Source organism: Buteo buteo, chromosome 5 (assembly GCF_964188355.1).
Source record: "Buteo buteo chromosome 5, bButBut1.hap1.1, whole genome shotgun sequence".
Lineage (NCBI taxonomy): Eukaryota > Metazoa > Chordata > Aves > Accipitriformes > Accipitridae > Buteo > Buteo buteo.
In genome coordinates this window covers 12108195-12179773 of record NC_134175.1, presented here as the reverse complement: position 1 = coordinate 12179773, position 71579 = coordinate 12108195, and the positions used below count along the sequence as shown (strand labels likewise).

Sequence of the window (71579 nt, the reverse complement as noted above, 5' to 3'; positions counted from 1 at the left end):
TTAAGACTCTTTTTAGCTCAAAACTTTTTTGAACTTTCCCGTCTTGGTGGGCAGTTCTTGCTGACTTTGACCTGAGCTAAATTTCTTGGAAGCAGTTTCCTCCCATCCTCCTACTTTTCTCAAACTGACTTTCCACCAGCAGCTGTGCAGAGAACAATATGCTAAGTAATGCAAAGCATTTTAGAGGGGTTTTAGAGGAGTCGGGCGTTCTGTGCGAAGACCACTCAAACTGGATAATTCAGTCAGGTTTTCCCACCTCAAGCTTGGAGTGTGGCTGTTATTTTTTTTTCTGTGGATGTGGCAAGGGATCTTGTATTCTGTTTGTCTTCTCTGTATTCCCTGCAACCTACTTTTTCACCTCTTCCTATTTCAGCAAGTTTGATTGAATACAGCTTTTTCTATTGCAAGGTGGCCTTGGCCTCTCATCACTACATTGTTTTTAGAAAACAAGTTGTTCAAAGTGATCTGGGGTGAATGACACAGCTGGTTGTAGATGCTTGTAGCTCTGAAGTCCAATTTGTTAAGCAAAAGGCTACTGTACATACAAGGTATGGTGCATGCCAAAACAGGAGCTCACTAACCCCAAGCAAGTGTGAAGGGTGGTTTGTCAAGTCATCCCTTCCCTGGTTTTCCTTGTGAAAAATGCAGGACTTGGCAGGCTGATGAGCAGGGAGTTAATCTGATTTTTTTTCATTTTTCATTTTTTTCATTCATCAGGTCTGCTCAGGAGTCACCATGTTGTAAATAAAGCCACTGGCAAGTGAGGTGTCAACACGCAATGTGCTCTTGTTACTACAGAGTACCTTAAAAGATGCACGTTTACTGTGTGTACTTGGACTACATACTGGGAAGTTTCATGGGGAGTCTGTAAGGAAATGGGTCAGGCAGAGTGTGCGATGCTGTGGTCAGGCTGTTTCAGTGCAGAAGTGGCTGCTGTCTGTGGTTACATGGACAGCCTTGACAGGGGTCTGCCAGCATCTAAGAAATCAGCTTCTCTGCCTCAGAGCCTAATGTTGTTCTCTCTCTCCTATGCATATCACCCTAAGGTTAACTGTAAATCCAGCTTCTCACTCATGTTGTCTCTCTGATTATTGGAATCCTAGAGCAGCTTGGGGCAGGTTACAGCTTCCCACAAAATGTACCATGGAATTGTGTTGTTATACAGAAGGGCTTGAGAAGGATGCAAGTTAGGGTTCCTCCAGGCTGGCTGAACTCTGAGGAAAAATGAATAAGAAATATCAGTGTCTTTGACAGTCCCACCCTTTTACAATAGCTCCATTTGCACCTGGGCTACTTCCAACAGGCACTGCAGACTGGTAAGTGAATTTAGCTTGTGCCCACATCTGTTCTGTCCTGTTGGAGCAATAGTACAGTATCTGCTGCCAGAAGTGCAGTTTTCACAAACTCGGCGCAGCCTAAATTTCTCACTCTGGATGATCTGCATTTCCAACCACACTTCCCAGCTGAACAATTCTCCTGGTACTCTTTTCATATTACCTCCATGGGATTGAGAAATGCTGTCCTTTTTTGTTCTGTGACAGCAGGAAAACAGAAACAGAAAGCAACAGGACTTGGACAAGTTACCTCTTGTCCACCTGTCACCTGGTCAGGGATTGGTAATAGGCAGCATGTTCCTAAAAGCTGCCACGTTTGTACATAGGTTAGCTGGGGGTATGTAATTGCCTGACTGCATGCTTTTGGTCCCCTTCCTGGTAAATCCTGTCCTAGGTTAATAAAAATGTCCTTAGCTGCATCTGGAGGTGAAAGGATCTGTGGGCCAATATGTTAAATATGGGTCGGCAGCATTCCCTGGCAGCAAAAGAGGCCGACGACATCCTGGGCTGTATTGACAAGAGTATGGCCAGAAGGTCCAGCAAAGTGATCCTTCCTCTTTATTCAGCATTTCTGAGGTCACATCTGGAGCACTGTGTCCAGTTTGAGTCTCATCAGTCCAACAAAGACCTGGATGTACTGCAGTGAGTCAAAGCAGAGGCCACCAAGGTGGCTGGGGCTGGAGCACATAACGCATGAGGAGAGGTTGAGATGAGAAGGTGCTGGGGGATCTTAATGGTGTCTGCAACTGTCTAACATGGGAGGGTGTAGAGAAAGTGGATCCAGACTTCTCAGAGATGTGCAGTAATAGGGCAATGGACACAAGTTGGAACAAAGGATATTGCAAGTAGATAGTAGAGGAAAAAGAAAAAATCAACCTGAGAGTGGTCAAACACTAGAAAAAGGGTCTTGAGAGGTTGTGGGATTTATGCTCTTTGAGATATTGAGCCATGTGTAGTTCAGTTCTGATTTACCTGGACCTGTAGAGGTGCCCTCCCACTTACATGACTCTGATTCTGATTTCCATGGATTAAAGGCATTTAACCTAAGATACTGTGTGTGGATATTTGATTAAGTGCACCTTGGCAGGGAGGGAGAGGGGGGGATAATCAAATGCCTACTACTGACACACACTATTATCCACATAGGGGTGTGAAATTTCAATAGATGTACAAGGTTTGCATGTTACATCCAGTTTCCAGAGAATGGAGACTGAAATAGTCACAAACATATGTTCATTTCAACTGAATATGATTAGATCAATTTGACAGCATATTTTAGTAATTTGTCTCTGTAAAAACAGATGTACTTCTTCACTGGAGCAGTTTCTTTTGATTAAATTAAAATTTGTGAAAGCTTTTTCTTCAGTGTTACCACTTGTCTTTGTGCCATATGGCTTTGATTTATGTCTATGATCTCAGCGCATGCAAAGTAGGCATCTGAATATTATGCATTAAAAAACCCCCTCAAAGTAGAAAACGATATTGTTTAGCATGTCTTGGTTATGAACTTTACAATAGTGAGTGATACCAGTTATTGCTAAGGATAATTTTCTGAATCTTGCAACAATGTTACAATGAGCCTTAAAAAATGAATTAACTTGATTATTTTTCTTAAACCTTCTGGGTTTATTCAAATATACTTTATTATTGATGTATATGTGCTTCCTTTTAAAGATGGTGATTTTAATTAAGTTTAATTTTGATGCAAATGTGAAGACAATTTATTACTTTCAAATTTTTATTTTTTTTTTTTCATTTTGAAAGCTTTCACTGCTGAGTCCATATCTTAAAGAACTTCCAAGTAAATGCAGTAGAATTCCCTGTGATAGTCATCAACTGGATTAGTCTGGGCTAATGCATGTTTTTATTTTGGTCATAGTCAAATTCAAAGAAATCCATGTAGCTGTAGCAAAGCTAAGCTTGTGAGCCTACTGCACTGAAACTGGTGGGAGTGAATCTTCAATTGACTAGTGTGTTTGAGGCTTGCTTGTTTCTTTTTTCTTTTTTTTTTTTTAGCTGATCTAAAGTATCCTAAGCTTTTCATCTCCTCTTCCCTTTCTTCTGCTCTCTCCTCTCCTCATTTTTGAAGCACTTTCTCAGAACATTTCCATCAAATTAAGTGCATAAAAGCCTGAGGTGCACAATTGCTACTCACTCTGAACATTCATAAGCTGAAAATTACATAATTATTTTTGGTGGATTTCTTTTATTTTTAAGGCTTTTACAGAAAGAATTTGACAATGTTCAGTTCATACCTATTAATATTTCACACCAAAATGCACTTTTAAAGCTTTCTGGTCTAACATGCATATCAGAATGATTTCACCCATTGTTCTCCAAATGCAATGCACTCTCACACTTAAAGTAAATACAAGAGTCTGCATTTGGGAATCTAAATTGTTAAAAAGGATTTTAAATGCTTGTGAAACAGCAGGATAGGTGATAAGAGAGAGTAGGACCACAGCTTTCTGCTCTGTCGTAACCCAGCTTTCAAGGCCCCATAACACTAGGTCACTGTATCTTTGTGAGGTCACACCTACATTGGTCTAGGAGACTGTTGTCTTTACGTGAGACTAGCTGAACACTCAGACTAATAAGAGTTGTCTAATAGATTTGGACCCTGTCAGTAATCCCTTTTTGAACAGTTCAAACATCTGTAATTGCCAAAATACTGCCATTTTGCACTAGGCTATGTTCTCTTTAGTGTGTCATTTAGTGTGTCATTGCAGACTTGATAGAACATTGTTACATACTTTGGAAAGGCAAATGGCTAAAAATAACAAAATTGCTTTCGTTAATTAATATTAAATCCTTGTGACTTGAGCAGCCAGCCTGAAATATGCCATTCTACAAGGCTTTACCATTCAAAATGAGTAAGAATCACTGGAGCTGGATATCTTTTATGAAACTTCATTTATCTCCAGCAGTGCACCTGCCTTCCTGAATATAGGAAGAAATGAGTAACCACAAAATGTTGCCTGTTCACAGAACCATGCCTCTTGAGCAGTTGTCTCCACAGAGAAGTGGTCTTAAGGCTTTTCCAAGATTCTTACAGACTCAAGCCCCAAAGAAGTTCTGCTATCCGTGTTTTTGTTGCCAAAGTTGTTCTGTAATGGGACTTATCAATACCTATGCTTCAGGTAGGACTCTGGCATAGTTTGAATAGTTTTGTTGACCTTTCTTGCAATAAAGAATACCTTCTGCAGCTCCTCATTTTACTGAGCTTCAATATAAACCAGAAGTTAAAGTTAAGCCAACAAGTTGCCTGTATTATCTGAAAGAGACTTATTATAGTGGGTGGTAGGTGCGTCCACACACAGAGAAATAGGAGTCGGATCTCTCTTTGCCCCCCCCCCCCCCCCCAAGGGTGTGGGAGTGGAGAGTCTATCTTTGTCCTTTTGCTTGATTTGAAGAGTTTGCTCTGCTTTATCTCAGTGCTTTTGTGGGGTGCCTGTTGCTAGAGTATTGACCTGCCATCCATGTAGCGGCTTCAGATGTTTTCCTTAGCCAGAGCTTGGAAATGTAAAAGACACAAACAGGGAACTTCTCGCTTTTGGTGAGAACACTTAGGCATTTAAGGAGCCAGGTGAGGTAGAGACACAAAGGGCATGGAGTTGAAATGGCAGATAATTATTTCTCTGCAGGTTTGTTGTGTTCATGCTAATTATGCTCAACGTGCTTTTGAGGATGAGAAGTGCTAAAGTATTACATCATAATTCCCATTAATAATTTTCATTGCTTTCTCCCCCTCCTCTTCTAATGCTGTTGAGAAATGCAGTATCTAAGCTGGAAACATGATTAAACAGTTTTGTTCTCCCCAGTGGTTATGAATCCAAAATCACAACATGAAAAGGATACAGAGCCACACAAGCTGTTACCCCTGCTCAAGGTGAGTTTCTGCAGTTTGGATAAAAAGGGAAAAAGTGGGTTGTTATAGCAAGCAACTGAAGGGAGTACAGAAGGCAGGTCATATACAATAAATGAACTTCTATGGGCAGCTGCATCACTATTTCCTGCTCAGAAACAGGAACAGTGTTAACAGCTTGTGGCCAAAGCAAAATAAATCCAGAGGGATTTCTGTGATAGAAGTGTTCTTTGTGTCTCCATGTAACACTTTGGTTTAGCTTCTGTAATTAGTAAGTACCCTGGCTGTTCTATGACAGTATTTGGCATTTTGTTCTCTCTGGTGATCCATGGGGAGAATTTAGGAAGGATGGTGATTAGCACTTAACAGAACACGTATTTCACCTTTTGGCCCATTTGATCCATCATGCTTTGGTGGTGCTCCAAAACCCATCTGTATTTTTGCTTGGGCTCTTCTCTGAGTTTCAGGTAGGAACAGGTAACCCAAGAATACTTTCAGCCATTGAATTCTGTGGTGGCTATGCTGTGAAACCCCATATAGAAACCTCCAGTAAGACATTGTCTTTGAACAGTCTGCTAATAATATATGGCTCAAAGCTTAGCAGAAACAACCTTCTTCCTAAAAAAGGATTTTGCGGCCAGTAGTGGTGATTTTAATGCTATCAGCCCATGACAGTCTCCTTGGCATTAAAAATTTTGCTTGGTGTGGTGAAGTGAGACTAACTTAGTTAAAAAAACCAACCAAACAAAAAACAAACTTTACGAGAGAATTAATATATTGGTTAACTTCACGGGTGCACTGTCAATTCTGCCTTTACCAATAAAAAGCCCCTTTTAATCTCTCAAAGGTCCTGGGCTAGAAAGTGACTTACTGCCAACCACTGAAATGAGTCCCATGGTACCTGGCTTTCTGCACAGTGGAGGCTGCAGGGTTCAGAAATCCCTATTGCTCTTCAGGCACCATTTGCCTTAAATCTGCTCTATTGCTTTATACTTTTTTTTTTTAAAGGATCATAAGGTTTATTCGTGTGCACAAGCATCTTTCTTCCCTGCGGTCTCTGCTCTCAGTACCATGGAAAATGTTTTCATTTCTATATGAATTTCCATTTCTTGGTAATACAAGTGCTTGCTGTATTTTGATTCCTGCGTAGATAATGACACTGGTGGTCTGAATCCTGAGGATGAGGGCTCTTACTTCATTGATCATAAAAACATAGCTCTTTGGCCAGGATCCACAGTATTTCTATTGTTCACAAATATTCACCTCTATTTAGGCCAAAACTGGAGTAATACACTTTCTGTGAATTAGGGAAGACAGCAAATTCTGTGCAGTTTGGCAATCTCTCACTGAAGTCTCTCCAGTAGAGACTGAGCTGATTTTGCTTGAATACAGTAAATATTAGTGTGTTTGCTATCGTTTGATATAATTACCATAGGGTTGGAATACTTGCATGTGTATTCTCAGACCAAGAATGCAGGAATGCCGGGAAGTGTGAATTATTGCCAGTGGAAGAGCTTGTGTCTTTGGAAAATATTGATCATTGTCCAGGTAGACTAAAAACTTCCTGACATGTTCAGAGAGCATCTCTGACTTATGCTTGTGGTGTCCAATTTCTTACTTGAGGTATGGGGGGATTTGGTACACTTGAGAACCATAAAGTGGCCCCAAAAATCTGTCTGCTCTGCAGGTTTCCTATGTGTAATAGGACCAGGCAGAAAGGTTGGTTCCCCAACTCTGCAGCTGCTTTTTTAAAGGAATGATTGAGCTCCCCATTTATGTACTCATTAGTTTCTCTTCTTGAGAGTTACCAGCTAGACTGGTTTCACAGGGCAGTGACTAAGGGACTTACTGCAGGTATAAACCACAATAAAGATTCATGTTCAGTACTTCAGCAATGTTGATACATGACGGTATTGCTACTGTCTGTCCCTGAAAACTCTGTTCTTGTGCAATATGATGACAGAAGGTGTATAGAAGTGATTTAGCTCCCTCTCAGGATTAGCTGCAAGTCTTTGATATGTTTCTGTATGTTTCTTAGGAGTAGTATCACTTGGATGAGTTACATCTTTGGGTTGAACATATATGTGGTAGAGGCGGGCAGCATGACGGTCCCTCCTGACTTAAATAAAAGGTCCCTGGTGTATGCTGTTCTAGGGAAAGATTCTCTCATGGATGGTGAACCTGCATCCTACATTGTTTGGTCTGGGTTGAGTGAGGAAATGAAATAAAACTTTTTGCATCAGTTCATCGGTGCACAGCAAATAAAATGCAAACCGCAATAGCCTCCAATAGTTTAAACTCTTAACCACTTTTTACTATCAGCTTAAGGTAAGCTTCATGTGATATTAGCTCTGACATGACAGGGGAAGTGGAGAGACATGTATGAAAATACAGGCATTATGGCTTTAGTTAAGACTTAGTTTTGTGTGGTTATCATTTTGTGATCCTAGTACCATTTAATGTCTAAGCTTCTCCAGTCCATTTGCTACTTATTTCATAGTTGAACCAATCGGATAACCAAGCCAAGAAGGAAAGAAATTGGAGCAATGAAGTGCACGGTAGCTGCCTGGTCGTAAGTCATTAATTCCTAGTGTGCAGTGTGTATTGTAAGGCAGACACAGAGCTGTTAGAGGCTGCAGCATAAAGTTAAGCCCCTAAGTGAAAGCTCGTGCAAATGCAGATGTGTATATACCAAGGTAATGTGAGATTTAAGGTAAATAAATGTATCTCCATCATAGAAAGGAAAGATTGCTCTGAGGCCAGGCTGCAGGCTGGAAAAATCCAGCTCTGTTCCCTCTTCTGCCAGTGCCTCTTGGCAGAATAGCTTGTCTGAATGGATTAGCCTCTTCATACTGCAGGTCCTTGCAGAGTAGCAGTACTTGCCTCACAGTGACTGGAGAGAAAATTGCATCTGAGACGTCTCACTCCTGCTCTTGCAAAAGCTACAGAAGTACTTTTGCTAAGCTTTATTGATGGTTATCCGCTTATGCATCCTAGCCCACTGACTGCATGCTGGGAACAGATTCCTATGTGCATCATTCCCTCCATTTGGTTTCCAAGGGCAGAAAAGCCGGGAGCTGAGTGAGCAGAGGGAGCCCAGTGCATGGCACCAGGTTCTTTAATCTGGATGCTCTGGGATCACACTTCAGAATGCATTTCAACAGTTTAGACACCCCTGATTACCAGGAAATAGCACTGTGAGCTTTTGACCATCAACAGAAACTCAGAACACCTCAGCTTGTTTTTAATGGTTGTGTTTCCAACAGCAGGTCTTTAATTACAACACATACTTGTTTTGTCTTGGGCCTTTGTTCTTTTCCCTCTGCTGCTCTGGGATTGCTTATGGATTAGAAGCTTCTGCCCTCCAGAGCTGGCTGTATTTTCTCCCTGCATGCTCATCCACTGCAGTGCATAGTAAAATAGGATTGTGGGGGAGTGCTTGAGCTGGTGGGATGGTGACATCTGTCCAAAGTGGGTGATTAAAAGGATGTAGAAGGTTCTCCAGCAACACACTGGATAGCTCTGCTTTCTGCAAGGAGAGTAGACTGGGAATAATCTGGGTCTCCAAGCAGTCACTGTGAATATCACAGCAATAGAAGTTACTCTTACTGAAGTGAATAACTTCAAGTTAAAGGTAGAAGAAAACCAGATTACACTGAGCGTCAAACAATTAAGGAACTGAGAGTAAGATTTTTGTTGGGTCAAAATATTAGTTGTTGCAAAATCCTCTGTTGTACTCACCAGTGTTTCAACAACCTTGTAGTAAATTAGATTAATAGGTGTTGGTTTTAGAACTGTTTCATTATCTTCTGATACATTAAAATGTATAATTTATTCCCACAAATATTTTCTTATACTTCTGGCTTTTTAATAGTGCAGTTGATTGCATAAATTAGCAGTGGTATTGTTATCAGTTTCTGCAGTGCATTGGCAGCAGGTGGGACAGAAGCATTCCTGTTCTCTTACAAATAACCTGCAACTGTTATTTCCTGTGCCCTGCTGCAATTATGCCTGCCTTCATTATTAATTGGTGAGTAATTCTGCCGTTGCTTGCTCCTGTGTATTATCTCTTCCTCCATGTCCTCCCTTAAAAGGAAAGCATGACGGATAAAAAAGGTGGGGCTTTGCAAGCTGAAGTATATCAAAACCTTCCTCTTTGAGTAATGATTTCAGTAGGATTGCTGGGGCATATTCTGGAGACTTTGGTAAGTGCTAATCACAGTGGTACATGACTAGGCATTGATTTTTCTATACATAAAAGTGTATACTTTTAATATGCTGAAATTGAGGTAGCTGTGCATCTGAAGTTTGGCAACATCGTTTTCTTTTTGAGAGCTTTTGCATAAAGCCGGTTGCTAGAATTATGTTAATGCAAATAGTGGTTAGATTTATCTGAAAGCTTTCCGAGAATGGAAGCTGATATTGCTTTTTCAGTTGCAGACAAGTTTTTAAAATCCTATTTTTTTAAAGTATCTTTAGAACTAGTTATTTTTTGTCACTTTTTTTTAGTCACCTCCAAGCTGAAGATTTCCTTGGAGTATGCTCCTTCAAGTGCTGTGGAAGTCATAGTATTAGTCTTATACTTCACAGGATTATTCTGGTGTTTATCGAATTATCACTCTCAAAATGTACTAGTTTAAGAAAGTTATGCATTAATGCACCAGACTGTGCTTTAAAAATGTCTTCCTATATATTTAATGGGTTGGAAATGCAATAGAAAATGAACTGCGTTTGCTTGTTGCATAGACTGCAGCTGTGTCACATCTTTTAAAGTATGTATGATTGCTGTGTTATTTCTAACACTCATGGAGTTAATGAGCTTTGCTCAAAAATATCAGCTAAACACTGTGGTATCAATGCAGCTGTTCAGAACTTAAATTTAAAAAATAAATCCAAGGTTTTCAGGGTTCCTTTGCACTCTCGCTAACTTTTTTCAGTTTGTTTGTAGCACGTTCATTCTTATCAATTATTTACAAAAGCAGTGAGGCAAACTTGAAATCCTTTAGTGTTTTGAATGAATAATTTAATGCCCTTGTTTCCTTTTAATTTTCTCTCTGTACAGTTATGTCCATAGTTGCTTTTCTCGTGTTAACTTATTAAACAAATCAACAAGTGACATAAAACTCTGTCAATAAATAAATTGCATAGATCCAGACCAAAATGTATTTCCCCTGTGGAACTTTTATCTTGAATTACGGCTTTAAAAACATCTTTACACCAAATATCAATTGTAGGAAATTATAAGAATTGCTTTTTGGGTTATTAGGAAATATGTCTCCCAATACACAGTTGCCAATCTTATTCAGTTAAATAAGTGATATGGTAGAGCGTGGGGGGTGTGTGTTTTTGCTTTGTTTAAAACAATCTGGTGTTTTTAGGGACAATACTCTCAGCTATCATCTTGGTTGTTACCAAAGTTAGCACTTCACAAGGGCAGGATGATTGCTTTGTAGCTGTAGCCATCTAAATTCCTCTGGCAGCGTGTCTTTGTAGAAGAGGAACTGCTAGAGATTTGATAATTGCTTCTCAGCTTCTAGCTCATGCCTGGAAACCATCCTTTCACTAGGTTAAATGTGCAAAGCTTGTGTCCTGCCTGGGGAGGGAAGGAGGGATCCTAAATATTTGGGATGCTGGGGTGAAACCTGTCATAACTCCAACACCAAGGTCAGCTGTTGTCTTGTAGCTTGCCCTGGTTGGAAATGCAGTATGAGAGCTACCAGTCTTTTGATGGAGGACTTCTTGTTTAACAGGACCTTTTTGATCTGCTCTGAAGTTAGGGTCATGGAGGGAAGGGGGCCATTACCTGCAGGACCCTGGACTCATTTGGTGTCTGGAGGGTTTGTGAAAAGTCAGGCAGGCCTATAGATGGACAACGGGTGGTCCCATACTTAGGGAAGGTAAAGCCAGACTGTATTTGACCAGAATGTATAGCCAGACTATAAAGCCAGAACCACTGTGTTTGGCCTTGCATCTGTCAGTGAACGAGTGATGCTAGTAGCCAAGTCCCTAAATGATTCACAGGTAGTTCTGTGGACCTCACTTCATGGGTGCCCAGCACAAGGCTCCACTGGCCCTGAAATGGTCTTAGGAAAGTAATGAGCAGAAATGGTAGTTTGGCTGCTCTTGGCAAGCTTGTAGTGCTTCGTGTTCCTTTAATGGAGCCCTTCCCATTGGGCCGGCAGGGAGACGGGAGGTCACTAGTGCAGGCACACACACCACGCTCTCGGGGTTCACAAGCACACACATATTTGCAGATGCCTCGAGCACTGGCACAGCCCCTCTGTCTGCCCAGCACCCCTCCCCACACAGTTAAGAAATAATTTATTAAGAAGATAGGAGAGACTGCAGTGATCTGGTACAGGGCTCAGCCGGAGAAGCCCACAGGCCCCATTTCACATGCAAAGGGCCCTTTTTATACCCCTTTCTGCCTATTCCGCCTTTGTTCCTCCCTGTCTGCCTTCCCCTCCTCAGCTGGCAGGATTCTACCGGCCCCCCTCCAGCATCCTTGGACCTTATCAGTCCCAATTTGCATGAATTTTCTTGCTAACCCATCAATTACTGTGACTGACAAGGTGTTTTTTCTTGTCTTTGTCTCCATGATGCTTGCTTGCCAGGTTTAAGCCTCTGCATGGCTTCCTTCTTTTCCTTAGTATCCCATTTGGCAAGCCCACCCCATCAGATAACCTCACTGGAATAAACATTGCCACATTCCACATAACCTTATCAATTAGTGTGGTTGACCAGGTTTGGGTCTCATCACTCCCTCCCTTATTGTCTGTCAGGTTTTCCTCTCTGCATGTTCTTGTTTATGTGTTCTGCCTTTTCTTAACCCTTTTTGCACTGGAAAGGCCCTTGAGCTGATACCCTTAAAGGAACAGATGCTCCCTCCTTCCACAGACCCTTCTGAAGCAGGGCATGACCTGACTGGTGGCTTCTTCAGAGGCCAGTTTGTTCTAGTGTTTTGTTGTTACCAGCTGTTTCAATAAGTTTGCTACAAAGTCTCTTCCCAACTCTGGTGCAAAGCTTGCTCTGAAGATGGGAAGCGCTAGAGTTACTAATGCAAAGGAGATTTCAGATTTTTCAGGACATGGTTTAGTGGGCATGGTTGGTGGTTGGACTCGATGATCTTGAAGGTCTTTTCCAACCTAAATGATTCTATGATTACAAACATCAAGGCAGGAGTGTGCTCTATTTTCTTCTGCAGGTTCTACTTGAGAAAACAGCATAACACCTTTCTGCAGTGCTGAAAGAGGAAATAAATTGGTCTCAGGCAGATCTACTGTCTGAAACCTTGAGCAAGTGTGTATAGCCTGACACTTACCTGCAGCTGAGAAGAGTTCCCATGTGGAGGGCTTAGGCCAACACAACGGTAGCTCTCAATGGCACATCTTTTGAGAAGTCACTTTTGGATCAGTATTTCCAAGTTGAAATTTGAAGGAGAGATGGTGATGGGAGATGAAGAGAAGTGAAGAGATTATATGCTGTTGGGTTTCAAAGCAAAGAGTTTTTTTGTTGTTATTCCTCTGGGCTAAGAATCCCCAATACCTGTAGTGGGGAACTGTGGAAGGTGGTATGCTGCTTAGAAGCTGAGGTGCCTGCGAAGTCCACATGAAATGTAACCGAATGGCCAGATCATGTACCAGGTTTTCAGGTTTGTGCCTGAGTCACAGTATTACATGATTCTCACATGGCATACAAGCTAGCTCAGTGTTGTCTTGGGAGGTCTGAGGTGAGATTTTAACTGTTTGTTCTGGTTTTATGTTTTGCAGAGGGTATATAGGCCTTCCTTTCTTCTTTTTCTGCAGGGAGCCATGAATTTGGAATAGGCTTTTCTCTCTGAGGAACAATAATGCCAGCTCTGTTTGAAACGCCATGGTCTTGGCCATTCTTTGAGAGACAGCATTGCTGCTGTTCCCTTGTAACACCCACTTGTTCTTCCAAGCTTTTGGTGAACACTGGCTTTCCATAGGTGCTGGTTCTAAGTGGTCAAATTAAAACCTGTGCCTGAATTGAGTGCAGGTACCTTTTCAGGCATCCTACTTTCATACAACACTAAATCAGTGCAGAATAAATGAGATTTAAACAACATCAAAAGTTGGGGACAACTGCACTGTGCCAATTACTCAGGCTGCAATATGATCATATATTGGAAAAGACCTTTAAGATCATCCAGTCCAACTGTTAATGCTGCCAAGTCCCACTGTTAACACTGCCAAGTCCCACTAAACCACGTCCCTAAGCACCATGTCTTTTAAATACCTCCAGGGATGGTGACTCAACTGCCTCCCTGGGCAGCCTGTTCCAATGCTTGACAACCCTTTCACTGAAGAAATTTTTCCTAATATCCAATCTAAACCTCCCCTGGCACAACTTCGGGCTGTTTCCTCTTGTCCTATTGCTTGTTACCTGAGAGAAGAGACTGACCCCCACCTCCCTACAACCTCCTTTCAGGTAGTTGTAGAGAGCGATAAGGTCTCCCCTCAGCCTCCTTTTCTCCAGACTAAACAACCCCAGCTCCCTCAGGCTGCTCCTCACAAGTCTTGTGCTCCAGGCCCTTCACCAGCTTTGTTGCCCTTCTCTGGACACACTCCAGCAACTCGATGTCTTTCCTGCAGTGAGGGGCCCAAAACTGAACACAGGACTCGAGGTGCACCCTCACCAGTGCCCAGTACAGGGGGACAATCACCTCCCTGCTCCTGCTGGCCACACTATTTCTGATACAGGCCACGATGCCGTTGGCCTTCTTGGCCACCTGGGCACACTGCTGGCTCATATTCAGCTGGCGGTCGACCAGCACCCCCAGGTCCTTTTCTGCTGGGCAGCTTTCCAGCCGCTCTTTGCTAAGCCTGTGGCGTTGCATGGGGTTGTTGTGACCCAGGTGCAGGACCTGGCACTGAGCCTTGTTGAACCTCATGTGGTTGACCTCAGGACCGTCGATCCAGCCTGTCCAGATCCCTCTGTAGAGCCTTCCCACTCTCAAGCAGATCAACATTCCCACCCAACTTGTTGTCATCTGCAAATTTACTGAGGGTGCAGCTGATCCCCTTGTCCAGATCATTGATAAAGATATTAAACAGAACTGGCCCCAATACTGAGCCCTGAGGAACACCGCTTGTGACTGGCCGCCAGCTGGATTTAACCCCATTCACCACCACTCTCTGGGCCCAGCCATCCAGACATTTGCCTTTTCTTAGGTTTAAATCATTCTTATTGCATGCAGAAGGTGGGAAGGAGGAAGAGGGCTTTTTCTGTGCTCTTCCATCACTTAACAGTGATACAGAGAGTGATTGAGATCCCAGGCATGCTAAAGAATTTGGGGGAAGTAGCTGTGGACTTCTACCACGCACAGTAAAAAACACTGAGTCAATTGTGCTTCCCCTCAACATGAAATGTTTTTCAAAGTATTTTTAAAATAACTGTGAAGCATAAATATACATGTTTTTGTGGAAACTTGCCTTTTTTGTTTTCCAGCTTTGGGGGTTGTGCACATCATGCTCTGTCATTCTATTTATGACTGCAGCTTCCTGCTGCCTGTGCCATTCCTACTTTGTCGAGTGCCCAAGTAAATTGTTTCACACTTGCTAGTTTTTGGATCTCAGAAATTATATGTTTACACAAGGATGTTTCATCAGAGCTGGAGAATGCGTGTTCCTGTGTCTGGGAGGGATGCTTTTTGCCTTTTCCAGTATTATTTTGCAAAGTAACATAAAAGGAATTGAAGTACTTGCCATCAGCTTAAATAAAATTTTGTTCTGTGCTTTGGTGCAAATGAAGTGATGCTCCTTCAGAGACAGAGAGGTCAATACAGGTATCTGCTCCAGAGGGCAACTGAAGTGTGTTTGCTTCCAAGGGTGACTTGTTAACTTTTTGGATTCAATAAACTTTAAATCCACTTACTCTTTGGATCACACATGTTGACTTCCCTTGTTACAGGAGTGGACATTGCTGCAGCTACTCTAAGTTTCTGGCATACTGCCAGACCAACTTCTTTTTACACTGCAGTTCATTTTCTCTGTGATTGAAATGTTTCTTCTTAATATCCCCTTTAATTTGTAAATACACTGGATTAGGGACTGGTCATTGTATATAAAAGCTGAATAGCACAAGTTCGAAGCATGCCCATCAGAGATGGGAAGGGAAAGAGAGTTAAGATATGGCAATGAATTGAATGGGATGGCATATGAGGTATGTTCCTTTCTCAAAGCATGTTGACTTGGAGTTCTTTTTGGAGTGGGGAGAAAAAGAGGAAAGTCTCTTTCTCGTATGAAGTGAGAGAAGATTTTCTCTGAATGTTAGTTTCACATTTTAGGAATCAAGACACTTCCTAATTTTTTATGCTGGATTTGAATAACCTTTCCCTTGCCTTCTTAGGGCACTAATTGTCCTGGCTGTTTTTTATCTAGTGAAAGAAATGACCATTGCTCCTTCATCTCTTCCTCTGCCATGCTCTTTCAGGTTTCTATGGGCACTATGCGACACCGAAGAAACGGCAATTTTGAGAGTTCCAGACTCCTCTATTCCAGCATGTCTCGCAGCATAGATGTGTCTTGCAGTGATGCTGTGAGTATGTGGTACATCCTAGATAAGCTTGGCTGTTAGACCACAGTGGTTATGAACTAGGTCATGTCACAAGGATGACTGATTTGTCAGTTTTCCCTTTATGGAGAAGTTTTCCGAGCCAGTGACCCTTCAAGCAGTAAAGGTGCTTTGTTGACATAGTGAAAGTCTAAGGATGTATTGCATTCCTTTTGATCCCTGTAACTTGTTGTTGCACATTCTTAGTCACTTCCGTTTTTAAATCCTTTTTCATAATTCAGAGACAAATCCTCTGTCTCTGTAAAGAAGAACCCCAACCTCTTCCCACAACTTGATGGCAAAGGCAGACAACATATAATTATGTTAAACATCTCTTTCATGCTGCAATGATTTGCTGATGACAGCGATTGTCTGGCAGATTTCTTGCTTCTGATGGGCTTGCAAGAGGCCTAATGACTAGCTCTTAGGTTTTCAGCAAGTGGTTCCCCCTCCCTTTTATTTTTTTGGTCTTATTTTTTTTGGTCTTGCATCATTGTGGCTTTTACTAGCTAATTATGTTCCCTTCCATTTTCTTTGTTTTGCATATTATACTTTTTATGCTTTTCTACTTGGAATAACTTCCTCTAACTGCTGTTAACTACAAGTGTTCTGTCAAAATGGTAAACTAAACTATAGCAGTATGTGTTCCCTTTTCATCCCAAGCTAAATCTTGGCTTGCAAATCCAAGCTGTGCTTAAAAACAAAAAAAACCCTCAAACCTCCAAACCTTTATCAGCAAGTGAGAATTTTTTTTTGCTTTCCTAGCTTGCAGAAGCAGATTAGGAATGAATTTGCATTTCCCAAGTTTGAAAGCTTCCCCTGCACTTGTGGAGTTTCAAGGTTAATATGAGAGTTAATAGTTAAACAAGCTGGAGAGAATTTGCATTCCACTGAGCTCACATAAAGCATGACTTTAAGTTATTCGGGTGTCCTGCTGGGGTCTTTTTGTGTTGAATTAAAACAGGCCCTACCCAAGAGGATGTTAATGTATTTTTTTTTCCTTCTTCCCTTGGGAAGAAACAGTGTTTGCTATAGTCTTTTAAGCAGTATCTAGACCACTTAACCACTGTTCGAAAAATATTGTCAGTGCTGTCAGTTATTTGGAAACACAGCAATGCATGCAAATGGAAATGCTCTGTAGTCTACAGCTACCTGTATTGTGCCACTGAGTTCAAGTAAGACGTTTTCTATGTGGGTCACTTCGATTAAAAACTGAAATTAAAATAGGTTTTCCAAGAACTTTTAGGGCATCAAATCGGTTTTGCTGTTCAAGATTTTTTTTTTTTATTTGAGGGGGAAACCATACCTTTTGGCTCTTTGTTATATATTGTGCTTGATGAATATAAAAATACTGATATCACATGTTTTTTGGAATGCCTATATGTGATTTTTGGTAGTCTTTCGTGTCCTGTCAACTCCCATCAGTGCTTTCTAGTTGCACCCTACCGTCCACTTTGAGAAAGGACAATTAGGAATTTGCACCAGTTTTCTCTGGTTTTAAACTGACTATGCTGGTACTGAGGTTTCTTCTGTTTTATGAGTTATCAGAAGTAAACTTTTTTTTTTTAAATTATTTTCAAGGATTTGGTCAACTTCATCCAAGAAAACTTTAAGAAGAGAGAATGTGTCTTTTTTACAAAAGACACCAAGTCAATGTAAGCAGATGTTTTTCTCTTGTTTTACAGGCATGGGGGGCTGGGAGCTGAGGGTATTTCTGTGTGCTAAGCCATGTGGCAGAGAGCACACTTTTTGTTTTTTTTGTTAAGAGTCTGAATCTAGCAGTGCAACCTCACCTCAGTCTTGCTTGTACAACTGCTTTCATTGTCACTGCTTATTTGGCTCGTTTGCATATGCCTGGGGTATTCTGCAGTTGTGGTCAAAAAAACTGGAAGTCTTGTGGTCTGACAGGCAGCCTGGAGTGCTTCTCCTAGTTCTAGACCAGTGCTCTCCAAACTATTTTGATTCCATACCCCATCAGTAAGACATTTTTGAGCATACACCCCCAACATATGTTTATTTATAAACTACATACATCTACTACTGTAATAATATTATGTACTTTATAAAACATACACAAAAATAGTAATTTAAAAAGGATGAGATAAAGATGAAATAAACAGTATTTTTATTTTTTTAAAAGTTTATTTAACATATCCCTCACTTTGGAGACCACTGCTCTACACTGTCTGGACTTAGTGTAAAAACTGGAAATATATCAGTTTGGGTTATTCCACAAGTAACTTGATGCAAAACTAGGGGCCTGACCTTCATGCTGACTCTGTCAGCATGCCTTCCAGCAGCTCCGTTAAAGGGCTTTAATATCAAATTCCCTATATGAAACACAATTGTAGCAATATATATGTGCTCTTAGGGATGCAGCACCAGCACTGGTACTGGTGTATAACAGCGTATGTACATATTGGAGGTTTGCGTAATTTAAGTTTTCCTTTTAAACCCAAATCACAAATTCCATGCACAAGCCTTTACAGCAGAGACAGGCAGTCGCTAGGTTTTCCTCAGGCTGATGTTCTCTTAAGATAGGATATTATACTCGCTCCATTTTCAGGCAGAAGTACCTATGCAATGCAAGTTTGAGGACTATAACATTGCCTTTGGTTTTTTGGTAATCTCGGGAGAAATGCAATCAAACTAATGCAGCTGCAGAAGTCCTAATATAGAGCTTTGAGGACTCTCAGTAACCCTGTTCTCCTCTGAAGCTGGGAGGAAAAATGCCTTGGGGAGAGAGAGAGAGAGAAGGAGGGAAATTAGTCTCATTTCAGAAAGTCTTACTTAGGGTCTTCTGCTATGTAAAATGGGATGTCTGGCAAAGGACCAGCAAAGGATGGTAGAGCTGGTTCTTAGCAGCTTCTCTTCCTACAAGCCCACTGGGAAAGCATACTTGCTGGCTTTTTTTGTCTATCTATTTTTAAGGTAAGCTGGTTTCATTTGCAAGTTACAGTGGAGTAGGAGAAACCATATAAGTTTTCTCTCCTTCAGAGAGGCATGCTGTGACTTACCTTTACAGCAATCTTCACAGGAGGGCATTACTCAATCTCATGTTTGCAATCTGTAAGCTAGCTAAAAAAGGTCACTGTAACCACACAAATTAATGTTCTTATCTTAACTCTTTTGGGCAGGTGCTTTTTTTTAATATATAGGTATTATTTTTCTAATCCTGTATATTGCCAAATTGCACAGTGCTGTTAATAGCGTTGTTCTTCGTGCTTTGTCTCCCCATCTACTTCTTTGTGCTGTTAGCAAAATTAACACTGGACAAGAGTTTACCTGATGTTGCTTGTTAACTTAGAGTGTAGGGGCCATGCTTTCTCCCTCCTATTGCTGTTGACATTGCTTACCACACTTGGCTGACTGCAGTTGTCAGTCGATCCTCTCTTTCATAAGCAATGACCCCTTCTCCATGCCCTCTAAGGAAGCAGGGCTATTGTCTATGCAGAAGACTTCTTGGATTGTGCTGCAGCTTTTCCTAGGAAAAGAGTTCTCCTAGCTTTCCCAACTAGTCCTGCGCAACCAAAGTGCAGATTCTTCCTCCCCTTGATGCAATTTCAGTGTTGGTGAGGAGGGCATTGGTAGGGACTACCCACCACGCCATGCAGTGGACGGGTGGTGGTGGTGGAAATGTGCTAGGAACACAGCAACTGCTTGCAAAATCTGCTCAGAGACGAGACATCCATTCCAGCTTGATGTGACTATGTCTTGGGCTTGCTTAGACACCGGTCAGGCCCAGGGTTTGCATGGAAAATGATTACACTTAGTAAGCATCTTAGTGAACTCTTCATATCTGGTTGAGAGCACAAAAAGGGGAAGAAACCATTTTTATGCATCGGGTTAGCAGCAGATGAGGTCACTGCTGGTGGTGTCTGATGCGGGGTCCTGGTACATTTTCTTCGTTTCTGTGCACAGTTGTAGAGTTTCAAATTAAGCTGCTGGTGACCTAACTTCATTTGTGATAATGAAAGAGGTCCCATAGGTAAGACCCATCCAGAAGTGTCAGCTCATCTCTCAGCACAGACTGATTCCTGAGATGTGCTAGACAGAAGCAGATTATAGGGGGAGGAAGCATGATTAGGTGCTGGTCGCAGCTGAGAGTTGGTTCCTCTTAGCTGTTAAATTTGTCACGTAGCAAATCCAAGTAGAGTCCCATGCACAACTGGTTCCGTAGCTCCACCTGCTGCTTGTCTTGTTGTGTTGGTACAACCCTGCTACCAAACTTTGCACTTGATGTGTCTGCTACTGTAGGCACCCTGTATGCTACAAGCTCCAGGTTTGTTGCAGAATAACATTTCTTGGAAATGTCCTGATTGAGCAGAAGTTTTGAAGGTAGTGTCAGCTGTGAAAAATTTCTCTCTCTTGTTCATAAATGTATCAGACCTTTTTTTTTTTTTTTTTTTTTTCTTCCTGTGGTCAGGATGATAACTCTGGGTTTTCATGTCTATTCATTCTCTTTTCAGGGGTAACTTATGTAAATGTGGATACCCTGAAAATCAACATATAGAGGGCACTCAGATTAATACCATTGAAAAATGGAACTACAAGAAGCACACTAAGGAACTTCCTACTGATGCCTTTGGGGACATTCACTTTGAAAACATGGGAAAAAGAGGAAAGGTAAGTGATTGTATTAAGGGTATACGTCAGGCCCCCGTTGGGTTCACTGTATTCAGAGTCCTGAACCCAATGCCAGTGGAAGCCCCTGGAAAGCAGGGAAGGTGAAGCTAAAGTTAATTTTATTCTAATGGGAGTGGAAGGAGTTAGGCTACAAAGGAGACAAGCTGGTTTCTCAAGCCCTGAAAATAGGTAACAAAGAATAATTTCTTCTGTATTATTTGTTTCTTAGGCTGATTATGGGAGTGAAAAGAGGCTATCTGTTTCCAGGCATGGCAGAAGATTGGGTGAATGAGGGTGATGCTCAATTATTATTTTCCCTTTTTTAATGTAGCTAGTTTTATTGTAATTGGCCTGTGATACATTCTGAAGGTCTTGAGCTGGGAGAAAATAATTTTAAACTAGATCTGTGACGTCTCTCACTGGGACTCTGTACCCTGGCTATATCAGTGTGCAGTTATAGTGGCTGTTTTGTGGTGCCTGTTTATAGGGAAATGTTATGGTGTTGAGGAGCCACTTAGTATCCTTTTACCCATCTTTAGTGGTGAATCCAACCTGATAAGCTCAAGTGCCTGAATGATCAAGCTCCTGATGAAGATGCTTTGCTCCTGACTGTCTGACTTTAACACCAAGACACAGCTGTTTTTTGGAACATTGCACCTCTCCAGTGTGGACTAACTTACGCTTTAGAAAGAAAATAGTGTGAGGGTGAGCACCAGTGCAACTCTTGGGACAGAAGCATGTGTAACACATGCAGCAGGATCCATGAGGTGATAACAATAGGGATTTCATATCTGTAGTGATGTAAGACCTTTCTTCAGCGGACCTGTACTCTTCAGTGCAGAAGCAGCACGTGCCTGCTTGCTACTCCATAAAATCATCACTCATGCTTTGTAATGGCTTTAAAGTTCCATGTCATCCAACACCTGCCTACAGAGCTTGCTGACCTATATTCCTTTCCTCCCTAGCTGTTCTATGTGCAGATCATTGCAGTGTGCAGATGTACAGTGCTCTTTTCCATGCAGTCGTATCTTAGGCCGTGGAGTGGACACTCTGAAGGATATTGTGGGATGTTCGAATGCTTGTGTCCCACACCCTCATAGAGTAATTTTGTTTGGAAGGGCTTTCCAGAGGTTTCTAGCCAAAACTCTTGCTCAAAGCATATCCACATAGATGAGCTTGCTCAGGCCCATAACCAATTGAATATTGAGTATTTCTCAGGGTGGGGATCCTACAATGACAGTCGGTTCAAGAGGGGTGTAATATATCAGTGGAACTTCAGAGGTTTCATTCTGCTTGGTGGTTTTTTTTCCTGTGTTTTTCCTTGGTGTGGAGACAATGGAGAGGAGGAAAGAAGAAAATAGCTGATGTTGCTGCTTCTGATGATTTATACTGATACTGTGTGAGGAGTCATATGTGGCTGAGCTCATCTTCCTCTTCTAAATGACTGATATTTACCACCAGTGCAGCTTGCTTGAGACAATCAAAATAAATGAGGAAAAATCAGAGCATGCCATGTAAATTAATTGGGTTTGTTTTATGCAAAGTAGCAGAAACAAGAGGCATTTTGGTGGGAAATAAGACTGAAGGTTTTGAATCACGCTTAAACAAATTGAAGTACTTCAAATATTTCTTGATATGCACATTTTAGCTTCATACTACTGTGTTGTAAGCTGCTGTGTATCTTTACTGAAAGAAGAAACGGTTCACTTTACTGCAACATTTCTGAGTTCTCAAAGCTTAAATGTTTTTTCCTCAGGTTGTGTCCCCTTTCCCACCTTGGAAATCAGTTTGCGTGCCCACAGTTGTTTCATGAGGACTCTCAAGGCCACTGCGCCTCTGTTTCAGAGCATACTTTGTTCTAATACTGCATTTAAGTCTCCTAATCCACCTCATCAGCACATTGGCTGGAATTACATCTCTATTCCACATTTTCATTCCCTATACAGCAAGGCACCTGCTGATCTTAAACATTGCAAAATAATTTCTCTTGATCCTCATGCAAAGCGGGGAGGACTTCAAACCCAAGGTAACCTAAGAATTTCTGATTATTATCAGTGAAGGATGGGAAGTTTTATACCCTGCATCGTGCTTTTTAGGACAGACAAGTCCTAAAAAGTTCTGAGCAGAAATATTAAATGTGAACAGACCAATAAAACCTCTACACTTCACAAGTCGTGCTTGTGCGCTCTTTTTTTCTGCAGTGTTGCTCAGATCGTGTAACATCCAAGAACACTGCAGTTGCTGTATTTAATTTCTGGTAGCCATCAATCTGAAAAATGCTTCTCTTGAATACCTTTCTGAGTTCAGCTACTGAAACACTTGGCATCGCCTGTGTTTGAGGGTTGGATCGGTCGTGGTTGGGGTGCACCAGCCGGCTGTACCAGGAGATGGCACCGTTGCACCTCGGAGAAAAAAGTGTCTGAACCGAGGGGTTCACCCGCTCGAGTAGAGCCTTGCCAAGGACTCGAGGTGTCAAGCGCCAGATGTATAGTTGCTGGTACATTGAATGAAACTTAGGTGTAACTGGAGTGTGTTTGCAATTATATACTGTGTTGGTGTATAGAAGAACGAGATCGGCTCTACGGGCAATTCAGCTTCAGCATCTTTTACTTGGTACTTGCTTTATATAGATGAAAACAACAAGTCATTCAACTGGAAACCTTAACTATTGGTGGAACAAAGGGAGTCATACAGTTACAAGATACTTTGTGTATCATAGGGTTTAGGATGAATGCCTTCTAACTACAGAGCTAACAAGATTTGCTGTGGGGATGGCTTACCAGCTCTGTGAAGCAGTTAATTTTTCTGGCAGGCTCCCCCTCTCCTATGGGGGACCCTCTCCTGAAAAACACCCAAGGCTTCATGTGGCTGATGCTTCTTAGAGCAGAAGTTGTGGGAGTCCCTTAGCTCTCCTGTGTAGCTGCTGAAGCCTGCTAGACTTCCTCTGTGATGTGCTGTTCTGAGCCAGATGCAATAACTACTCCTGGGAACCTGTCCTGGAATAGATGAATGTGTTCTTTTGTTCAAGTTAAATACCTCTCAAGATATGGACATTTATTCCTCAAACTAATCCCTTGATTTTGCTCTCCTGCAAATACTGAGCAATCTGTACAAAATCCCCTGTGATCCAGGTCCAAGTTACTCCTTTTCATCCCCTGCTATGGGTTGTATAGCCACGACTGTCTTCCAAAAGCCCATCATACTAAACTACTAAAGGTGAGGAAATTGCAAAGGGGCTCTGGAATAGCACAGCAAGAAAAAGCCAGAGAGCCTTTTACATAAATGGAGACATAGGTCCATCTGAAGCTAGATTATCTAGCGTGCTTTTTGGCATCCTCATACAGTGTTCAAGCTTTACTACACATTTGATAAAGTTCTTATGTGTTATACTTAAAATGCTGTTATGGGTATGTGTTATGATAGGGACACCACACACGTGGAGCCTGGAATTTATAGTTTATTAAGGTTTTAATAGTGTAATCAAAATATAACTGTGTTTATTATTAGTTCGCTTACAACAACGCTATCACTAATCCTTTATCTAAGCTACAAATAACATTGTTACAGTTAAAATTGTTATACCATAAACTTCCTGGGTGTTGTGTTCATCCTTCCAATGTTCCTCTGAATCCCAAGGTCAGTGCTCTTGCCTTCCTCTAGTGGAAGATGGATTGGGTGCCTGATTGTAGGGGGAGGACAAAGATGCTTTAGAGGAAGAAACAAAGACCTCATCATCACTTCACCTTTTGTCTACTGGCTGTTGGAATAAGACTGTACATTAGAGAAGGAAAATGCAATTCCCAATCTGTTGCCAGCTATCACTATTCATCTCTTGCTACATTTGTTCTCTTCTTTTCTCTCACCCAAGTACATCCGTTTGTCATGCGACACAGACTCTGAAACACTCTATGATCTCATGACCCAGCATTGGCACCTGAAAACCCCTAACCTTGTCATCTCTGTCACTGGGGGCGCAAAGAACTTTGCGCTCAAGCCTCGGATGCGCAAGATATTCAGCAGGCTGATCTACATTGCCCAGTCCAAAGGTAAAGACCTGCATATGTGTCTGTACTATTTTATTGCTGAATAATACTGTTGGAGAGGTTGCAGCTCAAAGGGTCAGCAGGGAAGCAGAGCATTCGGTTTGTTTCTGCTTGGCTGGTGCACTTGGGGCAAATGTGACCTCACAGTTTGGAAGTAATGGGGTTGAGAGCTAGTCATCAGATGCCCATGATAATGTAAGGTAAGTTGTGTAGCATATCTTTTGTATTTAATTGAAGAATAAATGCCTCTTCTGAGGTAAGGTCTTGAGAGGGGATTGGGTGGTTGTATCTTAAAGGTAATGCATTGGCAGGGTGGGTGTTCTGCTACATTCCCCCAGTTTATTGGATGTTGTCCCCAGGGGCCTGGATTTTCACAGGAGGCACGCATTATGGGCTGACGAAGTACATCGGGGAAGTGGTCAGAGACAACACCATCAGTCGGAGCTCAGAGGAGAATGTGGTGGCTATTGGCATAGCAGCCTGGGGCATGATTTCCAACCGAGAAAGTCTGATTCGCAGTGGTGATAATGATGTAAGAAACATGTACAGGTTGGTGGGGAAACAGAGAGGAGGCTTGGCTGTCAATTATACAGATTATGTCTCTGACTGACTGCTGCTCTCAGCAATAACAGTATCTGTGCGAGGCTGCTGCTCTCAGCTATGTGATGACCGAGTTGAGTGGTCAGTCAAGCTCTGCTTGTACGTCTGGCACAGCAGACCTCAGCAGAATGCTTTCCAGTGCAATGTTTGTGTAGAAGCATATCTGCCTACTTAGCCTCACCTACTGTGTCCTAAACAATTCAACCTGGGGCCAGCTTTTCTTCAGTGTACGTAGCAGTGAGATGAAACATCAGGTGCTCTACCCAGAACAGGAGGAAACTAAAGTGTTCTCATGTTCAAGATGGTTGTGCACATCGGGCCTGGTGGGGAGAATTTCAGCTGTGTGCTTAGCGTGTCCATGTGGAAGTTCAGCTGCTCTAATTTCATGTCAGGCATTGCATTAGGGAACAATCTCTTTCACGGTTATTCTAGCTGATGTGAAATCCCTACACACTCACCCATAGTGGGGATTCCCATGAACTAAGTCACATTGTGCCTGCTGCTGCTGTTGAGGATCTTGCTTATTGATAGTATTGTCCTGTCTGTCAGATACACTGGCATAGTTCCCCTTGTCTTTTTTCCACTAGACATTATAGAACATGTCTAAAAAACATCCTGCTAGATAAATAAAACCAGTTTAGTTTACTGTGGGCTCTAAGAAGGTTTGAGGATTGAACGAGGTGATCTCAAGAGGTCCCTTCCAACCTAAAAAATTCTGTGATTCTATGAGGTGTTGAAAGTAAGATTGCCACAGATTTAATGTTGCTGGTGGCTGAAGGAAGCATGCATTGCTTAACAGGATATCTGAAAGAGCTAAACTGTTGCAAATAACTTCCACTGTTCCATTGGCTGAAGTGAAGTTATGAGATGATCATCGCAAACCAGGCTGCTCTTGTGGAAAAAAACCCCTTTATCTGCAAATATTTATGCTGTGCTCTTGTATGGCATTTCTTTCACTGTCTTCTGCTGCTGTTGAGACTGCCAGTGAGCAGTGTCTTGAGTCAGGAAATTGACTCCTAAATAATGAGGAATAGTTGGTGCCTAGGGGTTCAGCTGTCACTGGCTTGTCCTTGGAGGCTTGTGCATGCTCTGCCCTTGGATCTCTGTTCAACGCTGTACTTGCGCTTCTAGGGGTACTACTTGGCTCACTACATCATGGATGATCTCAAGAGAGACCCCCTCTATTGCCTGGATAATAATCACACCCATCTCTTACTGGTTGATAATGGCACCCATGGGCATCCAACAATAGAAGCAAAAGTACGAACTCAATTAGAAAAGTACATTTCGGAGCGGGTTATCCCAGGTAGGTGTGGGTGCCAGGTTGAAGACCTCCTTCTACTTAGTTCTTGCATGCTTTGGGGCTGACGCACAGTGATTTTTTTAGGAACAAAAGACTAGTGGTAGCATCCCTTGGATGCTGAGCTGGAAGGGATGTGTTAACTGCATTGCATCTTGAGCACTTTCAGGAACAACCAGCCCTCTTCAGAGCAATTCCCCTCCTCTCATCTTCCTTTCTTTATGTGACAATAGGCCTTTGTGGGACACAGCAAATGATCCCTTTCAGCCATACATCCCTTCCCTCCCTTCCTGATGGGCTATCAGTTGGAAGCTGACCCTTCTGCATACTTCTCACCTGGGACTGAATTCCAGGTAGCTGAAGCACAACTACACAGGAGCTGAAATTAGGCTTTTCCCAAAATATTGTTTTGTGATGGTGATGGATCCATTTGCAGCCTGCTCCTAAAAAATTTCTTTCAGCCCCTTCTTTGCTAAAATAGAAAGAAATCAAAAGCCTTGATGAGAAATTCTTAGTTAAAGTATTTTTTGGATTTTTGTTGGTTTTTTTACTGTGTATCTCAGCTGAAGCATACTTGCTGTTAGTCATGACGAAGCACCCAGAGTCATTATGAAACTTGGTATGTCTCTTAAACACTAGCTTCTAGAGTTATGGGATTCTTAGCTTTCCTTCACAATTGAAAATGTGAAGTCAGAGGTTCTGAATCTTCAGCTTGTGATAAGAACCTTGCACCTAGACTCAAAATGGTCAAAGCAGTAGGTAAATACAATAAAATCATGTTTTAGGGACTTTGGAGCTAGTAAAAATTATGATTATTAGGAGGAAAAAAAGCATCTGTTGGAGAAGGGTATCTGAAGCCACATATGCAGAATGTTAGGCAAAACTGAGTTTTCATTAAAAACAGGAAGAGCTGTTAATAGATTTGGCAAAACCAGCAGTAAACTAGTATCAGAGCGTTTGCATGAACTGCTTGGAAATTCTTTCATTGTACTTGTGAAAAATAACTTGTTCAAACTGCATTGGATTGAATCTTTTTTCTTTTTTTTCTTTTGGCATGTTTCACAGAATCTAATTATGGTGGGAAGATTCCAATTGTGTGTTTTGCCCAAGGTGGAGGGAAAGAGACTTTGAAAGTAAGTTTATTTCTTTTACTTATTTCCAGGAGTGACAGTAGGGACATTGCTCTGATATTTAAGACAGATTACTCCACAAACAACTTGATATACAGTCCTATTATTTACTGGAGCTTGTCTAGCACTTGCTATAGAAAGACCTTGCTTGCAATTGCATTTAAGCTTATGAAGTTTATTTCAGTTAAAATTTTCTGTGCAAAGTTTCTACCTCAAGCTGACATCCTGGAAAACTGTTGGCTGGGACAGTTCAGTTATCTCAGTTCCTCCGTAACAAATGCAGCACAAAAATGTTTGTTTCTTGTGTTTATTTGAGCAGCAATCAGAAGAGTCTTTGTCAACCATGGAGCTCTTGATCTTTTTTATACAAATTTGCCTAAACTTTGGTTTGGGAAAACTTGGCTTGCCCATGCTCAGTGGAGATTAGTGCTTTCTTGTAATATACAGGGAAGATCAGCTGTGCTGGAGATACTACATCTCAGAGCTTGCTTGAACTGTCTTGTGATTGCTGCTCCTGAGAACTGTGGGCTGCACCTAGTTTAAATCTAGGCAGCTGAGCAAGGCAGGAGGACTCAGCTGACTGCCCCTTCTAAGCCTAGATGGGGAGGGAGCAGGCATCACCTTCAGATAGATGACAGGTAGGAGGAGGATGAACAGAACAAAGAAGGCAGAAAGAAGTTTCTTGAAACAGGATGTCTAACTGGCGCTTAGGGAAGGGGAAAAAAGAGATGACTTCTAGATCTATCTTAGTGTTAAATAACAGGGTTGTTACTTCCCCCTCCACATTGCAAGAATGAAGATGAGAGGCCTGACTGAGGAGGGTGTGACTGAGGGAGCAAAGGGACCTGGCACCCGGGAATTAAAGTGAGGGGATGTGCAATCAGGCTGTGTGGGAAGGGAACAGTAACAGTGAGGAGAGATGGTTCTGACTGAAGAGCTGATGTAGCCTGGGCTGAAGGACCTTGAGAAAGAGCAAGAAAAGGAGCTGGATTTTGCAGGAGGGTAGGATACAATGAAGAGAGTGTGTCAGTGTTTGAGTTAGTAAAATTGAAGCAGGGTGGTATTTCTAATTATTTCTTTTGAAGAGGTGATCTTAGTACTACCTGTTCTGACAGAACAGAGCTATGCTGTTAATATTAAGGCTAATCAAACTATTTTGCTTGTCGGGATGATAAACAATGGGAATTCAAAGCACAGCCTCTGTCACCACTTCATTGCTAACATTTATCAATTAGTATGAACCACTCTGAAATTTCAGATCATTATCCCAGCCTCCCTGTATGTTTTCTGCGTGTTTTGGTTCCATTCACATGATTAATTTTAGCTTTTCCCACAGGTAGATTGTGGGCAAATACAGATGCAGAGTTCAATGTGTTAATCAGAGGTCTTAAGTTGAAATGAAGCATCCATTCAGGTTCTAGAGCAAAGCTTTGCTGAAAAGGACATGTTGAATACGCCCATCTCCTTTTAGCTCCAAACTGCCAACATTTAAGAGAGGATTTGGCCATCGCTGAAGAAGCTGTTTCTATATGCCATGCGGTGTAGTTAGTTGGGCAGCCTTATGGTTACATGTATATTATGGAGAGATCTCAAACCCACTGTTAAGAAATGATACATAACACGGACTTACTAGCTATCTAATCAGAATGAATAAAAGCCTCGTTAAAACAAATGCATAATTCCTAGCAAGAGCTTCCTCTGAAAAGTAACTGGATGATAGTCCAATTAAGGGTTCAGGCCAGTCTCCTGGCTATTTATCAGTGTTACTAGTACACAGAGACATCTGTGTCTGCCTTCTTGCTCATTTGTAGGTGAAGCCCTTTTCTCAAAGTGTAAATTGAGTCTCTGATCAGCCCAAAGTGACACAGCAGGTTCCATGCTCTGGATGTCTGTCTTTGCCATACCTTGGTCTTAGCGGTGTTAGCCAGGAAAGACTCCCTCTTTCTCAGCTTGTGACTGGTCAATGATGACAGGAATCAGCTTTGGCAGAGGAGAAGTAAAACTGTTTCAGGCTTCTGTTTTAAACTCCCTGTGATGTAAAACATGCACTTTAGTTGGACCCTTCTTAAGAAAACCACTTTGATCTAGTTGGTAAGAAAAAACATATTGCATTTATCACGGACCCGCTATCCAATTGACAGGAGTAACGTGCTCACAGTTTTGATGACTCCACGTTGATTTTTTTTTTGTTCTCATGAAACTGCATCTTCAGATAGCTAATAGATATTCTGTCTTTCCAGTGGTTGATGATAACTTGCACTGACTCCTTTTGTACGATTTGCTGGCAGGCAGCTTATATTCTGATGACAGTGTTCTAAATGGTAGTGATGCAAATGAAATAAATGTATCCAGTTGTGTCTTTGCAACAGGAGGTCTAATGGTCCTTCCATCATTATTTCAGGCTTTTTTTTTTTTTCCCCCCCTTGCTGATGAGCTGTGTACAATATTGCTGTTTGAGAAATCACATAAGCAGCTACTTGGAGACATTCAGTAACATTGGAGTTCAGTGTTCTCATGATGCTACAGAAGTGATCTCTATGTAAGACTGCTGCTTGCATCTCCAGCAAATAAAGCCAGAGCCCTTGTACTCAGCTGTGGTGTTACTTGAGCAATGCTGCGCCATAAAACAGCAGTGACTGTAGCTAGGCAATGTTGTAATGTGTCCTGAATGCCATTTCCACTCAGCAATTTTCCTGATCTGCTAATCAGCTCTAAAATTTGGCAGATGATGATTTCTGTCCCTCAGTTTTTATGGGGCTCTTCACAGCCCTCTGTTTTAAAGAGTTGTCATTTAAGGGTATCAGTGGGTAGTAATAAAAATACTGGTGTGGACCATGGGTTTCTGTTTTTCTCGCCTAACCTACAAGTGCTAGGCTTTCTTACTGAATAGTAGGCTCTAATAACACAGTCATGCTTCAAGTGATCACCTCTTCCTCTCTGGCTCCCTAGTCTATCAATGTGGCCATCAAGAGTAAGATTCCCTGTGTTGTGGTGGAAGGCTCTGGCCGGATTGCTGATGTTATTGCTAGCTTGATGGAGGCAGAAGGCACTCTTGCTTCTTCATGTGTCAAGGAGAGCTTGCTCAGGTATCTGCCTCGCACCATTTCAAGGCTCTCAGAAGAGGAGACTGAAAGCTGGATCAAATGGGTAAGTGCATGCTACTGCAGGGAGCTAGCAAGGCTGAAAGTGGGAGAAGGGTAGAGGAAACAGAAGGTCAGGAGCGGCTAGTGACTTCCAAATCAGGGATCTTGCTATCTGGTGATACCTATAGGATGTGTGGGGCTCCTTGCCATGATATATCCGGGGGGATTTAAAAAAGAAAAATTCCAAACTCTTGTAACTTAGAGGAATTGGAACAGAAGGAGTGGGGGATTGCAATCTTTTGGAAAGGCAGCACATGTCTAGGCACAAGAGAGCTAAGACCAAATGTTTTGTAACTGCTCCCTGGATGCTTGCAGTTCCTCTGGAGCACTGGCTGCTGGATGTGTCTCTTGGCTGATGTGCTGATTGGTGTTGCAATTCCTTTACGTGCTTTGTGAACGTGGAGAAATTGGGTATTTGCTGAATCAAGCCTCAGACTGCTAAATGCTGCTGAATTGCTCAGAGGCAAAGGGTTATTGCTGTAGTGACCACAGACTTCCAAACTGCAGCAATTCTACTTCAGGATTCTCTTATTGTCTGTCTTCCTGCATCCCTTAAGATATTGGGCAGGACAGATTTCTCTTACAGACTAGGAGGGGGACATTTAGGACTAGAGGCTTACTCGGTCAGTATTTTGCCACAGCAGCATCCCTACAGCATCTCCACTGGGACTCTGTTAGTGTGTGTACTGTGTACATGGGATACAGTTGAAGGTACAACACTGTACATAACACCAGCAAATTCTTCTTTTGGTTTTGTTTGCCTCTTTGACCAGAGGTAGAGCCTTCAGGATGTAGCCACCATTGTGATCCCATATGTAACTGTTTATTACAAGAGTGGTTTTTGGAGACTGGGAAAGCTGGAGAAGTAAGGAGAGCATCTGCTATCTTAGAATCATAGAATCATTTCGGTTGGAAAAGGCCTTTAAGATCATTGAATCCAACTGTCAATAGAATCATAGAATCATTTAGGTTGGGTTGTTTGGGCCAGTTTCGGGAAACTGTTGTAACTCTTTGGTTACCTGACTTTGGGTGGACCTGTTTTTGGTATACGTCTGCTCTCCTTATTTGGGACAGAAAAAAATGTAGCTCCAGAAAAGTCTTACTGTTCTGTTATTTTTCAGAAGTCTTAGTTCCAAGAATGCTTCAGCTCAGTGAACAATCCATTAACTTGAGCTAATTGACTTTCTCAATTAACTGCCCAATACTTTATCCTGGATTCTGATTCTGTTTTGCTTTCTTGGTTAATTATTTCCTACCCACGCTCACAGTGGGGAGCAGGGAGTGGGGAGTGATTGCATATTCAAACTTCAGTCAAAATTCATAATGGGGGATGGAAAATGTTGCTTCCTGTACGCTTAAGGCCTCTTCTCTCAGCTTTCCATGCCCTGCCCTTAACTTTTTCTTTTTTAAATGAATGTACCATTGCAAGTTGTTTGCAGGCCCCAGAGAGGAATTCAGACACTCAAACTTTTGTGTGTATTTTCTATGATATAAACCAAGCAAAGCTTGTGAAGTTTAAGCAGCTATTGTTTCTGGCAAGGCCTGACTCAAATCTCTTGGTTGGAGCTTGGCAGAGTGAGTCCATGGATCAACCTGCAAGTTCCACTGGACAACCTGCTCCACTTGACCCTGTTTGAGCAGCGGGATCTGCAGACCTATCTTCCAACCTCAACAATTTTCTGCTTCTGTAATAAGAAGCTTACAGGAAAAATGGCAGGAATAGGGCATGGTCTTTTGCAGAGACAGTCCTGCAGAAACCACGTCTGAACTTGCACTTTGAGCCTGGGGACTGTGACATCCAAACCTGAAGAGGAAGAACTGCCCTCTGAGCAGACCATGACCCTCTGGTTTCTAGAAGGAGCTCTGCACTCGGGAGTGTGGAGCTGCTGAAGGCAGTTTTCCCTGTTTGGTCACCTGGCCACACTCCTCACAGCTTCTGCTGAGCTGCCTTGGAGTGTACCTCCTCCTGCAGTCAAGAATGGCTAAGATTATTTGTTTTGTATGTGCTAGAATGAAAGTAACTTTATAAGGCTTGGTTATGTGAGAAATGGTCTCTGGTTTTGACAAAGCACAGGGAGGTAGAAACTGTTCTCTAATGAACTGCTAGACATTTGTTGGAAGTTGTGCTGTCACGTCTGTTTTTTCTTTCTGAGTAGTTTCTGATTACTGAGATCATATCTTTTTGGTTATGATATTCTGCATAGGGGAATCACAGTTAGTTGCTGTATGCTCAGAGGATAATTAATCTTGTACTTTGGTGGCTTTAAAATAAATCTCATTATCTACTTTGATCTGGACTCGATTAATTTTTAACTGTATGTGGAAGTAGGACTGATGAGAAGCAGTTTTGCTACGATGTGATAGGAAATTTCTTTTAAAGGTGATCTAGGAGATCAACTACTAAACAGCCTAGATTGCTTTCAAATGGAACTTTTCCTTTTTGTAGATCAAAGAAGTCCTTGAGAACCCCCATTTACTGACAGTTATCAAAATAGAAGAAGCTGGAGATGAAATTGTGAGCAATGCTATTTCTTTTGCTCTGTACAAAGGCAAGTAATTGTTTTTCTGTTTTGCTGTTTTTGGGGGTTTTTTTGGTTGTTTGGTTGTTTTTGTTATTGTTGTTGTTTTTGGGTTTTTTTTATAGATGGGAAAAGATGGCTATTTATATTCTAGAACAGCCTTCCTTAGAGCAGTGCCATCTCTCTAGAGTTAAGCTCCTGCCACGGTGTGGAGCTTGTCTTCATCTGAAGTGGTGTGGACAGGCTACAGCAGCATTATGGGATCTGTTAGTGTGGGTGAGATTGAAACCCAGTCCAGATAATTGAGAAGGCATTTAGCAGAGGTTTGTGGATGCTGGGATAGCATCTCTGAGTAGCAGCACACAAGTATGCAACACAACAGGGAGTCAGGAAGCCAAGCAAAGGATCTTTTCTGGTTATACTGCAGAAGTGGATTACTCTGCATCCTGCAATGTAAAATCAAGTGTCTTTTGTTATATATGTGGATTGAAGAGGTTTGACTGGCATTCAGCAGGGAGAGAAGTATCCAGTTAATGAACAGTCAATGTGCAGGGCTGCTTCCTAACTCTTTCAAATCCCAGTAACTTGCTACCGTTGAGTAACTCGGACCGGGGCTCTCTGCTACTGCAGCAGAGTAGAACTGGTACTCAGTGAAAGTTGCTGGGCTGACCTCATTTTCCTGTCTGTGCATAGAGAAAGCTTATGAACATTACAGCTTGTCATGACACTTCTTATGTAGGGCCCCACTGGGAATCCTGCAGAATTTGTTTTGTGTAGAGGATGCAGGACACTGAGGAGCCTGAAGGAATTGTGCTGATTTTGGTTGATGACATGCTCCTAGCATCTTGTTTGGTGCCTATGTTGGACCATAAACATGTCTCTAAGCCTCCAGCATCCTCTAAAACTCAATCAGGAATATGCACATGAGTCTGGGGAGAGGCATTTGATAGGGGTCTTGTCAGGTAGAGTGTGAAAAGCAGAGATGAATAACTATGCTAAGAGGCTCTTTTGTCTCTGGTCTTTTACCTAGAGGATTGTTCCTTCTCTGCAGCTTTCAGCACCAATGAACACGACAGAGATAACTGGAATGGGCAGCTGAAGCTGCTGCTGGAGTGGAACCAGCTGGACCTGGCCAGTGATGAGATCTTCACCAATGACCGAAACTGGGAGGTACAGACCACTTGTGTCTGAGTACAGTGACATGGGGCAGGGGAGCAGTGGGAAGAGAGACATTGTAATAGCAGCCACTAGCTCTGTACCCCAACCTCTGTGATAATCAGAAAGAGTGTCTAGTCCTCCTTGCACTGACATCACTGATTGCAAAGGTTATCTGCCTCTGCCAGAAGGACTCTAGGCCATCCAACAAAGGCAACTGCATACAGAAAAAACTGATTCTGTTGAAAATGTGGCAGTTAGCCACATGTGTCAGGCCCTTAGGTAAGCTTTACATGTCTCGTGCTCCCTAATATTTGCTTTTCTTCCTAGTCTGCTGACCTACAGGATGTCATGTTCACAGCCCTAGTGAAAGACAGGCCCAAATTTGTCCGTCTCTTCCTGGAAAATGGCTTGAATCTGAGGAAGTTTCTTACCACAGAGGTCCTTAGAGAGCTGTACACAAACAACTTCAGCAGCCTGGTGTTCAAGAACCTGCAGATTGCAAAAAACTCCTATAACGATGCACTCCTCACATTTGTGTGGAAGATGGTTGAAGACTTCCGAAGAGGTCTTAAAAGAGATGACAAAAATAGCAAGGATGAGATGGAGATACCTCTTTCGGTAAGCGTTGAACAGTTTGATTCCACTGTGTGTCCCCTGAAAGGAAAAAACAAAAATTAAGTTTTGTTTTTGGTATAGCAGGATTTGCTTTAACAGTCTCAGCCTTGTTTTATGATTAACGTATTGCCCCATTTTACAAATGCATGTAACGGTCATTTAACTACAAGAAAAATGGGTGAGTTTGGGTGTGAGTTAAAATATTTTCTATTAGAGCAATCAATGCTCTAGTTATGCTTGTAATTTATACCAATATAAATTCAGAGTCTGGTACAGAGGTGCCAGCTGGGCATGAGGAATTCGGACTCTTATATTTTGGTACAGACTCTTGTATCTTAAACCTTGCTTGTTGCAAGAGTGTCAAGCATCTTCTGGACTTTATTTCACTGTCAGGTAGAAGCAGACATAGTTATCACAGCACAGTAGGTCCAAACATCAGATCCAGATCTGAATTTAAAAACTGGAGCTTGGGCATCAGATAGGAAACCTCTGAAATCAGTTGTAGACTTCAGAGATGCAATGCAACACATGAGACATTTGGGGGAAGCTTGGTTTAAAAATTCTGGCTAGCTCTGAGAGTTTCCACCAAAGCTTGTGGTTAAAAGTTTTGTTGCTCAGGAGACATTTTGTGATGGCTTTGCTGTCGCCAGTGCTAATTGCTCTAATGCAAAGATTGTGGTATAGAAATTCCTCTTTGTTTAAGTTTTTGTGAAGTTTAGGGACTTGCTTAAACACAAAAGGCATATTGGTATAAAGTCAGTATTCCTTTTAGAGGATGTTAATCTGTGTTCTCTAAACACCAAACCAAGCTGTGAATGAGGCTATCTGAACTGCATGGGTTAAGGCAGAAAGTGACTGTGACCCAAATATCCTTTCATGCCAACTTCAGGAAAAACAGGGAGGCTGATTCTTCCACATCAAATAGTAAAATATAAGGCTTTAATGTAAATATAAAATATAACCTAACTTACAGTAGTGCGTGACAAGTGCCAGGTAGCTGACAGAGAGGATCGGTGGGTTGGCTGTAAAAGAAAGAAAATATGAAAATAGGAGAATGGCAGGCTAGGATTTATTCCAGTTGAAAACAGTTTGATGAGCTCAGGACTGAGGAGTTGTTGCTCTTTCTTTCAGGATGAGTGTCCTATCACAAGGCACCCCTTGCAAGCTCTGTTTATTTGGTCAGTTCTTCAGAACAAGAAAGAGTTGTCTAAAGTCATTTGGGAGCAAGTAAGTTGAATTCTCCTTTATTTCTCTCTGCAAACAGTACGTTGGTGTTCCTTCTCTTTGTTTTGTGGGCCTTTGAAGGCTCTGCATCCATCTTCAAGCACAAACCCACAAGAGATAATTGCTAGGCGATTCAGTAAGTAGGTTTAATATTACCCATTTTGTGTTTGGGTGTGGATTTCATACTTTTATTTCCTAATGTCACGTGTGAGTCAGCCAGTCCAAACTAACATGTACCTGTAGTTGTATGTTCTCATCTCTGTTCAAGCTTGGATGCTGAGTTCCCACCCATTCCACAATATGGATGTGTTCTGATCCCAGGTATTTGATTGAAATCCATTTCTAATTTTAATTAGACAGTACATTTAGTGATGATTGTATCAAATACATAATTCGCAGGCTGTAAATGTGAGTCTAATGCAAGCAAAGCTAATGCATGCTCCTGTTCACATTGGTCTTCATGTCCAAGAAGACATGAAGCACTGAGTGCTTCTTCCCTGTACATATAGATTCCATTTGAATGGAATGGACTAACATAGTCTGGGCAGTTCTGGGTACACCCAACTGGTCCAGACTGGTGGACAGTGAAAATGGTAGTGTAGCTCATGGCAGAGCAGACCATCTTTGGTGAATCTTCAGCCAGAGATGCAAAGCTGATATATAACTATTAAACACAAGAACTTTTCAGACTGGTCACAAAGTTGTTATCAAACCAGTACACTGACGGTTACCATTTGTTTTGTGGAACTGGATTTTCATTTGCCAGTCCTGACTGGGAACTGAGCAGCTGCAAAAAAAGGGGGATAATTTTTAAAGGATGTATCACATTCCCTTTGCAGAGGGCTTTGCATGACTTAACTCTCTCTCCATAGACCAGAGGTTGCACGTTGGCAGCCCTTGGGGCCAGTAAGCTCCTGAAAAGCATGGCAAAGGTGAAGAATGATATAAATGCTGCTGGTGAGTCTGAGGAACTCGCTAATGAGTATGAGACAAGAGCGGTAGGTAAGTGCCTTCTTTAAGTCCTTTAGAAATTTAATGAGAGGGGTGAGAGATCAGTAAACTGTTTCCTTTCTTGGAACATTACTTGTTTTAATGGTCTCCAGGTCTAGTGTGCACCAATGATTGCATAGTGATATTTTTATTTTGTGCAAAGCAAAACTGATAACCCTGGTGGTTTTGTTCAGCAAAATGCAAGGCAAGATAATTCATTCAATTTGCCTGAAATGCTGCCCAGAAATCCAGCCTGAATTTTAAAGAAGAGAAATGACATCTCAAAAGGAAGTAGAAAGAAAGCTTTATTTAGAAAACTAGATATCCAGTGTTAAATGCTTCCCTTTAATGTCAAAATGTGTTTTTACTGCTTAGAAATCTCTTCCACACCATCTGTTCCCAGTAGAAACTGTGTCCCCTGTCTGAACAGCTTGCCTCCAAAAGTGGGTGTTGTGGGATTTTTGGGGGGTAGATAATTACTTTTGTTGGGAAGAAAAGCTACCTAGCTCTAATGACAAGGTTGAAAAAGAAGGGTGCCCAGAAATAGGAAGGAGAATATAGAGTAAGAGAAGATTTCTGCATGAGTGCTGGTAATATTCAGGTTGAGAAAAGCCACCCTTCAAATTTGCAGGAGTACTTTTGGGGAGTGAGAATAAATTGTAACTAAAAAGTGGATTGAATTCCCAAATTCTGAACTGCAAAATCATATACCTTCCTTATTCTAAGATGACAAGCAATACTGTCACTCATTAAGAATGCAGATCTAGCTTGGTTTTTTTTTCTTTTTTCTTTGGTATGACCTTCAGTTTCTTCATTTGCAGGGATTGTGAATGGTTCAGAATTGAACGCTGCCTCTCATGGGCTGGAGTGACTAATAGTTTCTTGTTTAATGAGGGTAATGGGTGGCAGGAGAACAGGGGGATGTTCTTTTTTTTTTTTTTTTTAGGACTTCCCTTTTCTGAAGCAGCAATGCTGATGTTTCCTCAGTGTCTAGTTACTCTGCAAATTATTCAGAGAAACACGCAAATGAAAGCCAGCACAGTTGGTAGATACCAGAGCAGGGATTAATTTGTAGCACCCACGACTTACAAACTCAAGCTTATCTGTGGTGTGCTCTGTGGTGCAGGACCTTGGTTTCTAAACTTGGAGGGAGATACAACACAGTGGTGCCTCTGGGGCTTTATTATGGGTTATGGCCTTGTTCTCTTGCCTGGCGCAGAAGACAGTGGATCTCTAAATGCATTGCTGCCCAGCAATTTGATGTCACCACCAAGTCAGATTAAGTGACAGGTAAAGTGTAATAGCCCTGCAGGTTGAATAGGAAACCATAGAAATGTTGCTGGAAAGGCCTTCTGGAGGCCTCTAGTCCGGTCTTCTCGTTGAGGTGGTGTTACCACCAGGACTAAATAAGTTCATGGCTTCTTCTAGCTAAATCTTAAAAATCTCCACAGACGGATATTATTTTATTGCTCCTAAAAGCAGATCATGTTTGTTCCTTTTCTGAGGCTAGTGGAGACTCGATTGACCTGTTGAACTTGGGCCTTATTTTATTTGTGTGTATATCACCAAAGCTATTTCACTAGCTGCTAAGGAGCGGCACAAGGCCACACTGAAAATACCTTGCTTCTTACCAGAAAGTATCTCCTACTTCACAAGGTGAAGACAGCTTAAACATGCTTTCTTAAAGGTTTCTACATCCTTCAGGCCTGACTATTTAGCAGGACACTGAGAAGTGAACATGTCCCATTGAAGTCTGTCTATCAAGATCTTTCTCCATGTTGCGGTGTATGTGGCAACACCAGCGAAAAGTATTGCTGTATGCGTGCATCCTCGCAATTATGGTAACAGCTGTTTGTGAAATGCCTGGGAAAATGCACTCTTGGAGAGAAGAGCTTCTAGTGAAGGCTGGTGTGTTTTTATAAAAGGCTGGATCGCTCTTCAGGGCAGTTACGCTCTGTCACAGATACACCAACAGAACTGCCTTTGAGTGGGGAATGTCCAGAGCTGGAAAGAGAAATAATTTTTCACTCTATGTGCATTGTTAGTGGCAAAAATCTATAGGCAGAATAAGATGCTCACGGCTCTTCTAAAACAACTATGTTTGCAATGCAGTTCCCAGTGAAAAAGCATCAGATTCTGCCCTTGTTGTTCTACCTTACTCTTAATATATGACTACTGAGACTGACTGTAAGTCATTAGATCAATGCTAAATGAATGACGATGAAACAAGCAGATATACTGAGTCATCTGAGTAGGAGAAGTTCATATTTTTTACTTAATTAGTGCAGAACTCAACTTAATGCTATCTGTGTGTGAACTGATTTAGTATTACAGTTTTCCATCCAGACGTGAATTCTGTACAAAAGCTTAATACATGCAAGTGGGGTTGTAAATCAATGCATGTGTTGTTTTGCCATGCTGAAAATGTGTAAAGAGTTCTTGTGTCTGCATACTTTAATATTACAAATATTATACTTTGGAAGTCACTGAAGACAATTGCACCCAAGTTGGTGGGAGATGGAGTCTGAAGTTGGAGCTCAGTGTGGGGCTGCTTCTTTCCTCCAGAGCTGTTCACCGAGTGCTACAGCAATGATGAGGATCTAGCTGAGCAGCTGCTGACCTATTCCTGTGAAGCCTGGGGAGGGAGCAATTGTCTGGAACTAGCAGTGGAAGCTAGAGACCAGCAGTTCATTGCACAGCCAGGGGTGCAGGTAATGTCAGTGAAAAGGAGGTGCACAGATTACTGTAACTCTTGAGATCTGGGTAGCTTAAAAAGTGAATATACTTGCTGTGAAAATGCTATCTCCGCGTGAACAGTCTGTGAAAGGGTAATGCTCAGACACTGTCCTCATGGAAGTGAGAGCCTCCAGGCAAGGTTTCCTAGCCCTCTGAACACTGAGCTTTGCAGGGTGGCAGCGTGGTCGTGTCCTGCAATGTGCTTACAGAACCAGTGTCTGCAGTGCCGTGAAATGCATCCCAGAGAGCACTGACTGTGGCTGGTGGGGTACAGGGTGTGTGGCTCCTCTTCTTGAAACAGGAACTGGCTGATTTGCCCAGAAATGTTAAGTCAGGAGGGGAAGGCTTGATTTAGAGCTGTAAATCATGATGAGCTGGATGATAAAAACTGCCTGAAGTGACTTCTCCCTTGGCACAACTCCTGGGTATGCACAGTATGGATGTACTGCCCAGCGTAAAGTGCCTTATAAATCAGGTCAACATGAGGCTGATGAGGACTTGAACTCATCATGTAGACTGGAGGATGGCTGGACTAAGGAACCAGCATGCTGTTACTGATGCAGAAAGCTTTCTGTATTGTTGAAACAGATATCCCAGTTATTTTGATTGAGATCTCAAAGTTTTGGGGTTTTTTTACTACATCAAATGTCCTCTAATAGCATTCTTAGATTATTTTGTTGCTGTTAGAACAAATGATGATATTTTCTTCTTCCCTGCAGAATTTCCTTTCCAAGCAGTGGTATGGAGAGATTTCAAGAGATACTAAGAACTGGAAGATTATACTGTGTCTGTTCTTTTTTCCTTTAATAGGCTGTGGTTTCATCTCATTCAGGTAATTAACTGGCTTCTCATTAGCAGAAGCAAAGAAAGTCAGTTAATCATAGGACAATTCAGGCCAGAAGGGACCTCTGGAGATCATCCAGTCCAACCTCCTCTCAAAGCAGGGTCAGCTGGAGCAGGTTGCCCAGGACTGTGTCCAGTTGGGTTTTGAGTATCTCCAAGGGTGGAGACTCCACAGCCACTCTGGGGAACCTGTTCCAGTGTTCAATCACTCTGAAATAAAGATAATTAATGGCTGAATGAGCTGACAGATCATGTCCTCACTCTGATCCAGAGTTAAGATGTGCCAATTTACTTGCATGCTTGAAATCAGTGGATGCAGAATGGCATTACCTTTAAAGTAATGTCCTGTGCTAGACTTTGCACCTTTCTCATTTTCACTTTGACGAAGAACACAAATGTTTCCAGGCACAAAAGCTATGCTTTGAGACCTTTTCCCTCTTTTAATTCCTCAGGAAAAAGCCTGTGGAGAAGAGTAAGAAACTCTTCTTGTATTATGTGTCTTTCTTCACCTCCCCCTTTGTGGTCTTCTCCTGGAATGTCATCTTCTACATCGCTTTCCTGTTGCTCTTCGCCTACGTGTTGCTTATGGATTTCCAGAAGGAACCTACCATCCTGGAGATGATCCTTTACGTGCTGGTCTTCATTCTGCTTTGTGATGAAGTGAGACAAGTAGGCAGCGTTTGCAAACCAAAAATGTTTAGTGCTAGATTAAAAGCCTTGTGTTTTTTCCCATCCTAGTAGCATTAGACAGTGCAGGCAGCTTCTAGGTTACAGGGGAACCACTTCTTGGGAGATATGTTCAGGCAACTCAAGGCACAAGGAATATTTTTTTTTTTTCCCCTGATGTTTAATTCCTACTTGTGCCCCAATAGCATGCACCAAGAGGAATGTGTATTGACCTTGAGGCTGTGTGGATAAGCTGATGCTGATGGAGATATTTCTCAGGAATGCTTGGCTTGGATTGCCAAAGCAGTTGAGAATAGGAGGTTAGATTTAACACATCTATCTGGGTGCATATCTCTAGATCAAGTGATTCCTGCCTCTCTTCTCCACATCCTGCCCCCCCCCCCCCGCTTTTTTTTTTTTTTTTTGGGACCAATGAGCAACTTATTGTTATGTATTTCTGTTTATCTTTTAATCATAAATACAGGTTTTGCTAGTTTCATGTAGTCTGAAGGACCAGCTTTGGACTGCCTACACTGCTTGTGATGGTGTGGTGTGGGAAGAGTGTGTGGGACTGCCTTTATAGCCAGCCACATAGTTGATATTCTTCTTACTTCATATGTAAGGGCACATATGAAATATGTTGGTTTTCAGGCAAGCTGATTTCTATCAGTGTTCAGAATAGTGGGAAGATGCTGGGGAAATTGGAAGAGAAATGGGTGTGTGGTTTCTGTGCAGTGCTGCTTTTTGATTGTCCTGTAAGGCATTAGTCTCTACATGAGTGTTTGTGGGTGATCTGCTGGATCAGACCACCCTGCAATAACATTTCTTACATGAGCTCAAATGACATGGCTGACTGTTGATGTCACTGTGCTTAACTTGCTGTGTGGTCTTTTTTCCTTTTTAATAGTCAAGGTGGTACCCTGTTTAAGGCAACTTTACTTGCTAAGGAAAATGGGGGAAAAGTAAAAGACTCTGTTGCAATGAGAACACTAATGGAGTGTTTGTTTCTGCTGATTTAGGTTCTGGTGTCTCTGGACCTGTCCTTGCACTTCCCGTGTGTACCCAGCAAAAGTCCTGGGGAAAGCCTTAGGCATAGAGACCTTTTTTCCTCCCAATGTCACTATTTCTTGCTACCCTGAGCAGGTAGAACAGCTTCAGATCCCAGTAATCCCATTGATAGTTGGTGGCCGGACTGTACCAATTTGATTGTGGGAATGGAGGCAGCTAAACCAGAGACTTTATTGAAGATTTAGAGTTATCTTAAGCCAGCATTCTGGCTTCAAACCTATTTTGCTAAAGAGCAGAACGCAGAGCAGTGTCCCAAACCTCTAAGCTTCTCAGGAAACTTTCTCCCTGGCTTCCTCCAAGATAGATTATGCATGCATTGGTCTAACTCTGCAGTCAAAATAGTATCTGTATCCTTAATATTTAAAAAAAAGAGGGATGTCTCAGATTTTGCTTTTGCATCAAAGGAAAAGTAAGAGTAATGTTGCCTGGGTCCCACTGTACCTGCTGCAGTCAGATAACTAGTTCTGGGGAGAAATCAGCCCTCTGATTAGAGAGTGGTGTGTCTGTGGCAGTGACAACTACTAGACATTGTTCCAAATTTAAAGGAGATTATTTCACCGTTTGGGAGAACTGAACTGTAACTGAACTGTAAGCCACTGGCTCTGCCTTGTTTTCACTTCTGAAGGTCCTAGAGATTTTTAACTAGCCAGAGCTACTTTCTCATATCCTGTTTAGAGCTGTCATGGCAATAGTGAAATCGGAGATGCCTTTTTCCTGCTATCTTCTTAGCCACATGGATGTAGCCTACAGCCAGGTGAGTGGGTAGACTTGTGGGGTGTGCAGGAAAGCCCCATTTTCTCAAAAGGGGAAGGAATCTGGACAGAATCTCCATGCACGTTAACTCTTAGCAGTGGGAACTGCTTGATATTTGAAGGACTTAACTGCACTGCAGTCTCAGTTGTTCTCACTTGTTTACAAGCATCTGCCTCTGTTTTCTCTCTGTTTCTGCTTTAGATGAAAACCTGTTTCCTTTCCTCCATCCACAGTTATGCCCTTAATAGAAGAGGCATCAGGCTTAAACCTGCTGCATTTAATACAGCTGTAGTGCAGTGATATGCTATTGCTTTGTGAAAGACATTTGGACCATGTGTGTCTAGCCGTTCACATAAAACCCTGCTTCACTGTCATGTGTAGCAAGGCAACTTATGTTTGATTTAGGGAGTTACTAGACAGGGGCAGCCCTATGTCATAGGTGTCACATATGCCATGCCCACTCAGTGCCCAACCTTTGGTACCTTAAACAGTAAGAAGGGTGTGTTTGGGTCCCAAGATGCTGAAATAGTGTCTGGTAATATTTTGAGCCTGACACCCTGGTAGCTGCCACAACTGTCCATCTTTAACAATGTGTCCCATCATGTGAAGAAAATGTAACAGTTGTGCAACTGGAATAGCAAAGTGGTGGTCTCTACTTATAGCTGCTTCTGCATTTAGAAGAAAACTCCCCTCAATCTCTGTTTCCCATAAAAGTACTGAGAGCAGAATTGCCTTCCTTGGGTATGCCAGTTATAGAGAGATTCACTGATCAGTACTGTACTAAGCTTTGATTATTTCAAGAAAATTAAAAATAATTATGATCAGGGACTCAGTCTATTTCTTCAGTCCTGGCAGAAGTTTCTCCTGGCTAAGCTACTTGTCCTAATGAGTCTCCTCTGAATTGGGTCCAGAAGTTGGTTCTTGCACAAACTTTGGATCAAGGGTGCAGTACCAGTCAGTCTGGGAATGGACAGATTCTCACTAGACTTGCAATTCAGAAATAGAGCGCCAGGTAATTAAAAGAATAAATTAAGCCTACATCTTTGATCAAAAGCATGTGTGTGTAGCCAGGGACAGATTACTGAAAGGCTCTGTGAAGAAAGAGAAGCTGGAATAGTTCAACTGCCCCGAAACAGTGACCCTCCTGCCTCCCTGCAGTGTTTCATCTGCTCTTAGTGTGTCACACCAAGACTCCTTTGACCCATTTGGCAGCAGTTCTGCTGGAGCATACCATGATCTACCCTGAGGTCCCCTGGCAGCATGTGTACACACATGTGAGCATTAAGTCCATCAATCGCAGCTCTTGTCAGGACTGTTCCCTCCTCTCCCCATGCACAAGCAGCAGTGTGGTTGGGTTATGTCCTCTGAGCGCAGTAACCCACACTGTGGTGCAGTGTTTGTGTTGCTGATGTGCTTGTCTGGTCCTAGTGCAAGAGCATTAGGTTAGGACATCTGAACTGCAGAAGATGTGTTAAGGAGCTCTAAACATAGAAAATCTTGACCTGTAGTCCTATTGGAAGTTACAGGAAAAACAAGTTGCCAGTTATTTCTGGCATTGGTGGATATATTAAAAACCCTTTTTGGGGGGAAATTAAAAGCAATCTGAACTCTGGTATACCCATTATGTGTGACAAAAAATTAATTGGGCAAGGAAACAATCCTTACTCTATTGCAGTGGGTGGAATATTTACCCATGAGGACATCCAGTGGGGAGAGAGAAGGGGAAGAAGGATGAGCTCCCCATGTCACTGGTCAGTGCTCTGTGGTGGTTACTTTCTGATCTTTTTCTTTCCCAGTGGTACATGAATGGCAGTAAGTATTTCTCAGATCTGTGGAATGTTATGGATACACTAGCAATCTTCTACTTCATAGCAGGGATTGTGTTCAGGTGAGTAGTATCTTTTCTTGTGGCCATGTTATGGCTTTGCTTCCTTTCTGGGTTTTGACTACAACCTGTAATGAGATTTGGGGAAATGAGGGGTTTGTGAAACAACCTGTTCTTTATGAAGGCCCCAAATACTGCCAAGTCTTGACTCTAAATCTGTAAAAGCAAATAAAGAAATAAAATATGGTGATTAGGGAACATTTGCATGCAATTATTTTCTCTTTTTTGTTTAATGGAAGTTGAGTCTATCCTTGGAGTCAGAAGTGGCTTTCCTAAACTCAGATCTTTCTGGGCCACCAGGACAGCCCTTCTTAATGCTTAGATTTGGATGAGCATGTTTAGAAGATGATGATTGAAATAGGCTTAGGTTTCATGACAACGCCTTCAAGACTGGCTATATAGAGCATATCAAAGTTGCAGTGTAAGATGGTTAATACCTCGGAGAGTCAGAAGTTCTTCAGGATTTTCCCTGGCTCCTATTATTGACTATTTAATATGGTAATCTGGACTCTTTGAGCTTTAGTGTATTGTATTTAAGGGGACTGTAATTGTACCTACAATAGTCTAACTGAATGTCATTAGCTCACATAAGCTATTTTACATGAATGGGTGAGTTAACAACCATGACAAAGAAATGATGGAAACACATTTTACAGTGTAATTGTTCAGTCAACTGTAACTTACTTGTTGTTGCCTCAGTGCAGCAGAGCGGTCATTGCACTGTGATCTTTTTGGAGGGCTGCGGGAGTAGCTAAAAGTACAAGATTTCTTTGCTGTTAATAGTTTTAGAGGCTAAGAGGAGACACAGCGATGATGTAGCTAAGATAGGAAGGGTGTAAACAAGGTGTGCATTGATCAGTTCTACCACCTGTCAGCAGGTATGGGTTGGTGGGAGAGGGTATGGGGCCCTGGATAGCTGTGCTCTGTTTCCCAGTTACTCACTTTCCACTCCCCATTTCAGTGTCTCACTGTATTTTCACCTGATTTCTGTATGCTTTACCCAATGCTTGTCTTCATTCTTTTTTTTTTACTGTCTCCATCAGGCTTCACTCATCTGATGAAAGCTCTTGGTATGCTGGGAGAGTAATTTTCTGTTTGGACTACATAGTTTTTACTCTGAGGCTGATCCATATTTTCACAGTTAGCAGGAATCTAGGACCCAAAATTATTATGCTGCAGAGGATGGTAAGATTCTGGCAGCTGTTCAAGGAAGTCTAAATAAATGATGTGACACCTTTTTTTTTTTTACTTCAAGAGTGAAAATCACCACTGTTCTGATGATGGCAGCAAGTTCTCTTCTTCTCTTAAATCTGCTAAACAGGATTAATTAAGATTCAAATAGGACCTAATTAAGAGCAGGGCCTTTTTCTCTCCCTCTGCACAAGGAGAGAATAAAGATCAGGCTGAAGAACAGAAGAGGAAATTTGTTTCCTGGTAGATTTGTCTTACGTGTCTCATGTTTCAGTGGTACATTCCATCACTCTTGTTGCTCACATGAGCATTCACCAAACAAGACAGTGATGATAGACGGTACAGGAGGAGGATTTCTGTCTTCCACTGCATCCATCACACAAATAATTGGAGAGGCTGGTGGTGAAGAGCCTCTTATGGAGTGGCCAGGCTAATTCCATCCTTTGTAGCTGGAGGGCATGTTTGCTAGCAGACTGGGAAAGGTAACAGGAAGAAAGTGGTGTTCCATATAATACGGATGTGGCTTTACTGCAGGTGTGGGAATGAGGAGCATTGGAGAGCTGGAGTATGCCTGAATTTGTGCATGTCACCTGGAGCCGATCTTGTGTATGGAATTTAAAAACCAGCTGTGTGGTGACAATGGGAGTAACAGTGTGGTCTGCAGCTTACCCAGAAAACCTTTATTTTGCCACGTACCACTGCTGCAAAGCTGAAGTCTAGAGATTACCTAGTCCTAGAGTGCCTTATGATATGGAAGCAACAACACAGGATTGTTTCCTGTACAACTTTCCCTTGTTTAGCCTTCTTCAAAAGGGATAAGTTTTTGAGTAAGTGTAATAATAATAATAAAGATGCTTGGGGCTAGTGGAAGGGCACACCTCTGTGGAGGTGGATCTGCAACAAACGGGAAAGCTCAACTGGGATACTGCCAGTCTTCAGTTATCTGTATATTATTAAGAGACAGAAATTCATGAAACTGCTAGCCAGAGTGTCTGGACTATAAATGCTGGTTTGAAGCCATCCAGGCTAGCATTTTCAGAACTGGTGGCTGCTTTCACCTGACACTTGGCTGGAGGGTTGCAAGCTACAGTTGTTGCATAAGTAGTCTTTATATGTGGATCTTGCTTTTGTGGGTGGACCCTGTCTGATGCCAAGGGGATATCCTACATTCTGAAACATGCCTTGCTTTTCTGGTTGCGTAAACATTTTTGAAGTTCCCTGAGCGGGAATGGTTAATTATTTGCATGCGTGTGTGTGTGTTGGTGACTGTAAATTTAGGAAGCAGTGATGTGAAAACATGCATTAAAATGGTGCTGTGTAGCTTTTCTAATATTTGTTCTCCTCCCAAATATAAAATTGGGGAGAAAAAAGCCATGTGTGGCTCGTGACAGCCATGCGGTGTGTCACTGATGCATTTGCTTGTTGTCCTTTTCTAGATGATAGATGTCTTCTTCTTCCTCTTCCTCTTTGCTGTGTGGATGGTGGCCTTTGGCGTGGCCAGGCAAGGCATCCTGAGGAAGAACGAGCACCGCTGGGAGTGGATATTTCGATCTGTCATCTACGAGCCGTACCTGGCTATGTTTGGCCAGTACCCCGATGATGTTGACGGTACCTGTTTTCTGTGGGAAGCTTTCCTGGGTGCGTGGAAGGCTCTGTCCTTTCAGTGGTTGTCCAGTCCTGTGTTGAACCCTTTCCTCCAAGCAGCAGCAAGGCAAGGTTTTATGTCTGATGGGGACGTGGGGAAGGAGGAGGCCACACATATTGGGGTCAATGGCAGTACCTGGGGCTGGACCCAACAGAAAGAGGGGGAGAAGGCTCACTGTTTGTTCTCCTCTCTCACCCTCTGAGGTACCACATATAACTTTGACCGCTGCACCTTTTCTGGCAATGAGTCCAAGCCCTTGTGCGTGGAGCTGGATGCCAACAACCAACCCCGCTTCCCAGAGTGGATTACTATTCCCCTTGTCTGCATTTACATGCTCTCAACTAACATCCTCCTTGTGAACCTGCTCGTGGCTATGTTTGGGTATGTAATAAAGGAATGATCACTTGCTTGTGATCTCTGTATCGATATTGCTCGGAGAAAGGGAATGAAGTCCTGGAAAACGGCATGAAGCCAGACCTTGGACTCTGCCTGTGTCCTTTGCTGGGAGTAGTCTGGATGGGGTTCCCAACTTGAAACAGACCTCTCAAGTGAAGGGTGTGGCATGGGAAGGTGAACAAAGGCAAGGTTATTCAGCATTTCTCACAGCAGTCTAATCAAAACTGATACAATGTCCTGGGGACGGCTTGCTGCCTGTCCTTCTACTACTTCTCTAGGCATCCTTTGCACACTGGGCTTAGCACAAATGCCTGTGGTTCACACAGGGGGTGATAGCTGCTGGGTCAGTGCTTTACCAAGTGTGAGTTGCTTCACAACTGACTGTGCTAGACAGAATAAACAAGTTATTATTGCAGTCTTTCTGTGACACTCAGGTTTTATTAACCAGAACTGCTGTGTGGTAATGATGGGTGTGTTACTGCTCTGGTGAACCTGCTATTTATTGTTCTGACTTACAGCACAGGCAATGGGCCACATCTCCTTGGGACATATAAAAGGACTTTGTCTTGAAAAATGCCATCACCTCTGTATTTTATATGGTAATTTGTCTGTGGGTCTACCAGTCAGGAGGCCTATTCTGACATCTTGTGAAGTATTACACCATGCAGATGGATGAGACACCAGAAATTTGGTGCTGGTAACTGCTGACTGTATCACATAGCTAGCACTGATTTGCCAAATAAAAATGGTTGCTGTTGTGCACATTATCAAATATATATTGACTGCATTGGGACCAGCAAGAGCAAACCATAACTGGCCCTCAGGGAAAAGTTTCCTCAGTTTCTTCCAGAAATCCTACTACTTTTCTGCTTTACACTCCCTTGCAGCCTAACAAAAATACTTACAACACCTGGGCATCATTCTTGAGGTCCGCGATGTTTATTTTTGTGTGTTTGATGGTACTTTGGCAGTGACAGACTAGGCAGGAATTTGCTTTGGCAACAAGAGTATTTACAGGAACTGCTAAGGACTTTTGGTTTGCCTCAAAAAGATCTCCCTCCCGAATGCCAATGCCATTGTTTACTGTCCTGAGATGAGATGTATTAGTGTGATGAGTTGAGAACGCCTCAGCTTTGGGATCTGCTCACCCCTCTGCCCTGAACCTTTCTTCCCATGCTGAGCTGGACTCCAAAGACAGTCGGTAATGTGATTTTTGACAAGGCAGCTAGGACCGGTGCAGCATATCTATTTATTGTACCTAGTTTTCCTAATCTGCACAGGACCTGGGGACAGAAGACAGTGCTTGTACTCACTAGAAAGGGTGAAAGCAATTCATATTAATCAAGGAAAGTATAGCAGTAAGCCACTCTACCCTAGAAGCCTTTGATATTTGTTAGAACACTTATTTTAACAGCACCTAATGGTAAATGCTCTGGTTTATACAGTTATGCCAGTAAAAACCTAGCTTTTGCCAGTTCAGCTTATTTTGTGGAAGGACCCACATGAATTCTCTAACGACACTCTCAGAGCTTTGCATAGTTCATTTTAACAATAGACTGCACAATTTAAGGAGGAGTGCTGGATTGTACTGAAGTCAGGAAGCTCAGTGGGCAAACAGCAATCCCAGATGTTTTTTTTCTTGATGCAGTTGGAAATGTGTGAAATCTCTGATGACTCCTCCTATGACCAGTGTGTATATAGTGTCTGTCAGTCTTTAATAATGCTGATGTCTGTTAGACACCAGTCCAATCAGTGTCTCTATATGTTGTAATTACAATTATATATTAATTTTAACAACAGAGAATCCAACTATTTCTTTGCATCTGGTATGCATTAGCTGAAAAGGGTGAATATTACATTTTAAATACTTCTGATATTCAGGATTGTATTATCTTCTAAAACAATAGATAATTTCCACCAGGTGAAGGTTTTAGCTTATCTCATGTAAGGGTCCGTTAGGATCTCAACACAGACATTTTGGAAGCATCTGTCTGCCATTTAATGTCAGCAATGAAAGGTCAGGCAGTCTGGGAGCTGTTTGCCCTTGTGGTTGTTGCTTTGCTGGGTTCGTACAGTAGGTTTGATCCATGCCTGGAGTGTTCTTAATACCTCCACTAAAAATCTCAGGAGCTTTTAATTTTTTGTAAATGTTCTATTTTTAGTTTTTGGGGTTTTTTTGCTTAGAAAGAAGTTAGCTGATGAATTAATGAGACAATATCTTGCAAAGAAGCATCCTGTTCCCATGTGTCTAGGCTGGAAGAAAATTGCCTAGAGCCAAGGTAGTGAAAGTATGTGGAGTATTTTGTCCCTGTTCCTCATTTTTCCAGTTTATTTGTAACTTCAGGGTGGTTTTTTTTCTACTGTCTTAGTTCTTCTCATTTTCAAATTTCTCTCTAAAAAGGACAAACTCAATAACCTCCTAATCAGTAAAAAGTAACAGCTCCAGGATGACTTTACAAAAACGTGCCTTAGTATAATAAAAAGAAACACTGTGTTACTTGGCTCTGATGGAGTGAGTAACTAATGCTGTATGTATTTTCTGTTTCTTTTCCTGTTAGTTACACTGTTGGATCAGTACAAGAGAACAACGACCAGGTGTGGAAGTTCCAGCGTTACTTCTTGGTCCAGGAATATTGCAGTCGCTTGACTATCCCTTTCCCTTTCGTCATCTTTGCCTACATATACATGGTGATGAGGAAATGTTTCAAATGCTGCTGTAAGAAAGAAAGTAAAGAGCCATCTATTTGTTGTGAGTTGGATTATTCCTTACTGCGTAAAAGTCAGCTCTGGTGCAGGTGCATTGCAACTCTTCCATGGCATGGTGTGCTTAAACCAGGCAGCTAGTATTTTGGTGGGAAATTTTCATGGGCAGTGTAGACCCTGGAGGAGGTGGTTGTGTAGTGGAAAAGAGGAGCAGCTCATTCATGTTCTCTGTCAAATGCAAATCCACTATATTGCTGGAAATCTCTTCAGTAAGATTCGAATCAAAGTCCCTGGCTGCTTCTCAGCCATAATCTTCCTTTAGTACTCAAGGTGCGCTCTCTCTGGGATATGGGGAATTATACTCCTAACTCCTTATGCTAAAACTCTAATTGAGCATTATTGTGATCCCTGCCCCTCAGTAGCTTTGGTTTTGGTCTGGTTAGAGAGCTTTTGTGTTCTACTAAGACCTGGTCTACTTGAGTACTGTGCAGAGTTATCCACTGCTTTCTTGTCCAAGCCATTTCAAGGCAGAATTACTTCATGTATGTAAATCAATTAAGTCTTCAAATTAATCCTATCAGTTTAGGGCTGCCTATGCTTCTTCCTAGCTTTGAAAGGTTTTTTTTTTTTGTGTTAGAGCACTGAATAAATTCATCCAGACCCTGCAGCAGCTGAAATTCATCTTCATGCTCTGCATGAAAAATGTAAACCATCCCATTTGTCATTAACATCTTGTAGCGCACCCTTCCTGCACTGTTACCCAGTGGCAGAGATCCCTGATGTTGCATGCTCTGAGTGTTTAGGTAACTAGTACAAGAGGTGGTCTTCGTCTCTGCTTGCCACTCTACCTTCTGGAGTTGCATTTCTTTTTGTCCTCCAGTTACAATCTCCCAGCTAATACAGCTAGTAGCTGCTATGGCAGCCTAGTAGAGGACAATCATCTTCAGAGGCTCTTCTGCCTGCTGGTAAGTGACTGAAAGAGAATAGAGAGTCTCCTGACCCTGCCTCAAAAATGCAGCAGTGGCCGAGTCAATCCTCTAGCTATTTCCCCCTTATTTACTCTGTCAGAAGGCACAGATATGAATTGTTTTAACAAGTTTTCCCCCCAACAAATGGAGTGCTTTCTCTTTTTTTTAAGTCCCATTCAGAAGCAGATGAGAGAGGATAAGTTGAGTTAATTGACAGTCTTACTCCCATCCATCAGCAACCTGGCAGTTGCCCTGCAGCACAGGCTGGATTTGTTACTAGTTCAGCAGAAAGATGCCTGCTTTAGCGTATAAAATTCCTTAGTGCTGACTAAATTGTTTTGGCTGTCCAAATCACTGTTTGGTTTCCTTGCTGGGAAGGTTGTTTAACGGCAGATATTTCTGCCCAAGTAATGCACAGTTGATGTTGCAGTTCTAAAAGCAAATGGAAGGATTAACTAGAGCTGGAATACCATCGTGGTTGAGTTGCTGACAGGAACTGAGAACCGCATGGAGAAAGCACACTAATGTATTGACTATTGCAAAATCCTGGCTTCCCCACTTAACTCTTATGGAAATGGTTGGGATTTTGGGTGCTTAAATGCTTGTTGGTATGTGGGAGAACAACTGAGGCTGTGTGAGGTCAGAGGAGCACTAGGTGGAGGAAATGGGACTTCAGTCATTTGCCAGCTGTGGGCTTCTTTTGTCTCAGCTAACTTTTTAAAATTAAAACCAATGTGGTTTGTGCTGTCCTGTTGGAACAGGATAAAATGCAGAAGTGTTATCCTGGAGGACTTTGATGCCTCGAAGTGGTTTGCTTTGTGTCACTCTCTAATTTACAGCATCAACAGGAGATGTTTTTTAGAGAAGACAATGCTTCATCATTTTGAAAAGTTTTAGTTCAATGATAAGTCATACAACATGGTTCTTAATACGTGTTACTCTCAGTGATTCAATATGGGATAATGTAGAAACAAATGGAAAGCTCAAACCCAGATAGGAACTTTCTGGAATGTCCTATGCCTGTTGAAGCGGCTGCCATTTCACAAAGCACTCGTGTTAACCAAGGCTCAAAAAATTCCGGAAAGAGTTTTGGAGCTTGTTAGGGTTTTTTGGTTCATATTTTCTTTTTTTAACCAACTGTGGTTGCCAGGAGCATACAGTAAAATGCATTAATGTCACATTTATCAGAGCTGTGTCACAGGTGGAGGGAAGGTGGGGCTGCGAATGCTTTGGATGCAGAGAAGGGAATCATTAGCCTCTGAATGCAAGCACTAACCCAGCCTTTTTGCATCTTAGCATTGGAAAGACAAATTAACTGAATCTAGTGTTGTTTTTCTTCACATACATTTTCCAGGCTCAAAAAATGAGGACAATGAAATTCTGGCATGGGAAGCTGTCATGAAGGAGAATTACCTTGTCAAAATCAATACCAAAGCAAATGATTCATCAGAAGAGTATGTCTGCCCTTCTTTGTCTTCACTCTCTTAACTTTCTGTTGAATATTTTTAGTGAAGGCAAGTTTTCAGCAGCTCTAAATGTTTACAAACTAATGAGTAGATAAATAAACTCAGCATAAATGTGCATTTTCTTTTTAAGTAAAATGCTGCAGGTTTTTGTCAGCTGCTGCAGGCTGTCTTCAGAAATAATTGATTGGTCTGGTAGAATACTAATGGCAATATTGCAAGGGTTATAATGGCATGTTATGCACACAGCTAGGTAGATGTATTAAACACACTTGTTCCAAATGTGTGTCACAGTATTTCTCAAATTATTTCACCTTTCTGTACTTAAGGCTTTCTATTTTACCACCAGAGGAGAAAATGTTGTCTTCCTATAGTGTTTTGAGGTCTCACTGTGGAAAGCAGTTGTATAGCTGACTAGTTTTGTAACATTATGCAGTTAGCAGAGAGTATTTAGTGTTAGACCTGGAATATCAAGCATTCCCATGGCATCAATCTATACAGAGGTCTGTACTTTATAGCATAAGTAGGAAAGACCTCTTATTTGGAATGATTGAAGGTTGATGACTTGGAGTATTCTTCTTTGACTGCCGGATCATGACACTTTATCTTTGGGATCTGTCTCAGTGTTTTCAGAGTAATAGTATACAAGGAAAAGGAAATATAAAGAAAGCTAGAAAACGACAACACTGACCTGCTTTGTATGATGGCATAATTTTGTAGCTAACTTCCAGCAGCTTTAGTATTTCCCTAAGTCAAACATAAGGGAAAAGCTGATAAGAATGGATAGGAAAGACCAGACTCTTCCATGCCCCTCTGCCCCTGCTGTGGACATTGCTGTCCACAAGTAAGTGTTTATGTTAAGACTACCCAGAGTCACTCAGCATGGATAAGAAGCCAAACAAATTAAAAAAAAAAAATAGCTTTTATGCTGGAAACAGGAGTGTTGACAGGGAAAATGGAGTAGCATGGCACTAACAGTAATTCATATGTTAGTTAATATACTTTTAATAAAAACAATGCCAAACCACCTGCAGCCCTGCCTTCTTGGAAGGATGAAACACTGGTGTTCCCAAGCAGGGGCATCTGCAGGCAATCTGTAACTGCCCTCTGACTACATGCAAAGAGGGCAGTCTTCTGACAACTTCAGACTTTAATCGCCTTAGCTCTGCTCTTTGGCCAAAGATGAGAACTAGATTTGTGAGCTCCAGAGAGACTTCTGCAAAGCAGTTCTGCTCAGTTTTGCAAAGGGTGGAGGGCAGTTAGCCAAGGCTTCTCTAATACCTGGACTCAGCCCTTTCTTCTGTGTCTTCTTTCTGTTTTCAGGATGGTGCATCGATTTAGACAACTGGATGCAAAGGTACTTGTGTTTCAGACTGCTCTGAGGGATGTGCTTCTGTCTGGTAAAGCAAGTAGTGGTCCACAAGGAAAATGAGCATCACCGAGAGTCATGTGCAGTCTTTGTTACTATTGCCAGGACCACATTTTAATTGGGCTTTTTTGATGTGCTCCTTTGCATCTTTGATTCCATGTGTAGCTTCATACTTTGTTGGAAAATTAAGTAGAAAGATACTTGCTTAGCACTGAAGAAGTGTTGTGTAACAGGCCCATGAGACACTGATGGGAAGAAAGGGCATTACACGCTTAGAGTATACCATTCTCAAACACATGTTGTGTCAAGTTTAGCTTCTAGTGCTGAAGGCATGAGTAATTAATCCTACTTCGTTGTTGTTGTTTAACCTCTGCTTATAAAATGAAGTAGCAGTTCACATACATTGTGGCAAGCCTGGTGGTGCTTCAGATAGCACAGGCAACACCTGCTAGGTAAACAAAGGATGCTCCATACATATTGCAGGATAGGAAGACCTTTAATTACAATTAAAATAACCAATTCTCATCTGATTCACAGAAACATCCTGTGTTGAAACAATACAAAGCTACCAACCTACTAGAGAGCACATCATTGTTAGAAATGTCATACAAGTATACTTTTTATGACTGTGATACTGAAAAGACCTTCACAATGGGTATTTTTTGAGGCTTGATTGAATTATGTATTTTGCCTCTGAAGTGGGGCATTGCTTTGATGTGAAGAACAGACTTTTTAGAAGTCCAAGGGTGAAAAGGCCCACATATACTTCAAAATACTTCTTTTGATTGCTGTCAAATAATGTAGATTGTAAAATGATAGCTTGCTTTCAAGACTGAAATGGAAATTGTGAGTGACCAAGTATGTGTCTAGTGATGCTTCTTGTGAAACTGAAAGGAAATATGATAACGATAATTCTATACTGAAAAGTAATACCCAATTGTGCCTCTTATTCTGTGAGGGAATATGTCACAGCAAGCTGTTTTGTCTATTCATGCCTTCAGCTTTAGTGACAGAAACGTACCAAGGCCAGTGCTTAGGAGTAGTGCCCTTGAGAGCAAGGCACTCCAGAGATATCTCACTGGCTCTCACTTCAGATGATGTCCTAAAAACAAGTCTGAGGATGTAACTGGGTCCTAGGCATGAGCCTTGATCATGGGGTAAACTTTCCTTTAAACTTGATGTGGATGTCCCAGGGAATAATGGCTTCAGTTATGGCACAGGGAGGTTTTGAAGGTAGCTCTGTGTGCCAGAATGAATGCTCCACAAAACTCCAGTGATCTGCAGTCTCTGCTTTAAAGGAGCACAAGGAGGTGCATTATAGTTGGGAGCTTGTAGCTGTCATGATACCTGCTTGTTAACTAGGTGAAATACATATTCATTAGGGCTCACTGCATTAATTGCATTGATGAAAACTGTAATTGGGAGTGTCCTTTCAAGCACTGTTGCATTTGGTGTAATATTTGGAGAGGCAATTACTTGTTACTCTTATTACTTATTACTATTACTTTCCTGTGAAAAGCAATATTAACACTGCTTCATTTGCCATCACAGTGTGACTACTGAATACAAAAAGCAGTCAGTTATTGCTTTTGAAGTAGTGGTTGGTGTCCACAGGGTAGCCAGGGAGGCAGGAGGCCAGATGTGTTTTATGCCTGTTGTTGCTGATGTTGTATGGTATTTTCTAGGGTATGTATGTTCTAGGGTATTTCAAGGTACTTACTCCTGCTTGCTTGCTTTTTTCTTTTCCTTTCCCTTCATCCCAAGCTGTGATCATCTGTTGGAATGAGTTAGATTGACTTTACATAAACAATATTTCTTTCTTTCTTTTTTTTTTTTTTTTTAATTTTTAAGCTCTCTGATTTGAAAGGCCTTCTGAAAGAGATTTCCAGCAAAATCAAATGAACATATCTGAAGTCCAAGAGCAGCTACCTGAGCAGGGTAAGCCTTCTTTAAACCCATTCTCTGACTTGAATAAGTTATCAGCATTTGGGATGTTAAATCTGTATGTCTCTGGAAGAAGAGTTAGTATTAATTATTGATGCTTGTATTGATGTTGTCTAATATTAGAAAAGAAATAAGAGCTAAATTCTCTTCCTTGTTTATTTTTTTCTGAAAAATACAATTTTCCATTTTGGGCACGGTTTAAAATATCTTGGTTTGCTCCCTTGCCTTTGCCTTTGAAAAACTGTGAATAACCCAAGGTTATTTTAGTTGTCTTTGTGCTGGAGGCCCCCTGGAAAATTAGGAGCTGCTGTGCTGGATCCTTTACAGTTGGTTCATTTTAACTCTGAGGAACATAACCAAATAGAAAAGACAGAATTGTGGTTAGGAATATGGTTTATTTTCCCACTGTCAAAGTGGGGCATTATGACAGATCACTATAGCCTTCCTGCGTCCTATATGATAAACTGCAGAGTGAAGAGTTAACCCAAAGTCTCCAGAGCTGCAGTTCAGCATCTGGTCGTGAGCCTTGTGTCCTTTTTCATCGAGTTCTGCGAAGAACTGGGTTGGAGCCACAGGTTCTAGTGGGATGTGAAAGCCAGACAGAATATTGATGGATGCATTCTTTAAAGACAGGAGGTTAAGAAGTGTAGCTGTTGACAAGGATAATCTGGAACAAGTTGATCAGCCTGAACATTAGAGCCTGGCCTCTTTTCCCATAGAGGGTTTTTCTGCAAGGTAGCTTATACTTGTGCCAAATGTTCCTGAATCAGTTGTCTCCCCATTTTTCAGGGACAACTTCATACTCACTTGACCTAAAGTTCAGTTTAGTTATGAATGACTTGCAACCACCTAATAAAATCTACAAGGATCACCAGTTCCTGGGCATTTTCTTGGATGCAGTAAACTCCAAGTCACCTAGAAAATAGGCTGTAGAATAATGGAACTCTGAAGGTCATCTAGGCCAACCCCACTCAAAACAACGCTGGTTCAGATCAAAGGTAGCTGCAGTTTGGCTGAAAAATAGGTTGCAATTCAGTAAGAACAAATGCAAATTTTATAGCTACCTGGGAATTACTGGCTACATAGACACAAAATGGCAGAAAATCTGATGAGACAGCAGTTCTGCAGAAAAGTGTCTGAAATGGAATATTAAATAGCTCGTGTTTTGTTGTCTGTGAGACGTATGAAGTAATCCTCCTGCCGCTTATAGTGTGGTGAATCCTCTGTTGGGTACAGCATCCAGTGTTCGCATTAACCTTCCAGGAAGACGACGGAGTGGCTGGAGAGTGTTCAGAACAGTGACGAGGAACTGGAAGTCTTAACAAATAATCTGTAGAAAGGAGTGAATGAATTATGGTTAGCCTACCTGGGAAAGAAGATACCTAAATATGATGGAGCTTGTGGAAACAGCCTCTCCTTATACATAATAAATGCCTTGAAAAGATGGAGTCCCTTTCCAGTTTATGCTTGGTAAACTATCTAGATGACATCCCAGCTGTGATCAAACGGTTTTGCCTGTGAGCTGTCCTGACTCTAAAGCTGAGCCTTGGCAGTCCACAGTACTAACGTCATAGTGTGAACAGAGAGGTTAGTGTCTCACAGGATGCAGATGTGTGCATTATGCTATCTCATCTGAAAGGGAGTATTTGTATCTGTGCTGACCGTCTTCAATATGAGATGCTGGATTGGCCATTCCAGGTACTTTGCATGCAGGTGTCTCTTTTGCTTTCACTTCCTGACGAGTATCTCTGCTACTCCGCTAAGACACCATGTTCTGGCTGGGTGCTGCAAAGAATTCCTTGATCCCAAGTGTTGCACAAGACATCCAATTTTCCAAGCTGATGTCATGAGGATGAAAGCAAAATGTTGAGGCAGGCTAGGAGCTCTATACTAAATCTTTTTCTTTTGCTCACACAGGTACTGATTCATCAAGAGTAATTTCTCTGAGCTGGCAGTAACCACCAAGGAAACGGTAACTGATCCACCAGAGTGTCAATGTCTCAGCAGGAGTTACTAGGATTTTTTTCGGTTTTTATTTTTTCAATAAAACAGCCCTTTCTGCTTGTTGCAAGATGATGGTAAAACATTAAGACGACTGTTTATCTCCTGGCAGGACTCCCGTGTTACCCCAGCTCTTCTTTTTCCTCATCTCCCCTGATGTTCAATGGCAGCAATTAGACCTTGTCAGCTGCTGTTAAAAAGCACTCCTAATTCCAACAGTTCTGCTGCTGCTGCCAAAATCACTTTGCTTTTCAATTTCACTCAAAGGGGCCTGTTCATGGGTTTCCTTTAGCCACTAATTGCTTGTCTTAATGAATCAATCTCCCTTTCCTTTGTGTAGTAGCCAGATAGAGCTTGTTACTTGCATGGTCTGTCTGTCAGACCTGCTGAGGTCTGTAATGCTGGCATGCCAGTATATGATGTATTTCAGCATCATCCCCCGGAGGAAAGACAGCCTTTGGTCCAACCCTGCACCCACATCTCAGACCCTGCATGAACAGTGTGGACTTCTTTCCACTCTACCTGGAACTGTGCAGCAATGCTGAAGCTCAGCTATTACAACCCTGCATGGGAGACTTAATTCATCTAAAAAGTGTTTCCAAAGGCCTTGTGTGCAATCATTGCTTCTTTCTTTAGTGATAATTTGTATAGTGGGAGCATTGCAATTCATTTAACTTTTTCAAACATCTGTTTGCAGATGTTTGCATTTTGAAATGGAGAAGAGATTGTTGGCCAGCTTTAAATATTGTGATGCTTGCTGTGGTGAGGTTGCTTTTTCTGTGTTCCATCCAAAATAGCAGCTGAATTTTGTGTGGTATAATTGGGTGCACTACCAACTGAAGGGAAACCACTACAAATGGCATTTATTTACCTTGCAAAGCATTGTATCTGTCTCCGTCCCCTGTGTCTAGGAACAATCTCCCAAGATGTTTGATTTTGAAGGTTTAGGTATTTTCCTTTTGCCTGGCAATGGCTATCATAGTCCATACACTTTATAATGACTTGTAGTTAGTCTGAGGGCTGTCAGGCAGAACATATGGGTGCTTACATGGGTGCCACATGACGTCTCCGGATAAGTTGTTAGGTAGGTGAAGAGGGAATTTCTGCTGAAGCAGAACACTCCCCAGGTGAGTCGCCTTGACCAGTGCAAATACAGCCATCTGCTGCCTGGCTAGAAACCAAAGCCTGTGTGCAGGCCAGCCTCTGTGCACAAGAGCATGTTCCAGTCCACGTCTGCTGTGAAAACATGTTGGTTCAATCTGGGGAAGACAAGACTGTTTTTGTGTGTTTTGGTGTTTGCTGCAGTACAAGGATATGAAGTGCTGTTGTACGTGGGGAATGTTTCTACTTTAGTATGCAGCTGATAGAGGTGCAGCTTACTGACTGAGAAGGCCGGCACATGCATGCATCGTTTACTGGACCTGCTGCTCTGCTTGTCTTTGTACCTGAAAATGGAATAGTTTTACAGAGAAGACTGTGATGAGGTGAAATCAGAAAGGCTATCGCTTTTTTCTTCCTGCTTCACATGACCTAACTTCACTGTATGCCATGCATTACATGAATCTGGGGGATATAGCACTACCAATAGCAGTGTTACTTGTTTACATATGGAAATACTTGTGTTTTTCTGTTAAAAAGTTTATAAAGGACTCAGGCTTTCATTGACTTCTGTGGCAGTTAGCTTGCATCATAAATTAATGAGATAAGTTTCCTTTCTAGAAATTATTTTTTTTATGTCATTTGTATGCTTTGAATGTGAAAATTGTGCTTTTAGTTGATTCCTTTCATATATAAAACCTGCAGTGTACTTGCTAGTAGCTCTAGTGATCTGTTCTTCTGTAAAATGGTGAATGTAACTTTGAACCATGTTCTGAAACCTCAAAACCCCAGAGTGTGCCCCTGCCCGCTGCTGCAGCCCATCGCCACCAGCCTGCCCCCCACACACGCTCCCTTCCCTCGGGCGTGTGGCCCCGTGGACTCTTCTCCAGGCTCCTCTCCCTCCTCGAGCCCCGGGTGCCGACGACGGAGCCCCAGCCCAACTGGGCTTTGGCAGCAGGGTGGCACCGCGGCTCCCTGGGCAGCACCCAGCCCTCTGCTCCCTCCAAACCCCGGCACTGGCCGGCTGCTGGCTGGGCGTCAGGGGTGTCCTGGCAGGAAAGGCAGGGTGCAGGGAGCGCCCGACCTGGGGGCAGAGTCTGCACCAACCCTTCCCTCCATCCCCTTGTGCTCTCTCCAGCTGGCAGAGTACAGCAGCAGAGTGGACGAGTACCTGCAGCAGTGCGTGCTGTACCTGCAGAGCCCACAGGCATCCATGCGAGAGGCGGCCATCATGGTCCTTGGTGAGCCACAACTCCCCCGGGGTCCCTCCCTGCCCCACCGCAGCTTGGCCCCAGCCCCGGCTGCTGCACCGGCAGCAGGAATTGGCCCTGTGGCTGTGGAGCCCCGACTCCCCGATGCAGGGCCAGGGCACCCACGGGGCTCCCTGCCGCCCTCTCCCACCCCTGCCCTTGGGCGTCATGCTCTGGGAGGACCCCAGGCTCAGCCCTGCCAAGGGGAGGAGCGCTGCTGGGGCCAGCAGGATTTGTGACGGGCTGCGTGTTCCTAGGGCTTGCCGGGCGGCACGTGGCGCATCAGCAGGTGAAGCTCCAGGTCATCTACAAGGGTGAGTGAGGGCAGCAGGGTGGGTGTCAGTGGGGACTGGCAGGGAGGAGGAAAGACCCTGGGCTGGGAGCTGTGATCCCTGCCCCAGCTGGGGAGAGCTCTGCTCCTTGCACGGATGAGGGGCAGCGTGGGCAGAGCAGAGAGAGCTTTCAGGGGCACGTGGCGTTCGTGGCCAGCACCTTCCGGCTGATCCTGTTGGCCCCTGCTCCCTCCTGGCCATGGGAAGAGCTGGGTGGGGCGGCCCTGGCAGGAGGCGTTCCTGGGGTCCCCGCAGATCCGGGTTCTGACCTCGTCTCTCTTCCTCTCTGTCCCAGCCCTTCAAAGCACGACAAAAGACATCAGCCTCTCTGTCTCAAACCCTATTTCTGCTAAGAGCTGCAGAGAGAAAGTTCTCTTCCAGATTCAGACTATCAGTGCTCCAAGAACAGCTCTGGAGGACATGGAGGACAAAAAGACCTTCTCTCCCGTGCACCAGCTTTCTGTGCTGCTAGAGCTCTGTGCAGAGCTGATCCTGGGCACAGCTGAGCGTGCATGGAAGGCTGGGTGGCTCCTAGCCTCTCCCTGCCCATAGGACAGCTCTAGCCCTAAGGCCCTGCCTGTCCCCTTCATCTGCTCCCAGCTCATCCCTCCACTTGGCCTTCTGCGAACAAACAGTCTGGCTTCTTCACCTTATCTGTGTGTCTTTTCTTTCTGGAAATGAAATGGTGCAAAACTTGGGCCCTGAGGCACACAGGCTCTGCTCCTGCCTTTCTTTTGCCCCTTGTGCTATGTGCAGAGATGGAGAGGAACAAGGGCAATTCATAGCAGAAGGGTCCTCCAGGAGGGTCAGCCCCTGTTCTGAATGTCATGTCATCTTCACAGATGCAAGAGGATCTTTCTCCATCTGGCCTGGGTCTCAACACTGCAGAGGAGAAAGCTGGCAGTGGATTTTAGGAGAATGGCCTTCTCCACACAGGGGCAGATGGGTTGGGATGCTGAGCAAGGGAATGCTGGCATTGGAGAAGGAAGTCCTGAAGTTTTATTCCTGCTATTCCCTGCATATTTCCTAGGTGTTCATTGCTGAGAATGACTATTTCATCTCCTGCCCACCCCTCTACCAGCCAAGGACAATTCTCAGGAGACAGGACCTCCCCCTGAGCAGTGGCCACCCCAGCTCCCCAGGGCAGGACTACAGAGATGAAACCTCTCCCAATACAAGTTGTACCCTTTGCCCCTTGTCTTCTCCATGTGGCTCCTTGTGAAGAGAGGGCCTGCATCCTCTTTGCAGCTACCCTTTAAGTACTGTGATGATGCGTGTCCCCTGATCCTTCTCTTCTCCAAGGAGAAAAGACCTAACTCCTTCAATCTTTCCTTATGCGGCAGGTTCTTCTGCAGGTGTCGTTGGGCTCCCCGGCTAGTTGGTGCAGGAGGTAGAAATAAATGGTCGCCTGTAAAGTTGAAAGCAAGACGACGTTTATTGCTAAAACACATATTTATAATCACATATTCTGCAAAGTCACTGTACATGCGCACAAGCATAAAATGTGATTGGTTATACCAACTCTGTACACGCACATAAACATAGGACATAATTGGTTATACCAACTAAAACATGCGAAACTTGTCTCAGTCTAATTGGTTAAGGTAAACTGCCGAATTGAGGTTCTTTGTGCCAAGTTCCCTTTATCATGGAATGTGCACCTGTGTTCTAATTGGCATCTTTCTTTTTTTGTCTTCTTGTTTATTCTGTTCAAGGTCTTCTAAAGGTGTCTGAAATGCTTTTGTGACCGTTAGCTAAATATGTGTCCACAAGTTGGTGGCTGTACAAGCCTACCCAGAAGCTTAAGGTCTCCAGGGAATTAGAAAGGCTTGTTCGGCAGTGCTTTAATGTTTTTGGAAGCATGGCAGTAGAGACCAGGTGAGGGCTGTGCTCTGCAGCAGCCAGGAATCAGCTACCTGGCCAGGATAGCCTGGGGTGAGTGGAGGTGGCCACCCTGACAGACCTTTCTGTCCGGGAAGCTGCTGCCCAGGTGGAGGGCTGCAGAGACTGCACCTGGCCTCCTGGGTGGAGGAGGGTGGAAGCTCCACCTGTGCAAGGTGTGCTCTGGTGGGGTCACTCAGGCAGTGGGTGGAGGAGCTGCAGGAGGAAATTAGCAGGCTATGCTGTATTAGGGAGGGTGAACAAGAAACAGAGTATTACTCAAGGCTTTGCGAGAAGAAATACTAGGGCCCTTTTTTCACTGACATCCAAGGACCACCAGGCAAAGAGCTTGAGCAGCAAACAGACAGCACCTTGGAGAAGAAGGTGCCATGGTCTCTGGTGACCTGTGGGACCAGGATATCGTTTCACTCCCCTTCCTCATATGTACCAGCCAGAAACAGATGTGAAGCCTTGGCCGTGGACAAAACCAATGAGCAAGATTCACAGAAAGAAACTGCACCAGCAGCACATACTAGAAGCTGTAAAAGGAAAAAGCATCCAGTGCTACTAGTGGGTGACTCTCTGCTGAGAGGCACTGAGGCACCCATCTGCCAGCCTGAAATACAGTCAGGGGAAGTTTGCTGCTTGTCAGGAGCCAAGATCTGGGATGTCACAGAGAGACTGCCACAACTGGTAAAAAAGCACAGACTACTGTTCCCTACTTCTTTTTCTGTGTGGGCCAACAGAACCTGGTCTTTCCAGGTGACTTCAGTTACTTGGACATTTGTTGGGAAAACAATACAGCTGTGTACAAGCCATCCATCAGGTTCCTGGAATGCATTGAGGACTGTGTCCTGCTACAGATGCTGGACATACTGACTAGGAGCAGGGCATTGCTAGATTTACTGCTCACAAATCAAGAAGACTTACTTGAGAACATAACTACCAACATTATCCTTGGATACACTGACCACAACACTGTGGAGTTTAAGATCTTGCTGAACACACTGAAGATCAGTAGTAGGACAAATACCCCGGATTTTAGAAGAGCCAACTTCAATATGCTCAGAGCCCAGTTGCAAGGGATTCCATGGGAAGCATCCATGGAGGGCAAAGGACCTTGTGAATGCTGGGAGTTATTCAAGAACAGCCTCCTGAAAGCACAGGAACAGTCCATCCCCTACAAAGGGAAAGGAAGAAGACAGAACAAGAGACCACCCTGCCTTAACAATGAGTTTTGGGTGTGCTTAAAAGCAAAAAAAAGCATACTAGCTGTGAAAAGGCAGCCAGATAGCTATTGAGGACTACAAGAACCTTGCTAGGGCATGTAGAGATGCAGTCAGGAAGGCTAAGGCTCAGCTAGAAAATTGGCCAAAGATGTCAAGTACAAGAGAGGGTTCTTCAGATATATGAGCAGTAAACACAGGAAAGACATAGACCCATTACTAAACACAGCAGGGAAGTTAGCCACTAATTATGCTGACAAGGCAGACATTCCCAATGCCTTCTTTGCCTCTGTCTTTACCAGCATAGCTGGACTGCAAATCACAAGATCAAGTAGCTATGTTGACACATATAATGCATGTGTTGACCCACCAGTAGGGGAGGAAGGGCTGGTCTGTGGGGTCTTGCAAGGGCTCAACCCACATAAATCTATGGGCCTGGACGAAATCCACGCCAGGGTTTTAAGAGAAGTGGCTGACGTTGCAAGGCTACTATCTATAATATTTGAAAAGTGGTGGAGATCAGGGAATGTCCCTGATGTCTGGAAGAGAGCAAATGTCATACCCATCTACAAGAAGGGCCCATTAGTCGTACTTCAGTCCCTGGGAAAATAACTGAACAAGTCCTCCTAGAAACCTTTACTAACCAAATGAAGCAGGTGACTGGGAAAAGCCCACATGGATTTGCCAAGGGCAAACCGTACCAGACTACCCTGATCACTTTCTACAACAAAATAACATCTGTTGACATGGGGAGACCAGTGGATGTTGTTTACCTGGAGTTCATCAAAGTGTTTAACAGTGTTTCCCACAGCCTTCTCCTGGACAAACTGGCAAGAAACAGATTGGATGGGTGGTCTGTGAGATGGGTAGGAAATTGGCTAAGAGGTCACACTCAGAGGGTGGTAATCAATGTTTTTTTACTCAAACTGGCAGCCTGTCACAAGTGGGGTCCCCAGGGATAGACACTTGGCCCCATGCTGTTCAACATCGTGGATGATGGGATTGAAAGCACTCTCACCAAGTCTGCTGAGGCCACCAAACTGGGTGGTGAGGTGAATATGTCAGAAGGAGAGCCATTTTATGGAGACACCTGGGCAGGCTGGAAGAGTGAGCTAGCAAGAACAGTATGAAGTTGAACAAAGACAAGTGCAAAGTCTGGTACTGAGGACAGAATAACAGAAGAGCCCAGGATAGGCTAGGATCTGTGCAGCCTTGCTGAAGGGGACCTGGGGGTCCTGGTGGACAACAAACTGAACGGGAGTCAGCAGTGCGCTGCTGCAACAGCGGGCAAATCGGATCCTGGGCTGCATCTGCAGGGACATTACTAGCAGGGACAGATGCATGACTGTCCCTCTCTGTTTAGCACTTGTCAGGCAGCACCTGGAGTACTGTGTCCAGTTCTGGTCCCCACAATTCAAGAACCCCAGCCCCTGCATAAGCCATAGTCAGAAATCAAACAAAATGAGACCAGAGGTAGGGGACCCTTCTAGTCTGTCTTGGACATTACTGCAAAACAGCTGCTGCCTCTTCCTCTACCGGTATTTGGGGTTTGCTGACACCAGATCTGAGCCAGGTTGTGCTCTATTGTCCAAAGCCTGTTCAGAGCAAGCATGAAAAATGCCATATGCACAGCAGAGAATCCTGGATGTTGCTTAAAAGAGCATCTTGTGGGAACAGGGATCTGGTCTCTCACTGAGAACAGACTGGTTTTGCTCTCGTGACTGGAGGCAGGAGTTCAGACATGTGAAGAAGACAGCAGCCAGCTTGTGTTTGCAGGGGGCCTGGGGCTTTAAGTCTGAACCTACACCTGGAAACACACTTGGAGGAGTAAGAGCTAGAATGCCTGTTCTGAAAGGACTATGTAATTCAGTCTTGCAAGGGTTTCTTAAGTGTATGTTTCTGTTCCCCAAGAAAACTACTGATTTGGGTCAATCCCTTTGGAGGAATGGGGGTTGCTTCCCAAAAGGTTCCTGCTGGGTGAAATGACTGCTTTGTTGTCAGTGAATTATTCAACATTAAATACACTGTCATGGTGGCTGTCTAGCTCCTGGGACATGGTCAGTTCAGTACAGCAGTGAGAGCTGTGAATTAAAAGACCTTTACCCACACGCTTACACACATCTATTTAGGCTTTTTTCAGGCAATATGCATTTGCCTGGCTTTGCTGCTGTGACCCAGGAGGTGATGGATCCGTCCTGCTTTTTACTTCCATTACACGCTAATCTAAACTGGGGATACATGAATTTAGTGTCATGATGTTCTAGTGCCTGATCTCTCTAGGCCTGTGCCACCTCTTCTGTGCAGATGGAGATGGTTGCAGACAGATGGAGGGTTTGTCACAGCCTCTTCCTTGATGGAAGCTGCTCTGGCCCGGAGCCAGCACAGAGCTGAGATGCATGGGCCATGCACCTTGGAGAGTCCTTCTCTGCATGGCACCAGCTGATCTTGATGTGTCCCTGGCCTCAGGAAAGGGTTGGAAAGTTTGGCTCCCAAAGCTTCCTGCTAATTGGCCCTTTCTGTGCATCTTGAAGAGAATGAGGTAGGCATTTTTGGCAGCTGTTACTGCTGGGCATTAGCAGACCTTAAAATTGGGGCACATTCTTAAACAAGCACAGCTTAGACATCCTGAAAAGAGCTGAATGTTGTTTGCTCTTCTCTGTTGACATATGAGGGTGTGTCTGGTTTCAGGATGACACTAGACTGTTGTGGATATGCAAGGGGGTACTACGTGTATGCAGATTGTGCTTTAGACAGACAGTCCTGTCACCCTGGGTCCCAGCAGAACCTCCTAGCAGTCCTCTATCCACAGGTGGATGCTGGTCAAGACTGGGCTGTCCTGGAAATTGAGGCAGCTGATTTTAAGCTTGCATGGGTACCTACGTGTCAAGCACAATGATGTTCCTTCAGATATCCTTCAGGATATACCCGTCCTGCTGGGTCTCCCCTAACCTGATGGATGCCTTCCACATTTTGCGGTACATATTGTTTTCCTGCAGAAATGTCCTACATCTCTCTCCAGGGGTGGGGGCCCTGGCAGGGGCTGGAGAACCGCAGGGATGGGAGGATGCGTCATGGCCCACTGCTGATATTCGAGGCTGCTGGAGGAGCAGGCAATTCCTGTGGCTGTGCCCCTTGGTCAGGAGGGACGCTGGAGCCTGCCGTAGGAATCTCGGCATGAGAGCAGTGCCTGGGTGTTGTAAATAAGCCAGTCTGTGTTTCCTCACAGAGAAGGTGGCTTACATGTTTTTGCCCCTGGCTGTCTCCTGCTTTTCCATTATTAATTTGATTTAAAACATTGATATGATACTGTCTCAAGGCAACTTTGTGTTGAGTTATTTTCCTGCAGCCCCAGTATAAGTGGGTAGTACCTCTTGCTTTATGCCATTCCTGTTATTTTTTTTGTGTAGGACGTTAATGTATTTCCAATAACAACATTGTAAAACTGTCATCTAAGAAATATGTAAATCTAATAATCTCTCTGTTAATTTATGTTATGACTTTTCTGCTATCAGGAAATCTTCCTTGTGAAAAGGAATATTAATGAGATGATATAATTTATTTTTTTTTAAGAGGTATTTGCTTAAAAGATGTAGATTTGCTCTTCATGGTAAATAGCTGAAAAACACTGTCTTATCTGCAGTGTGGGCTTGGTCTGGGAGACACTAAAATGACATACAGTTAAAAATATTGGCTCAAGCAAGGATATATGGGGAAGTGAAGGTTGAAAGCATTCTACTTGTCTAGGCTGGTAGCTGGTATGCAGGTATTGTGAAAAAGGATTTATGTAATATAGAAATTAATCATGGGCCATAATTAAATCTTGATTGCAATAAATTTGCTTTCTGTTAAATCTAGGATTCATAAATACAGGATGGTTTCAGCAGGAGCAAAAATGCAGAATGAGGTTGTAACCACGTGGCTCTATTGAGTGCAGCAGAGCTGCTAGAGGTGAAGTGTTTCTTGGTTTCTACAGCATGCCCCATTTTGGCTGGAGTGCACCCAGTTGCTAAAAGAAAGGGCTAATTTGTAATGAATAACTTATTCACAAACTTCATCTTTCCTTTTCTGCCCACAAAATAGCGAGCAAATAGACATTATTTCTAAGAGGTTTTGTTTGGATATTAGAAATGTGTTTTTGTTTTGTTTTGTGACTGCTGTTAGTGTAGAATTTGAGCTATGAAGTATTCAGGATGTTTGTGCAGTGCTTTGTACTTGGTTTGTATATGTGTGCTGATGGGGTCTTGATGCTTATCCTAGAGTGTAACTTTGTCTCTGTAAATACTTGCTGATGGGCTTAGATTGGGAACACTTCATAGCTGACTCCCACAAATGTCATCTTCAGGGAAACTTGAACACACTAAGTGTTCCTACCTTGCTGGAACTGTACTTGTATAGAATTAGTTGCTTTGGATAGCTTTTGCTCTAAGACCTGTGACAGCATATTTCCCTTAAGGCCTTGCCTCTTGCGGTTTGGGAATCTCTGCTCAAAAGCAAGAAAAACCACAAAAGCTTGCTGTAAGCCCTTTTAAAATGGTCAGCGAGACATAAATGTGAACTATAAAATCCACAAATCCGAAGACAACAGTCTTTACCCGTTCTATAATTTTCTACAATCTTTTGGCTTTCTGGGGTTTGATGCACAAATACTTGAATGCTAAGAATCACTGGTGTCAGTGATGACTGATGCTGTTCCAGGCACTGAACCCTCAAGAGGCAGAGAAATGCCAACACCACTAGTCTGTTGAATCAGGGAGTACTTAATGCTGCAGAAAATGCTTCAGGAGCACCACTCGGGTCACTGTTCGAGTTGGCTTATCCATGTTAGTGTATATCTTTGTGCTTTCATGCCAGCACCATGTGATTGCATTTTGGTAGCGTGAATGCCCTTAGGATATTTGTTCACGTGCTCAGTACATCAGGAAAAGTAATTGTTTTTTGTTTTTGTTTTGTTTTTCTTTTTCTTTTTTTCTTGGAGCTGGCTATTGCAATCAGGTTTGTCTGCTAAATGCAGCCACTCAAGGAACAGAGGCAGTATCCCACAGCTGGTGATGGATTGCAGTGAATGTGACTGTGGCAGGTTGACCCCAGCTGGCAGCTAAGCTCCCACCCAGTCACTTGCTCACCCTGCCCCAGTAGGATGAGGGAGAGAATGGGAAGGGCAAAAAGCAAGCAAAAAAACCCTTTCCAGGGTGAGATAAAGACAGTTTAATAAGTGAAGGGTAAAAAAAGAAAGAAAGAAAAACAGGGATGCAAAAGCAATCACTCAACACCAGCCTGGCCAGTCCCTGAGCAATGGCTACTTTGGAAAAACTGCCTCCAGTTTTATTGCTGAGCAAGGTATCATGTGGCCTTGAACATCCCTTTGGTCAGTTTGAGTCAGCTGTCCTGGCCATGTCCCTTCCCAGTCTCTTGCCCACCCCCAGCCCACTTGCTGGGGGTACAGCATAAGAAGCAGAGAAGTCCTTGATGCTGTGCAAGCACTGCTCAGCGATAGCTGAACCATCTATGTGTTACCAACACTCTTTTGGTCAGTAATCTGAAACACAACACTATGCCGCCTGCTATGAAAAAGACTAACTCCATCCCAGCCAAACCCAGTACAGCAAGTTATGATTTGGAACAGCAAGCTGTACATTTAAACAAACTTGATAAAATAATTATATACCTAGGAAGAGACTGCAAGTGATGAAACAGAGAATTCACTTGGAAATGGTTGCTCAGTTCGGCTGGAAGCAGAGTTGAAGAGGGTGGTGAATGATGTTTGAAGATGCCGATGGATGCTTGCAGATCAACTTTTGCGAGTTTATTGTGAAATCGAACCAAGGATTTCAGGGGTTTTCTCCAAGCATAAATGGAGGAAGAAGTGTTGCAGTAACTCTGTGTACCAGGGAGGATCAGTTAGCTTTTGCAGACCGGGCACAAAAGCTGTATTGCACAATAGAGAACCCAGATTCAACTTCTGTTCCCGTGGTGCTGCCACAGGAGGTGGGGTTTTACATGCACGTACAAGGGGGGTGATGAAACAGTAGAACTACAGGAAGTTAAGACAGTACTGCCAAGTCTCTGCCTCAGAAGAGAAGTGATAGAGCAAAGTGCTTACTGGCTATGATCAACCAGGATCTACTCTGGGTCCCCAGGTGGGCCATGGGGTACAGGTGTTTATGAGGAGTGGTCCCTGTTGCTGTGAATCTGCTGCCTGGGCTCACAGAAAGCCTGATCTCTCCCCAGAGACATCAGCCTATGTCTAGTTTGGATGGCTCTTGCTTGAGTGATACTGACAGAATTAAGACAGACTGATAGTATAGAGGGCTGCGGTAGGCACCCCATGGCTTTCCTGCTCAGGCCTTTTCTGCTGTGGTCCTGGAGCTGATTTGCTCTATAAATCTACAATGAGAGATGCAGAAGAGGTCCAGCAGCTCTTCTTTGTACCGTCTCTTTCTTCTTTGTGGGTTCAGGTAATCACTGCTAGTTGTTTGGACTCTAGAATATCTTGTCTTGCTTTCCTTTGCTGTACTTGCCAAGCAGCTGAAGCTCCTCCTGTAGCTGTAACCAAGAAGCACTCTTATCCTTGTTGCAGAAAGGACCAATGCCCACTGGGGCCAGGTGGTCCAGGGAGTCTATCAAAAAGGAGGACACGAGATGTGGGAAGCAGCTAGCCAGCACCGTGGTCTGTCTGCATCATACAGTGCTCTGTATCTTGTCCCTTTTGCACAGGTAGCGCACAGGATTAGTGCTCTGTGCTCTGATTGCCAACGGGCTAGCAGCCAGGGCACTTGCTGCCCACTGTGGCTAACTATCTCAGTAATGGGTGGGCAGGAGGAAGGAGGCTGTAGTGCAGGTAGAAGATGGCAGGTGAGACTGGAGTGTAGTGATGGCAATAGGGAATCCCTTAATGAACAAGACTTCCCAGAGCTGAGGCATGCTCCTGGTGAAGGAAACATAATGTAAAAATGAAAAGTAAATTTTGGGCTGCTTGGGATTCACCTTTGTAAGGAGAACACGACCAGCCATGGACTGTCTCCTGAGGAGTCTGGGTTTG

General features: G+C 43.0%; 1 protein-coding gene across 1 annotated transcript; it reads left to right on the top strand.

Moving 5' to 3' along the window:
- Window positions 1-15642: 15642 nt before the first annotated feature.
- On the top strand, window positions 15643-60554 carry TRPM8 (transient receptor potential cation channel subfamily M member 8). The gene is made up of 26 exons (XM_075027842.1): window positions 15643-15759; window positions 17356-17429; window positions 20244-20400; window positions 24269-24446; window positions 24803-24975; window positions 26175-26349; window positions 27409-27476; window positions 30423-30620; window positions 33063-33165; window positions 34166-34305; window positions 34621-34911; window positions 36040-36135; window positions 37005-37134; window positions 39688-39833; window positions 40578-40690; window positions 41154-41370; window positions 44985-45076; window positions 46117-46258; window positions 47701-47872; window positions 48113-48290; window positions 50864-51054; window positions 53331-53430; window positions 54763-54796; window positions 56660-56746; window positions 58016-58222; window positions 58670-60554. The coding sequence occupies exons 1-24, from the start codon at window positions 15643-15645 to the stop codon at window positions 56708-56710; spliced, it is 3336 nt and encodes a 1111-aa protein (XP_074883943.1). The 3' UTR covers window positions 56711-56746; window positions 58016-58222; window positions 58670-60554.
- Window positions 60555-71579: the final 11025 nt, after the last annotated feature.

Coding starts and splice junctions, on each gene's coding strand:
- TRPM8 (XM_075027842.1), top strand. CDS start 15,643: ATGCTCTTTCAGGTTTCTATGGGCACTATGCGACACCGAAGAAACGGC. Junction 17,430..20,243: donor ACAAAAGACACCAAGTCAAT/GTAAGCAGATGT, acceptor TTCTCTTTTCAG/GGGTAACTTATGTAAATGTG. Junction 27,477..30,422: donor GAGGGAAAGAGACTTTGAAA/GTAAGTTTATTT, acceptor CTGGCTCCCTAG/TCTATCAATGTGGCCATCAA.